Source organism: Varroa destructor, unplaced genomic scaffold (assembly GCF_002443255.2).
Source record: "Varroa destructor unplaced genomic scaffold, Vdes_3.0 BEIS01000001.1, whole genome shotgun sequence".
Lineage (NCBI taxonomy): Eukaryota > Metazoa > Arthropoda > Arachnida > Mesostigmata > Varroidae > Varroa > Varroa destructor.
In genome coordinates, this window is record NW_019211454.1 from 63,501,230 (window position 1) to 63,562,177 (window position 60,948).

Sequence of the window (60,948 nt, forward strand, 5' to 3'; positions counted from 1 at the left end):
ACGGAGTCAGGAAGCAATGGAAGGAAGACTCTGTTTTGGCGCTTATGAAGAAGACAAGGTTTAAGTGCAACAATGTATCTGAAGCAAGCACGCCTTGAGCTATACGCTTCTATTAGTCCTACGTAAGCAAATACCAAACGTGTTATCTACCTTGACTTTGTGCAGGCGAGGTAATCGATATCATCCAGAAAACGACGACAATGGTCCATCAGTTGACAGGTGTTAATATTGGAGCGCAAAAGCCACCAACGTTTCCCTCCGGAGTTCAAACTACCCCGGCGATGAGGACTAGCCGGGCCGCCATGTAACTGCTATCGGCCACCTGTCGCATCACCAGTCGCGCCGCACACATAATTTTATGGCTGGGAGCCTGCCTAACTGAAACCTATAGCTGCTATTCGTTAGTTGGATCGGCGTATGTGCTAAGCTTTTGGTTTTTTGAATTACGACTAAGTACACGTAACTTAGCTATACCTTTCCTGATGACGTGTTTTTTTTAGATTCATTCTCCCCGCGACCTGCGTGATAGAGATAATAAAATGACCTGCTTGTTCCATTGATTGACTAGAGACCCTATAGCTAGAGCCGCCTCCTTTCATGTACAGTTCGTTAGCTGATAATAAATATATGAGGTAACTAAAATTCTATAATTACTGCTTTACTAATTACCACGAAATCCACCGGAATTTGGACGAAAATAATTCTGAATGAAACACAACCAGATAAGTGGAACTATTAGACCATTGAGTGACAATAATATAATCCTAATGGCAACGAAATATTTAAACCCCTCATGAAGCACGACTGTATGCGAACGCGTTAGCAGGAGTATCATACCAAGGGCGTCACAGTATCCCAGTTTATAAACAAACGGGCATCTTATTATTACCAGATATGGTAGAAATATTTCAGATTTATTTTTTCGATGAAAATTACTACCATACCCATGAGTAGATCATCGACTAGCCGATCACCAAGCAATTTTTACCTTAGGCTCGGTTCAAGATAAATCGGATGTTGCAATAATAAATGTAAGCCATATTGGTAATCATAAAGCAGCTCGCAGAACAATAGATGCTTATTTTATCTCGCTAGTTAATTTTATCGGATTAAACGAAGCGGCATAGGAAGCAATCAATTAATGACGGCCGGCGATGAGACAAGAGGCCCTCAGTGGAAGCATCGAAAATATATTACTTCAAGTTGGGCGTGTCATGTCCAACTTGAAGTAAAGTTGCTGATTAATTGAACCGTTAGCACTTTTATCTATTACATGAAGATTTCGGTAAGATTGCGCCATCTACTGCCATGGCACGTGCAGAGTAAGAGATGACAACGACGACGAGATGAAGCTAGCAACCCAGATAAGGTATACTGAAAGACCAATGGGATGCGTGTGTAAAAACAAAATACGACATTTGTTTATTGGAGGGGATGTGAATAAGCGAAAGATGAACAAGGTGTGTTACGTAGGGCGATGCTTAATTATCAGAGGATGAAAGAATGAATGAAACTACATTAAACATAGTTTATTTTATGAAGTGCAGGTGCCTGCCTATGGGGCGAAATAAGATAAGCAATTGACAACTGTTAATAAACAGAATACGGTAGAGTTCCTCAATATATTTAGGAAGATAATTGTTGAAATGATAAAATAAGTATGCCAGAATGATAATGCCAGAAGCAATTAAAAACATTCTAGTTTTATGACTCTGAAGTGAAATTAACTGAACAGAGTCTGCAGTAAGTGAGAGTAAGCTTTTAAAAATCCACTAGCACACCCAACTGTATGCACACACGTTTAGCGCGCGCGTAAATATACCAGGTATATGTTTTACTCTTATTTTTCATATTGATAATTGAAGACTGTCTTGTTTGACACGTATGCGTACCTGTATAGATCATCACTAGCAATAGACATAACTTGTTAATATCCTTGATTAATATTTTCATTCAATTAACACAATGTTCATCTCAGTACCCTTTCTTGTAAGTCATGTAATTGGTTGGGATATTATTTAGGGACCTACAACACCAGACTGTGTGTTAAAAATCCAGCAACAAATAATTATGGCAATGTCGATCCCAGCTTCTTCAGCAATCCCTTCAAAAGTTCGTAACACGAAAACTTGCGTAGGGTTTTCGTTGACATTGAATCACAACTGACCATAACGACCTTTCCGCTTTGGCATACGATAGCTGATGAACATGGCGGTCCGATACAGACCTCGGACGCAGACAGTGGCTGAATAGAAAGCAGGTCCGACATCAATAACCAAACATCTATGTGAAGACTAACTAATGGAAGGTGGTAAAAAGCGCCTTAAGTAGTGGCGATGGAAGATGATATGTGTCCCCGTGGTAGACATGTATAGACGATGAACAGACTTTTCTTAGCCAAAAGTAACGTGCGACCACCGAGGCCTATGAGATTATCTGTATGAAAGGAAGTATTTATTATCGAAAGATGAGGTGTGGCAGTCTATGGTAAAAGTGGATAAAAAAGATATAAGAAAGTAGTGAAAGTACCTAACGTACGCTAATGACTGTCTACAGAGCAGGAAGCAAAATGGAATAACAAGAACTACTACTGCCTTACTACACGTATCAAATATTGTAATCTAGTCTAATATGCTACTGATAACTACAATCTATTTAATTTTCGCAAATAATGATAATAAAATTTCGAAAATAATAATAATAATGATAAAAAATTTCGCAATAAGATTTGTTTCAGTAATCCTCCGCGTGCTCCACGTGCACAATGACGATCTAAGTGAATCTACCCTTTCATCTATTGCGTTGCTACTAGACCCGTTGTATCCGCGCTCGGTTTCCTTTTGTCTTAGATAATATTTTCGTATTAGATGTCATAAACCTCAATAGTAGAAGGAAAAAACAATACTTGCTGCAACCTACAGGCTTCGCCTCTGCCCTTTTTGTTATTGGTAAGCAGTAAAAATAAACAGGAAACAAAGAATTGCTGCGAAGCATTATGAAGACGCTTTAATTAGTAGCGGTTGACCTTCTAATGATATTCTTAATAATGATTTTTACTGAAGTCTATAAATGATGCCGACCGTCGATAGCTTTTGATACTGATATACAAATCTCGTTGCAACCTGTTAGATTACAGAAGATGGAAGACAAAACATGCCAATCTCTCGCTCTCTCTCTCTCTCTGAATATATACATGAGCATGAGTCAAGGACGGATAGCGCGGTAAGAAAAACTTACCGCAATTGCATAAGAGACGTAGAACCGCTGGATGTACTGCACTAGAGTCTACGTGACTTACATATTTGAGAAATGGATAGGAAAATTTTACGGCCAATATGGATAACTCAGATACAAATGTATCATTACCGCAAGAGAGAAGGAGAGACAAATGAACGAGAAACAAATCAAGTAAAACAGTTTACAACGGTAGTTAATCAAGCCGCTGCGTATGAAATGTATTGATTGATGAATCATTGATGAAAACTAATAAATTCTATCTGTCAAGACAAATCCAGCCTTTAAGTGTTTACGATAATAAAATAGGCATCAGGTTCCGCAGTAGATGTCTCACAGTCAAAAAAATATTGTACAAGGGCTATTCTAAAGCTGTTGGTTTTGCATGAGCCTTTCTTACTCGCACATATAAGTTCAGATTATTTTTATCTCAAGAACTTTCGTTGTTCACACAGATGTGCACTATTCATTCGTCATTGACCAGGCTCGCAGCCTTTGCTAGATACAGTTTAATGAATGAACTAAACGTTCAAGTGGGTACTCCAACGTGAAGAGAAACTGAGCAAAATCAGGAGCGTAGTTGCAATTGAGCATAACTCCGCACGAAAGTACCTTTGAGAATAGGAATACGGAGCACTACAGTCTTAAAAAAAATGACACTAGAAGCTTTTTCAGATAAATTAGTAAGCCTGGAAAAACGAGTCAAATATGGTCATTTTTATGTTGAGTAATGGTGTGCTTTTCCGCCCATAATTTCCTGAATAGCAACAATTCTTATGCAAATTAAATAACTTTCCTCCCTACCTGCACTAATGCTTATACAAATACTTGTAGGAAGAGGCTTAGAGACTACAGTAATTTCGTCCTATAGTCACATGCACGTATAATTTAGTAATCACTTTTATTACAAACTTAAAATAGTTATAGTTAGAAGTCATTTCCCACAGGTACTTCATATGATTTCACTGTCAAAAGAATACGGCGTCCTCCTGTTTAAACTATCCATATTGATCATAATTTTTAAGTAACCGTTGACAGACATGAATGAAGAATGAGACATCTAATCAGTAAAACAACTCAGTCACTATTTGTACGCTTCCCATATTAGGAGCATTGGGTGAGACGACTATTTAAATGACTCATCTAGATGTTACACGATATGAAATATTTGCAAGAAGCTAACCTGATTAACCCCAGACTTTAACAGACCAATGTTCCCATTTGTCTTGTTCACTGAACATCGTTACTAGCAACACAGTCGCGTTGTTGATGATCGTATACAGAAAACTATCGGCCATCATTCCTGGTTTTAAAAGTACTCCTACTCTACTTACGCTTTCCATGTTTTCCCCTCAAATGATTATATATTTGTGATGTGTGAACGTAAACTCTGCCCTCCCCCCCCCCACCTTTCTTCTGTCAGACTCCCTACCTCCTATCATTGTTTTCCCTTGAACCAAGAGGCCATTTCGACCTTGAAACTTCTTTCAGGCAATTTGTTTCTTTATTGTCAATTCTTACATCACAGCGAACCAAATTGATTATCATAGGACAAAAACATCAGCCGTAAATGTTAGTAAGCGCAGCTGCCGGCCTCATTATTATCTTATTATTCATCACGTGTAAATTCAATTTCCTTCTATATTGCAAAGGTGTTTCACATGGACACGGGCGAAAGGAACCTGTAAATATTTCAGCTTGTGAGGGCTCAAAGCCCAGTATTAACTACCATCCTTGTTGCCAGAATGCATTAGAAGGCAGGTAGGCTAGCAGTTCGAGAAGGACAGAAACGAAATAAACAATGATAGGTGAGAAGCGTCAGGTTCAACTAATACAATTTATGTCACCTGAAGACAATGAGCTACTCGATTTCGTCCATGCGCAGCTCCCGGCAGTGGGGTAGTTTATGGTTAGGGACAGAGTGCACTTGAAGCCTACCTCGTTTTTCGTCCACGACTAATTCTATTAAACTTTAACAGTGTTAGAATCAAAGATTTCCTCAGCCTGGACATCAGATTGCAGCATCACGATTGAGGAAGGGAGTTATTGAATAGCTACAGCAGATATGATCTCGCCAGGAGCAGTTCGACCAGAAATTACAAAACCTCACTAAAGGACTGTTAAACTGTGCTACAAAATATAGTTATTGAGAGATCTCTCAGACCGGCCATACAACGAATATCGCTGCGTCGTCCTGCTTTTTCTTTTCTTTTTCTGTGACTCCACCTGCAACATAAACATATCTGCACGTATGACTGATTAATAGTGGGTGTACCACATCATACCGCGTCGCATAGACGTCTGAGTGCTTATCAATGTTGGAATTTATCACGTACTTCGCAATCATTATAACTGAGCACTCTTATAGTGTTATTTTATCGTCTGAAAATAATGTCCGTTAATAAGTGACGTGGCTTCGTATTTGTTTGGTAGAATAACAGCGGAATACCAACGGACATTATTAAATAACTCTAGGAATAATGTAAACACATCCGCAGCGTGTATTGTAGTAAGTATAGTAATTAGTAAGCAAAACGTCATCTACATATTCGGCATAAATTGCTTTTGCGCCGTTGATAGTAAGCACTGATAGACACAAAACCTTTTGTCCGGCTTTGTGATTTACGCGTTAATCTTGCTATAGGATTTGATATCTTTTCGGCTAATGTTATCGTGCACGAATGACTAAGTGACTGTCGCAAAATGGAGACGCCCATAGAGCGGCAAAAGTTCTACCTGTTTCGAGAATATATATCGACTTGGAGATCTCACGATTTGTGGCTCTCGAAGCAAAAAGCAGTGAATTAAACCGCAACATTCACTTGTAGCCTAAGGTTATATTCATAGGAGAGTGTAATACCACTTGAAGCTAACAAAAATCTATTTTTGAAAAATTGAAGAGACATTGAAGCGAGGAGGCGACAGATCATAAAATTCTAGGAGACAAAGGGGTGAGAGGGTCCTGCATCGAAAGATTAATATCATAATTTCGTGTGCTAATATTTATACACATGTCTTTAGCTAGGTAAACATGAATCTTAGCAGAGTGATTATTTCAGTTATTTGGCAGTAACGATAACTTTTGATGCCTTCTTTATCTTCCTTATCTATCTGTCGAACCCAAGCTTTTCCTCCCTTGAGAGAAAACTATGTATGCGTTTAAATATAGGGAACAATAAGATGGTAGTTAGCTAGAAGGCTTAATGATAGCCGGTAGTACCAATATTAAACCGAATTAAAGGTCATAGCGTATGCAGAAGTTATTGTTGGATCTGTTTAGATGTGGTCTTAACGTTCAGTTCCCAAACTGGAATAAAAATTTAGTAAGATCAAGAAGTACGAGCTATTGGAGGTTGTATGGAGACCTATTAACACTGCAGCGATAAACTTACCACTGCACCAATGGAATAAACTAGTGGAGTCGTCACTCAAACTGATATATGACAACCGCGAATTAAACACTAGAGACCCTCAACATACGTAATTTCTGTCTCATGATAATTATAATGTATATTGTTCAATACTTATTAGGTCATAGTGCGAGCCTACATTACCAATGTTAAACAAAACACGTTTAGCACGCTTAGCGACTGACACGCAATACTACATAGCATGACTACATACCCAAATCAATCGTGCACCTGAAGCGTTACGACCGACTCTGTTTAAAGCTTTAACTATCCTTAATATAACAAGGGTACTCACACTTACGTAGCTCTGAATAAAACTATTTTTAAAGTTCCGCTACAACTAAATATTAACATGACCTTTTATTCAGCTTACTGAAAGCGTTGTGTTGTTCAAGTTTAAACATATGATCAATTTGTACCGTCGCTATAGCCATAGTGTTTCTGTGATGAATTTATTTGGTCAAAAATATTGATTTGCTGGGTTTTTGGGGCATCTGCCTATCACGAAAACAATTTCAATTCGAATTCCACTATCTTTTGCTACAAATCTAACTTTACAGCCCAGTTCACAGAATTATATTAGAGAACGATGTATCTCTATAAACAATATTGCCACGTGGCTGCTACCAGGCTTCAGCAAAGATTATAAAAAAATCTACTTTTTTTACATGCCCACAACAAAAAAATTCTGCTTTTTAACAATTCCTATGCCAGTCTGTGGGCCTCTGCGTTTGCGCGTGATCGAAAAAGTGGATCTGCAGGTTTAATAGCTATGCTCTGAACGAATCGGATGTTTTCGGCCTTGCTAGTATGTACTGAAGTATAGGGTTTAAGTGTGCGAACATACTCGTCTTAGTTACGATTCATGCATAGGTCCATGTCTTCCGAGCGTCTTTCATTGTCACACTCTCCTCCTTGCAAATGGGGAGCTTGTTCATATATATATATATATATCACTGCTAATCGAAACTGTTCGGCAGTTGACAATTTAATTATTAAACAGTGGTGATCTCTTAAAGCTCTTAAAAAGTTTTATTAAGATTCTGTTTTTGCAGGTGGTTTGCAGGAGCACTGTAGGCAACGAAAAAAAAACTAGAGCAGCTAGTTGTTCCTTGTCAAATGAAAAGAAATAATATGCTCGTCCGTAGGTCCAGAACAGCTTGCTCGTTTAGAATCATGGCGTTTAAGACTAACGTCGTCAAAGTGCTGTAAGAACGACGGGGGTTTCGGCAACAGACAACACACGACCTAGTTTGTCATTAATCTTGATAAACGGTGCGATTTTAGCATCTAGCTAAAGATACACGAAGACTATTGCTGTCAAAATCCCTTTTCGTTCAAAAACGCGGTTCGTATTAATTGGTACCCGTCGTTTCATCAAAAAATCCTTGCATACTGGTCTGTATAAAGACGAGTACGCAATAATTTTTTCGAAAAAAGGTGCTTCGATGTTTTCGACAAAGGAAACACTTAACATTTTAAAACTAGCTTTAGATCTGTGGATGGAACGACGATTGTTATAAGATGCAAGGTTTACCTGTTGAATTTGGGGTCAAAGACCCCATCGCAAGCACGTTATACGATGCGCATTTGGATGGCGTTTAATAAATTTGTGATGTCGTTTTTATTTTACGAGAGCTCCATCTAAATGGATGGATTATAATTCCATTAATTGCGGTTTGAATTAGTAGACGACCAGCGTGATGGCGGAAACGAACAATTCGCGAATGCAGTTAGTTCTGCGCGTCTCAAATAGAACGCACTAGGTAAGTCGCCGGCCGCTGACGCCACAGGTGGCCGCTGATAATCAAATGGTGACCCAGAGAGGTTTTGTTGCCCGCCTGGCCTTTGTTCGTTCAAGAATGTCCTTTTTCTTCTTTTCCGTGTGGACCTTCACCTCAGCTCTGTTTTTGAGAAGTTGACGGATTTCATTAAAGTGCAACAATTTTTCGAGGAAAACGTTGGCGAGTTTACCGAAAATATTTAAAGCTTAAATAATGCCGGATTAGAACTCTAAAGCGTTGTCTTTCGGGGTGGTCGAATTAGTCACACTAATAAACTCCATTGAGTCGCAACTATCCTTCCCAACTTCAGTTGCTGGACTTCATCAGACACACAATTCCAGCGACGCACAACGAAAGCTGCTTTGGCACAATGTCATACCTTCGTCATATTGTCAATTACATACTTCCATCATTGTACTGATTAAACGACATGCGCAGAGTTATACAGTTATGTTTATCCTTTTAGACCGCTACAAATGTCGTACAAGCCTACTACGGGCGATACTAAGAGTTCTTTCAGACCTCCGTAAAAACGACTAATGACAAATGTAGGTAATACAGATAAAAATATCCTTACAAAATCTTAAACGTTGAAGCACACATATGTGATAAATGCATTCTGTTATGTCCGTTTGTGACCGAGAGGCCTCTGTGTATTTCTTTTTACCTTCCTTTTATTTAATTTCATCTAAACCTCTGGGATACCTAAAGTTATCTTCATCCCGCGCTAGAAAATTCGCCAGGCTGTATTTAACCTACATAGCCTAAAGTTGCTAATGCTATCAGCTGTATCACTCCCACTGGCACAGCCATCGCCGCCGCGCATGGTTCGTCTGAAGTTCTACTCGGCCCAAGACAAAACAACCAAGTTTGGCGTTGTTGTTAAGGTATTAGCAAAAGGCAACTGTCTTGATGATAGTGGTTTTGCTTCAGTATCGTTGGCGTTGTAATCCGATAGGAACGCCCATCACCGTTGCCTTTACACCCGTCCTGACAAAACACTCATCTCTGTGTCGGTTGGACGGACAGCTTGCCCGACCGTTCTCCTTTGTCATCAGTGGACTATTATTACTCACATTTGCAAAACAAAGTTGCGGATCTCTCTTTGGGGGACACCTCTTTGTCACCCTCGGTGAACATACAAATTTAATTTCCTGATATTGTTAACTGTATGGTTGATGCCACTCTTTACTGTTTATTATAATATATAATATTGAATGTCATTATTATACTCTGTGTATAATGTGTGCGCGCATACATCGTACATGTCTACGTGGGTTGTTTTTATTGTTGTCGTTGCTGCTGCTGCTGTTGCCGCCGTCGTTGTAGTCGGCGACTTTTATTGCTGTCGTTCATTTTTGTCCATTGATGGCAGCAGTCGAGCAGTGGTGGTCTCATGCTGGTGGTTGACCACAGTCAACCATAATCATCACAATTATCAATAATAACAACAGCTACAGCTGCAGTAGCAACAACATCGAACGCCATCGACGGTCAACGCACTCCTCCCGAAGGCTAGTACCCTCCCCGTCGCTCCTAGCGCCGGCAGCCATTGTCGCTAGCGGCAGCAACAACAGTAGCAGTGACCCAAAATATCTAGCATAGAACGTAGCGCGAGGCAATGACGAACGCACGGCGGCAGTGGCGGCGGTGGTTGGTTTGCGTTGTGTCTATGACTACGCCCAGTGCAAACAAATTCGTCGGCAGGCCGACAGGCGGACAGGTGAAAAAGGAGGCAGAGGGCCTGACAAGCCGGTTGCCAAGCTTTGCTATCAGCTGTTAGCTCAAGCGCTGGCTGATTTCAATGTATGGCAACAACACACGCACGGCACTGACGAGTTATATGAGGCCCACCGGCCTGCAACGGCCTCAAGCCTACTAGCGCCGTAAGCTCCACCATCACCCTAGAAAAATATTGCAATTTTCGCGGGTCGTAGTACGCTGAGGGCTCGACTGGTGACCGTTCGTCGCGCTGCGTATGTTGCTTTTTTTTGACTAACGCGACGGAGTTCCACCAGTAGCAGCAGCAGTAGCAGCGGAACGAATTTCCCCAACACTTGTAATATATATATATATATATATATATTTTAGCCAAACATACACATGTGCGTAACGCTTACGCATTGCATACTATACCTAATATCAGTATGGACAACACCTCCACGATTCAAGAGAGAATGAAAGGTTGAGAGCGTCAATGAGTCGCTCGGTTACTAAAAGCGAACGGATGGCGTACCGAATGACAAAGATAGAACTGTGCCTGTGAATCGAATGCGTTACGAACTGACGAAGACAGCGTCAATGACTACCGCTACGACTACTACACACTACTACTGCTACTGATGGCTTTATGTGAATCGCTGTTTCTTTTTTCTTCTCTTTGTTTTATGCGACCTCCGCTCTGCACCGACGACTGCTAACGCCATCACCACCACGACTTCACTGAACGCCACACCTCCTTCCTCTCTACGATGCGTTCGCGTCCGTCCATCGCTCGGCAGTGGACGGCGAATTGGCGTTGCCGTCGGTCGCGATTAGCGCGCCATGGCTGCTCACACCGCCTGCCATGCTGTGCAGCGATGCTACAGATTGCAGCTACTGCTGTATTAGAAACTACTATTGCTACCATTACTTGAAAACCGGACGACAGATAAAAGCGTAGAGCAGCACCATCTGAGCCACTTGCTCATGCTACTCGCAGAGGCAAACTGCAGCAGCAGAATTGGCAATAGAAGTATCGCGGGACCGCAGAAAGCCGACGAGGGAATGCTGTGGCTTTCACGTACTGCTTCACTGCACAACACACACACCCATCCTGATAACTCTTTCCCCTTACACACAGGGGAGGTGGACAGATGGGCGGCCGGTCTGGCTAACTGGCGCGCAGTGAGCAACGATCGCGCACTACGGAGAAGCCGGCAGCACACACACGGAGGCAAGCAGGCTGGCAAACGCAGCAGGCATAGGCTTGGCGCCATGAAGAGATCGAGAAGGCAATGACACGACGAGCAATTGGAAAGGCACCCGAACCAGACGGGGTACCGCGGGAGGCAAAGAAACTTATGATTACGAAACGGCCAAAATTGCTCAAAGGTATGGCCAACCGTCTTATGGTAGAAGGACATTTCTCCTACTCGTAGAACTAGGCCGACCGGGTTTTGGTGCCGGGTAGAAAAATACTAATAAACCTCCTTAATACTACTGTAAAAGTGATGGAATATGTCATTATAAACAGAGTGGTAAAAAGATAGAAGAGACGAGAGTTGTCTTGGGAGCATACTATGGGTTCCAAGAATGGAAATCCGCAACAGATACTGTTAAAAAGGTTTTGGCCAAGTAAGAAGCATTTCGACCGTACGAAGGTCACGAACTTCGTTTTGCTCACCCTGTTGGACATAAAGTCTTCCAACGCTTCTACTCAATGAGCTAAAAAGTAACAGTGGAAGTTCTGGAGAGAAAGCTTACATCGCCATACCTACGACTGATTACTTTGTCATACTTCTTCAACGGCACACTAGAAACCGGAAAAGTGAGGATAAAGGTACCGGCTGGGGTCCTCCAGGACTCCCCGTGTTAAGTTCAACCCCTTGAAACCTCGCTCCTGATGATTTTCTGGAGGTTGCTTATCCTTCATGGGGCATTGAGTACCACATTTACGTAAATGACCTGGCTTTCTTGATCTCCGCATGGAGGGAAACTGGGCTAGAAAGAAAAGTTAATGAGGCATTTAATTTCAAATAAGTATAAATTAAATAGCGCTGTCTCAAGGTAGCTTCGTAGAAACGTCAAGCAATAAACCTCACAAGCAGAAAAAAAACTTAACGAAGTTAAGTTTATTCTTAAGGGAATAAAAATATTAAAAAGAACGGCTAAGTATCGGGGGGTCGCAGTAGGAGGGATGGTGAGCTAACAGTGACGCCGCGTACACGGTACGCAACTGTAACGGCACATCATATCAGCGCATAGTCTAGTCCGTCTAATGTCGAGGGTGAAGTGAGGCTCCTTTAACCCTGATAGCAAAGTCAGAGACATTCTCCAGATCCTCAGTATGGGCTTATGCAGTTCCAGTAGCAAAAGTTTATTAGACCTGAAACATTCAGGTTAATTTAGAAAACTGGGTGGCTCGGGCGTGCAAGACAGTATCGTCTACTTTGACACTATGCGAACGATACCCTGGAATCTGCTGGCAAATGAACTTGTCTCGTTTTTACGGCAAGAGAGAACACGCTGCAAAAGTAGCAAGCCAAATGGACCCGAGAAAGCGTCTTGGAGCTCGCCGGCCTTTCATTCCGTTTGTGGTTCAATGGATGTGGGCGTGGACATGTTAGTGAAAGCTGTCTTATTACGTAACTAAGTTGCTTAGCGGTTAGGGTCAGTTCCAAACGTACGTGGTTAAAGTCAAGAAGAATTCTGATGACCTACGCGCTGCTGAAGAGTCGGACGGAGTGGAGCACACACTTATGCTGCAGTGCCTCTATAGAGAATCAGAACAGCGCACGGAGTCAGTCAAAAGCATTGTTGAAGGGGTGCTAAGTTCGCAAAAGAATGGAGAGCCACAACTAGGCTTTTTGAGGTAATCATATGATATAAGAAGGGCCAGTCCAAAAGTATTTAATTTATCCCAGGAACGGCAACAGAGGGAAGACGGATTAGGAGACAGGACATGGGTTGCCCTCCTTACCAGTGAACCTGCCGGCACTGGCAAGCGACTGCCCTAAGTAAAACGCAAGTAGTTTGAGATAGTGGCCGAGGTTACCGAGACCGGGATTTCAGTGGTGTAAACCTCACAGGACCAGCAAATATCTTTAACATGAGGCTTAATGTGCGGTCAGGAACTTAGTGCTCGATCTCCTGAATAAATAGAAATGAAAACAAAAAAAAAAGCTTGGCGCCATGGCGCCATAGAGCCAATGGGCACCCAAGAGAGTCACACACACCCAACAGCCTCTTGCTCTTTTCCTGTTTTCTCACTCATCCAGCCAAGCAGTAGCACCAGCGATAGCACAGCTAGCCGTTTCAAAAACTCCCGCCGCTCTTTTTGTTCGCGGCCTCTCTCTCACCTTATCTATCTAGCGCCGTGCTGAACAGCAGAAGCAGTCGTTATTCGGCGCATAGAGTTGTATCTAAGTCGTAGCAGCATTGGTAGTTCTTGGCGCAACCACAGAGGTCGCGTTCGGCGATCGACAAGAGCGCCCTCGCGTGACTCATGGTTATCGCCATCGCTGTGGCAGTTCCAAGCCAGGAGCCAATGTACAAATATGGCTGGACCCGAAATTTCGCAAAATGCTCAAATTTACCCACATTTGGATGCCGCTGCGGAACCCCCATCGAAACGGATGCGTACGTGCGACGACGTCTGTGAGCCCCCGAGTGCCCCCGACCGCCTGAATGGTAAGTACGTTGTCCCCAAAACCCCGTACTTGACGCCCGCGTCGCCCAGGCGCTAAGGCGTCGGATAGGCGGCAGCTAGGCCTAACTGCATTGAACGAGCGATCCAGCGATGGCTCATTCAGCCAGTTAAGCCTAACATACGCTTCGCCCCGGGGGATACGGCCCGATGGGAGTCTTGCCTTTCTCGGCTGGGGCGATTTTTGGCGTTTTTTGGGTTCGCCTGGTGTTCCTAACTGGGGGTTTGGGGCCAATTCCTTATGCCTCGTTGGTCTCCAGCGACGCCACCGCCCTCGTCGGGCACGCATGCGCCACCGTGGTACCGCTAAAGAAAGCCCCGAACAGCAACCACCAGCAAGTCCAGCGCCTGGTTGTGGCCACCAATATGGCCGCCCTGGTAGTTTTTCGTACCCGTGTATTATATGACCGTGTAAGCTTGTGTGCGAATATGGCTTGCCGAAGCTTCGAGAAATAGCAAAAGCGCGACTCGCCGGTGATCGCCGCCTAATCTTGCTATAGTTGTTGTGTTTCGTTGAATAAAATTCGATCATTTTTAACTATCCAACAACTGGTGTCGTTAGTTCGCGCGCGCCTAGAACGTTACCTACAACTATTCACTGCGCTTATGGGCTCGTTTTCCCCACCCCTAAACCAGATCCGCGTCGTCGTATACTCAACAACTCCTGGTCTGTTAGGACTTGCCTCGCCGCATGTGGTACGCCCTGATGGCACCTCTGTGTGGCACTTCGAAGGATTTCCACGGTGTGGAACAACTACAGTTGAATGTTGTGCACTGACTGGAGCGTGTCATATAAGTACGGTGTTGTCTGCTAGCAGTCGCTGTTAGTGTGGCTGCAACTGCCAGAATGTGTCTAGGTCGTTTTGTTGTGGTAGTCAAAGAAACCTGCCAGTTTTGTGAATTCGAACACTTACGAGTAAACGAGTCTTATATATTGAGGACAACAGCAACAGCTGTACCGGATCAACATCTCATTAGCACAAATTCTTATAACACTTCAGCCGATTGTTTTTGAAATGGCCCGTCGATTATTGAAATTAAGTGCAATGAAATACTCAGTTATACGATAAAAAAACGATGGAATTACATATATTACACACATTTCGTATTGCATTCTCTATTCTGTTGTTTTTACTTTTAGTGTGAATTGTACCTTGATGCGTCCAGTTGGTGGTCCACTGTGTTCAGTCGATCTAAATTGGTAATTGTTTCCTTATTACCACTTCACTTATCGTAGGCTTTTTTTGTGTTGGTCCATGATCTCATGCTCTCACTATACAAACACGTCGAATAGACACAATTTGAATGTACTTCGTTCGTAGAGCGGAGTTCACAAACGAAAGGCCCAGACTGTGTATCCATATAGCTAGCTGGTCACCGGATTAGAATAGATGGGTCAGCGTTTATTTCTGGCGACGAGCCGCAACACGGAGATGTAGTTCCATAGGCTTTAATCTATAGCCGGCGAGTGTCCTGTAAGACCGTTCTTCGCACTGTTCGCAGTTATATTTTCGAACTTCTAGGACGTCAGCGCGACGATGTAAACAAGCACGATATTGTTGGTGTTTGTAATTTGTTACGAGCAGACGACAGTACGTTGAGGGCGAGTGCGCAATATAAAGGGTGCGGGTAGCAGTTGTTGTCTTCGTGATAATTCTCTGTTAACGTGTTTGCCTACTAAATATAGATGCAGGTGAAGTGATCCAGGTTCGAAACAGGATATAGACATTGTATCCTGCTGGGATTAACCGTCTGAAGCGGTGTTTAATAACGGTACCGTACGTAGAACTTCGATAGCGATTGCTATGTTGCTTCTGCTGGCGACTCACGCTGTTTTTTTCTTTTTGTTTGTTTAGGGGTGGAACCCAAAATTAAATATGATGGAAGTGATTTTGTCCCCATAGCAGAAAGCTGCAGTGCAGCAGCAGGTGGTAAAAAAATGATGGGATGCCGGCCAAGCAGTAGTGCAGATTAGATTTATCTCTAAGGCTCGTCTTTATTTTACCGATATATAATCGGAAATTTGTTGTTGGTGTGAAGGCAAGTGTTGCCCGCTGGGGGTAGAGGTGTGAGCGTTACAACATGACACATGGCGTTTTAATGATATGTAGATAAATAGAAGTTGGCTATATGGAACCTTTGTGTTGTCGATGCAAATGACGATTATTGTTGGCGTTAAACCAAATCTTCTGCTTTCATTACTTCTGAATAGAAGTAAAGGAAGTAGTAGAAGGAAAACCTCACTAAAAGATCAAAAGGATCTTAAACTGCGCTCTGTATTCAGATCAGAACCTTTTATGGGAAAGCTATTTTCGGTTCATTAGCTATGTTATGCGATCTAAGTATATATATATATAGAGAGAAGGAGAGAAAAAAATTAGTCGTTTGTAAAATATTTGTTTTAAAACACTTTATTGAACACCCTTTGTTATATTCTTCAATATATATACAATAACACCGACAATTTCATCGAGTGTGTGAATTACTCTAATACTGTGAACGAACACTACCTATGTATGTATTCAATATAAGGGGTAGTGTAATACTATATAATAGTATGTCAGACTCCAAACCTAAAAACATTTATAATGTCGTTTTTGGCAGTACAAACTAATACTAAATTTATATCGATTCTGTACGCGGCTAGTTTAGAGATATTTACCTATTTAGAAGTGGCTGTGCACGATTTAAAAGTGCAGATTGCATATTCTAGATTTCTAGTGCTATTGTCCTTGTTGGATCAAATCAGATGGCAATAGCCTAACTATAGGTTCAGTTAATTAATCTTAACAACTATATTCAAGATTAAAAAGGTATAACAACAGATTTAAGGAAATATGATGTTTTCTGAAGTTTTTCTCACCATTGCTTCTATCAATAACTTCGATGTATGCTATACTCTTCGCACATTATTGTTGGGGTTTTTAGAGGTGGGAGAAGCGGTGTCATCAGATAATGGCGACTCAGGATTCCACGATATTGGTGGCCGCTGCGATGATTCGTCGGCCAGCGAATGTGACGATGTCGCTGTTCCAGGCCCTGTCAGCGAGCCCAGCAGCGACGGCAGCCTTATCAGTGACACTAGCAGCGGGGGTGTTGACTCCGTGCACGCCCTTAGGAGTACGCGCGACCCACTCGCATGGATAGCGGCCCGTATGCAGGCAGGCGTTGATCCTCGCCCTTTGCTCGAGCAGCTCCTACCACCCAACGTGCGTCTACCGAACACCATTGAGCGGATGACTATGTGGGACATTATCATAGATTTACTAGGTGAAGAGGAAGAGTTCCACAAGCCACCAAGACAAAGGTGGGTATAGATGTATGGTTGTGTTAGTGAAATTTTTTAATACCACAAAGAACAATTTATATAATAATAGCCGGTATTTCATTATGTATTGTGACTGTCTGTTGAATTTTACACTTAACAGTGCTCTCTTATTCAGTGGTTTCTCTTAGCAGAACTCTCTTAGTATCTTTAAATTGAAATTCAGAACAAGTTTCGAGCTGGGCAATTTTCTAAGTACTGGTTGTGATATTGCAGGCTTCCAGATGTGTCAACAATGGAAGATGCCCTTCGTCTGCTGTCAACTTGTAAAAGGATAGTGGTGCTCACTGGGGCCGGGGTATCCGTGTCCTGCGGCATCCCTGACTTCCGGTCAAAAAACGGTATATATGCGCGTCTGCGACGCGATTTCCCCTCGCTTCCCGATCCACAAGCCATGTTCGACATGCGATTTTTCCGACGAGATCCTCGGCCGTTTTTCAAATTTGCGCGGGAAATCTATCCGGGCCAGTTCGAACCATCGGCATCTCACTACTTCATTCGAGGTCTTGAGCAGCGGGGTCGGCTTTTGCGGAATTACACGCAGAATATCGACACTCTTGAGTACGCCTGTGGGCTGGAGCGTGTTATTGCTTGCCATGGAGGCTTCTTAACAGCGACGTGTACGAGATGTGGCTACCAGGTTGATTGTGAAGCAATTCGTGAAGATATTTTTGCGCAAAGAGTACCTCTCTGTCCCCGATGTCCACAACCTGAAGTCCAGCATTGGGAACAGTCAGAGCTGGAAAGCCCGAACGGTGATGCGAGTATCGATTCGGACCTCGAGTCTGCCTATATGCGCTCTGGACCAAACCAAATGGCTGTAATGAAGCCGGACATCGTGTTCTTCGGCGAGGGTTTGCCGGAGGAGTTCCACGAACTTATCGCTGAGGATAAGGACACTGCCGACCTTCTAATTGTGATGGGCTCATCGCTTAAAGTCCGTCCAGTGGCTTCGATTCCTCAATTGATGGAGCGTCGAGTGCCTCAGATCTTAATCAACCGTGAGCCGTTGGCGCACATTGACCCATTCGATGTACAGCTACTTGGCGACTGTGACGTGGTTATTCGGGAACTGTGCTCGCGTCTTGATGGATGGCAACACGAGGAATGGCTAGATCGGGGTAGACCTGCATCGGAACCGATTCATCCTTACTCTGTAGCCGAGCTATCCCCAGGGGAGCAGGTACCCAAAGACCAGCCCTTCTTCTACCGAGTAGCAGACAACACATACGCCTTTTCTGGTACGTTTAATGATGCCAAATTACCATGTACCCCATTTTTTGACATTTAAATTAGAATGAAAGGTCCTATTAGACTGCAGTGCGTGAATAACACAGTATTTTACGTGCGAACATTTCGATAGAAAAAGCTGAAATTGTCTGGTCTCCAAAAATGTTTGCTTTAATTATATTTACTAAAGCAGTTTCGGGCGGTTTGGTTTGTACTGTATTTTTACGTTGTTCGACGTGATGTCCGGTGTTCATTTTGCATCGCAGGTGCCGAACTTCAGTCAGCATCATGCTCGAGTGACGATGATGAGGAAGAGGACAGCGAATGCCGCGATTCAGAGCTCATTGAATCCCTCGTAGACTCTCTTGTCAACCAAGTGGCTGGCGAGAACTTCAATCTCGACGAGGATGAAGTGACAAATGATCAAGATCAACAACAGCAAATAGAATCACCCCTCGGACTTCTTCAAGACCTAAATGGTGATGACTCCAACGACGTTCGGCGTACCCAATTCGATCCGCTTGATGATGAGTGGGAAACCAACTAACTTAATGAGGCAAAAAGGAAGCCTTTTGCTAGACGCTCAAGTAGGATTGATAACACCGGCTCCTCTCCAGCAACTATCCCTAATGGAAATATATGAGACGGCTTAGCTGAAAGGATGTTCGGTCGACGTTATTGACACCGAATGAAATCGTGAAAGATTTCATGCGTCAGAACTGAATTTAACTTCGCTGCTAAAAGAAGGAATGATCAGAAGAAAGCAGACAAATGGAACATGAAAAAGGAAACACATAACAAAGAACACAACAGGAGCACAGGGAGACACGGAACTGCTGCAATTTAAAAGGAGCGACTTTGTCGAAAAAAGATCTGTGTAAAGAAAGCTACCTTTAGCTAGTAGGTCTACTAATCGCTTTTGTTGCGAACTGCAGGCGGCCGACAGCGGATATTAAATCGACAAAGCAGTGACCGTACTGCATTGTCCTAGTTGTGCCATGTACCCTAACGTGTAGCGTCATGTAATCAACAGATGGACAACCACCTTTCTGTTCCCTACGTATACAGCACATATGTTGCAGGGAACGTCGTCCTTTATGTGACAGGATCGGCTACCTAGCAGATACGTGTCCATCTACAAACAGAAACCAGAGAGCGAAGGTGTGGCGTTTATCAAACCGTCGTATGTAATTATCATGATATGATAAAATACCATCAGCATCAACTGAATCACAAAACAACATATTGCAAATGAGCTGTCAGATACGTAGCAGCCAGAGTGTTCGATTTCTGTCAGTCATTAATGCTATAGTGTAATGATTATACTTATTTCCGTGGTTTCGAAGCAAACACACAATGCGCTGCGGGTGGTACTAAACAATGAAACATGCTGTAGGAAACAAAGAATCTGTATATTATAAATTTGTGTGTTCGCATCAAAAAACAGTGGTACTTGAAATACGTTTCCTATGTGAACAAGCGAATTGATGTTAAGACGACGACAGTGGTGGAATTCTGGTAGCAGAAGCGAACGTAGAGACGAAAAAACTGCCTAAGAAATTTTGGCGGCAACAGAAAAAAACAAATCTAAACACACCCTCATGAATATGATTATAAAATCATCAGACATGTACGGTAGTCCATATCTACCATATATATATATATATATATATATATATATATATATATATACACATACTATTATACAAGGATCTATAATATTATTATCATTGTTATTGTATTCTATTTACTAGGGTTATTATTACTCTAGTAATAAGCATGACTATTATTATATATCTACGGGATGCGATAGACTAAGAATAGTAATAATAATATTAATGCCTAGATTAGCATGATATTGAGGGTGAAGGTGATAGTGAAGTGCAGAAGAGGCTAGAAAAAGAAGCAAATAATAATGATAATAGTTCGATAACGTGTGTGTGAAAATGCTTTGTTGAAGTCCTAAGCTGATCCTTTGCTGCTTGAGTACCACCATACCAGAACATCATCTAACAATATGACCGCTAAGAATAATATAAATAATGATAATATAATAATTCCTATAACCATCTTCTGATATGGCTATAATAATAATGATGTTGTACGATAAGCACACCACAATTATTGCTACAAGTATAGTATATCGCTACTACTATTGTTACTATTTACCTCTATTATATATCTCCCTATTTATACCAGCAACGAACAACAACTGCGCTTAAAATAACAACTAGGCGTCCCCTTCGATGATAATAATAACGATGACGGCTACAATAACAATCTAAGGAAGAATGAAACTAATAACATAAAGATCATAATAGTAGTGTCCGCATATGCGTAACGTAGACAAATACACGACTTAAGTGTATCATCGCCTATAGGAATGTGCTGCGAAAGGATGTAGCAATAAACCTGACAACAGCCTACGCGACATATGTGCGATGATGTAACTCTGGATTGAGTCTAACCAACTAGAAGCAACAACAACAACAACAACATTGTTAGGATACAGCCTAATTGGGTTTGTAAGAGCCGCGGTAACTCGCTAACGTTGGGCAAGTGACCCGTCGAGGGGTGTAAATGGATCAGTTACTATACTTTTGATAGCCAGAAAACAATTGATCTTTCGGCTTCATATTTTATTATTTGGCTTAAAATAATGTTAGGCGTCGATAATCGATAAGATAGAACTGTGGGACGATCCAGCGGTCAGTCTCGATAAAGTTACTTTGCACGAGAAGTTACGACAGACAGAACAAGGGAGGGGTGCAAGCTTTGCAGTTTGTGTTGCAGGAAATAATAAACTGATAAAAAAAAGAGGGGATGGGCAAAACTAAAAAAGGTGAAGAAGAAAGAGCTGCAACAAGTGTCCACACGCACATGTACTTACATGTACACCGACCGACTATCATTCACAAGAGTTCATACGTACGGAGAAGTGTAGAAAAGAAATTAAGTAGTGGAAAGATAATAGCTGAATGAAGAAAAGTGGAACAGTTGCACACGATTATGAGAATTATAATAGAAATAACACTAACGAGAATTAGTAACGGTAACTGTAAATCTTCGAAGTCGATGACTTTATGTATTGGTAAAGCTTGAAAATGGAAGCAGGGAGATAAATGAATAGGTGGAACCCCGATAGTTATGGCGATAGGGGAGTAAAGAACAGGAGAGCGGATATCGTTACTGCTTGTGGCAATAATAATAACAACAGTAATACTACTATTAATAATAATAATGATGGCATGAGTATAAAGTAATTATATTTGGTTACCCTTGAAATCGGTACAAATGTAATGTAAATATGTGTATAATAGCGTGATAAACAAAACAAATAGATACATTACGTGAAAAGCAGACAGCACATTACAATAATTATTATTGCTTACAGTAATGTCGAGACAGTTACGTTACATGCCGAGACGATACAACATTATAGTAACACTGTGGTGACTACGATAACAACCAGGCGACGACGGAAATAAAACAAGCGAGTCCCGCGAGATGAGGTAATGGAAATGAAGGCAAAATACGAAGATAATGTGGAAAAAATGAGAAGAATGATCACGGTATAATGATTTCATGATTAAACCATAGAAAAGCTAGTGGCTATGATTTCGGCTATGATGACAAGAAAAAAAGTCCAAAAACTGAATGACTCACCATATGAAAGCAGAATTGAATAAATCAAGAGTGAAAGAAACTGCGAGAAAGCGAGCAGAAGAGATAATAGCTGGAACAGAAGAAAAGATGATCTCTGGGTTTTGATATGCTGTTGATAATTGTAAGATAATGATTGATAATAATGATATATTGATATTATTAATTATAATATTAATAAATAGCCTAGATATTAGAATGAACGAGCAGCATGATGAGCGAAAAAAATTTTTGCGGCTCCTAGGCCTCAGCTAGTAAACCTTCAAGGTCTAGAATGGGTAGATCAACCGTACGACAACGGTTGTCTTCTTTCACTTTGTTGGTCAACTGGCAGTCACCTAAAGGGACAAAGATAGCTCCAGCGATGAGCTAAAAATAGAAGGGCGTCGATAATGAACTATGTTTGCACAACATATAATCGGGTAATTATTACGAAAAAACAGAGGAAACGGCATGAATAACACTCATAGTATTACCCATTGGCTCTTGGAAATAGATGACAAACAAGACATGTCACTTTGTAGTGTCACCGTATATAATAATATTGTAATCATTATTATGAGAATGTCATGTGACGTTAAGAATAATAATGCGTTATAGAGAAGGTCGGCATCAGTCTTAATCTGAACAGATGTCAGGTAAAACGGGCATCTGCAAAATCATGCTAAGGTAATGAAAAATAACAATGACAATAATTGCAAAAAAAAAGAAGAAAAAATGTAAAAGCGACAAAAAAGCGGTTTGCAGACACATCAGACACACCAATGCATGCAAAACACATGGAACACAAAACAGAAACAACAAAAAAAATTGACACTACTTCAGGATGACTGTAATAACAATAACAATCATAATGAGAACATCGGGTGTGGTTTGAATGAGAACAGCGAAAAAAAGCTAAAACAGAGCGAATGAGCGAGAAAACGAAGTAACACGAAAGCTTGACCCTAAGAGTGACTGGGTATGTGAGGATGACGATGGTGGGATCTTTGATGGGATCTAATCGTACGAAAAAACGAAGCCAGGCTCCTTAAGAATAAATGGAAATGAAGTGCAGGATGATGTTATCGATGAGCGCCGAGTGGGTCAGGGTGTACAGTATTTCGAATAAAAGCTAGCTGAAATGTAAGGTGGGAAACACGTCTGTCATCAGACAACTGGATATATATATATACATACACATATATATATATTCATTATGCTAATAATAATAATAATGAAATAATTAACAACTAAATACACAATTATGACAATAACGGATGAAGGATGTTGCCTAGCGCCGCACACAAGCCAGGACTATACTGAAGAAGGGAAAAAATTAAACAAGAGAGGAGACAACAAAAGAAAACGAAAAATAATAAAACGATGAGGTAAATAAATAATACGTTACGTTGGTGCCTCGGTAAATGTTGCACCGAGACGCGCCGCAAAAAAAGAAATAATAATGAATCATGTCTTCATTCTTAGTAGCCTGTTACATTTATCAGAACCTAACAACCATGTTTGTACTTCAATGACAATTTTATGAGCTTGTTTTGAATTGAATGTCTGTATTTCTCTTGATCACGTTATTTAGATGTTCGATTTTAGTAGCAAGAGTTCCAGCCGAAGAAGTAATCTCAATTTAGCATCATTTCAAAACTGTCTGAAATGTATCAAACACTGTACATCTAGTAGTTGTTGATGCTTGCCAGCAAAACGGATGTATCGTAATATTTTCAATCTAATTGGGTTAAAACCTAATATTTTTGTAACAGTTTAGACTTTGCGTTGGTAGCCCTGCGCTGAGTGGTAATGCCTGTAACACGACAAAGACTAGTTTAGACTACACTGTAAATACGTAATGTAATTAAATTAACATTGGTCAATCGTAATTGCTTGGTAAGCACAAACTCATATAGTCTTAGCGGAGAATTGCATCCGAAACCTCGCGATTATGAGTCCGGCATCCCGCGGTGGCTGTGAAATTTAAGATCTAAGTACTGTACACTAATACTCTTTGATACAGCGCAATTTCGTATAAGCATTTTTCACCAGTGACTTTGCAGTAATCCTACATATTTTCTTATTTTTTACTAATTATTAAGGACGAGATGCATTTTAACTAAACTGCAAGTGGTTTTAAATAACTGGCCAACGTGGCTTATCTAGCCCCTAGAAGATGCATGTATAACTACTTTTTAATTGTAGTTATTTCTGCAATAGAATTCAGTATATTACATCACAAAGTCCCACGGTATCAATTAAATCGGCAGCCTATAACCCGAAACACTACTAGTCATAAGTCAGTCTTTCTTTTTTTACGGTGATGGATTTTCTGACAAAATGCTCAGCATACTTGGTAGTAATGCATTAACTCGCTAATAGTATCTAGCAATGACTGAATCACACAGGTATGTTCGCCGAAGCAACATACATCATATTGAACAAAACGCCTTTATTGATATCGTAATATATTAGACTACTTTTTACACTCGTATATTGTCAAATATTTTTTAGAATTGCCGGCTCAGCGCACTGTCATTTTAAATGGTGAACGACACCATGAACAGGATAATCGAATTTAAGTATTCAAATAGGTTTGTCAGCCCCTGTTGGTGATGTTCACATTAGCAAGTATTGCGACGTTGTAGAATTATTTAGTGCATCGTTTGCAGTACACATGTTGTTTCTACTGCTCGCGTAATTTAACTTCTACAAAAAAAAGGTTGATTATAAAGCTTGATACCTCTTAACCATAATACGAGATCCATAACATACAGTGTAAAACATCCATTAAGTTTTGTTAGTTGGAATTAAGCAGACGCATATACCTTATTATAGTTACAATCAGTTGGCCCAGTCAGCTCATATAGTTGAACCTAATATTTCTCGCTGTACATCAAATTCACTTATATAAAGCACGGCTAACCTATATTGTGCGTTCGCATAATACTTCTAATCAAAGTTAGATTTTTTTCACGAATTTTCGCGGTACAGATGGGTGAGCAAATAGAAGGTACCGAAAAATATGTCCCTTAACTTAAATGCCAGGAGCTTTATTACCTGTGTTAGTCGTATGGGAAACAAAAAAGAAAGTCGCACTCAGCATACAGCAGTAAATGCAAAATATGTGTAGCCAATTTCCTCACACTCCAATATTGTCATAAAGCTACTGACGACCGCATCCAGACGACAGTTTTGAGAGGTGAAACGATGCAACGGTCTTTGCGGAGCCTATTGGAGCAACTAGAAAGCTTTTAGTGACCTCTTTACTTTTATTCAAATTGTAGCAGGCGTACATAAAAAGTATTCAGTTATTTTTTATCCACTATGAGAATAGTTGTAGTAGGAGTAGATTTCGGCTGCCGAAAAAGTATTGACCTTTTTCAGATTTCTCTTTGAACTTTTATCTTTATCTTTGAACTCGGATTTCTCGGGTAATCTGAGTCTGGTCGGGATCAGCGTTGGTGTTACTATAACACTAAAATTTACCAGCAGTAGATATAGGCGCTTTAAAGACGACTACAATCATTGTAAAAATTTGCCTATTCTGTGATTTCATTTCGGGAAAGGCTCAAATGCTCCCCAGGCCCATCAAAAATTGTGTTGTTTATGGCCAATGTGTGCCATTGCCCTGAAGAAGCGATGCGAAGATGGCTCAGTCATTTTTGTTTTGAAAATTTCGGTGTGGAAAATTCCTTTCGCACTGGTCAGCCAGCTACGGAACAAGATGATGAAATTATTGCGGAAGTCGAGCAAGAGCAATACGTGAGTAACTGTGATATCGCCAAGGAACTACACATACATCAACAAAGAATTTTGAACCATTTGAAGAAAACTAGCTATAAAAACAACTCGATGCTTGGGTGCCATCCGCCATATAGCCTGGACTAAACATTACATTAGCATCTGTTTCGTTCTCTGCGGAATTCCGTTAGAGGTATCACGTTTGCTTAAATGGAGGGATGTAAAAATCACTTGTATTTTGTTCTAAAAACTGTTGTTATAAGAGAAGTGGCAAAAAGCCATCGAAAAAAATGGTGCGTAGTTGGTTTAGTAGTAGTATTGTAAAGCATGAAAAATATGTGTTTCAATTTTAACATATACTGGTGAATACTTTTTCGACAAACTAATGATATCACCTAGTTTAACAATATATAGGGGTTACGTGGTACAGCTTTTTACATTAAGCCTCAGTGTCGAAGTGCTCTGTCTGAGGAGGATAATGCTTGGAAAATGCAGCAGGAACGAGATTATACGGCGCAAGAAGTAGCTGAAGCCATACAGTGATTTTTAAACAATAAATCCCAAAGCATGAGAAAAAAAGGGCTGTCCCAGGATGTGTGATTTTTCTATGTTCCTGTACAGGAAATATACAGCCATAACAATGATTGATATATAATGGCTACATACGGCTATATTAGGGCCATTGGCATGCTGCAGCCGATCACGATCAAGAGTATAACTTCAAGGTACCACGAATTAGCGCCAACTTGAAACGCTTAGGAGTCGCTCGTAATATCGAGGTTGTCCTTGCAGCAACCAGGATCTCCACGAATGAGCAGCTCCATACCAAGCATTGCCAAGAGTGGCACTGATATCGTTGACCTAACGTTTGGCACGGCGCCAGCGACGCAGTCCGCTTAGAGGATGAGGTCCACACATTTATCATAATCTGTGTATGGACGACAGCTAGCTGGCCTTGACTGTCAAATAGAAATAGTCTAACGCGTTATCACTGATTTTATTACTGGCTCCCATGTGAGTAGTAACAGCCATGCAGACGCCCATATCCAGAGAAAACCGGGTCTCGAGCAAGACAAACTCCGGGTCCATAAACATTGTCGAAACATGCGCCTCGTGTGATAAAGGCCAAATGTAGACTTGCATATAGAATTAAGCGCCTAACATCGTCATGACCAAATAGCTGGAATAAAATACAGATGTATTGAAGTGCGACTGGCCCTTTACTGAAGAATCCAATTTCTACAATGAGGCATCGCAATGTCATCGTAAGTAATAAAATTTTTCGACTCGAAATTTTTCTCAAATGCGCAAAGTTTGAATGTATAAACCGTATATATATATTTATATATATATATATATAAATGATCGTAGATATTGCCGCAAGTGAGCCATGACCATCAACTTTTCCAACTAAACTATATGAGCTTGAAGGCGAGCCTACATATGCAGGTGATGTCGACAACAATTCACATTATTAACACCTTAAAGAACCATATTACAGCGCGGATTACCGCAATCGTCCAGGAATATGTGGAGTAAGTCAAGGATTTAATCGGTGGAGGTTTTTAATCGACTCAATAATGTTACTTTGCCAAGTTAATTTCATAAATAATAGCGCTTACTGTAGTAATAATAATTATAAACTACATGAATTAGAACCAAAAAGAAGAAATTTTAGTCTAGGCAATATGTGTGCCACTATATATTATAGATATTTACCCGTGGTTATTATTCACGCATCAAAGCTACCCCTTAACTTTGCGACGGTTACTCTAAGATTGGTGATATTTTTGCATTCAGTGCTCTTCCATTCGATTATTAGTCGTAACAACGTGCCCGTTATGCTCCACATAACGTACACAGAGTTACAGGGGGTTTGGTTAGACCCCGCGGGAGTTGTGCAGAGCATCAGCTTCGGAAAAATTAGAGACAGGCCGCACGATGCACTAAACAGAACCAAAAGGATTGCTAACAGCCTATTGTATTCTTGAACGAGGCGGGGAGGTCATTCATATTTGAGGTACTTGCCAAACAAATACAAACCAAACATTTGACATGCAATGCAAAAATAGCCTAGAAAGAACGTATATCTCGTTGTGCAGTTAAGTGTATAAGATTGAATATGAAAAACTCGTTTTAGAAAAAGAAACTTAGAAATTCTCTTTTTCTAAAACGAGTTTTGGTGGTATTATTTTCGAAAAAATGAGTGCATGACGCGTTGTGATAAACCTGCAGGAGCCTACGGAAGCATAAAGACTTTCAATTTTTTACTCTCCCTGTTCGTCCTTTACTTTATTTTTTATGGCATTACAGTAAGGAATATGAGGCCATGGCTTACCCCATTATGCTATTTTCAAAATAACTTCGCGTGTTGTGTGATTGTTTCAGGTTATCTGACGTTTGAACCGTTCATTTCGTTTGCGGTAACCGTTAGATGGCTCACATGAAAGTTTTGAAACTCTAAACCATTTTGCTAAATTAGTGAGAAAGCGTAGGCGTACTAATTACTCATTTTTTAATTGTGGCAAAACCGGGAATCACTCTCGATCATTTCGTGCTCGTTACCATATGTTGCCCCAAAAATAAAACAACGTAAGTCCACCACTAAGGAACGGATGTAGTAATGTCTAGAGGCCAATAGTGTGATAATAGATAAACGTTTGTCAAAACACCGCATTTAATGGATCAGCCTAGTAGTCTATTTAAGAATTCTGAAACACGTGACATCGATGGGCCGTGTTCAATTCTACATAATGATTTAGTAGACTGAATAGCGTCGTCGCAGCCGCTGCTGCTGTTGTTATCGCGATCCGCAATCTTGATATGTCAGAACGAGAAGCATATGATTCACTAAACAAATAATTAGAATGATATTTCCCACTAAACGAAAATACTAATCTAAATAATACTTATTTTTATTTATTTATTTATCTTCGTTTATTCTCCTTCGGTTCCAATCGCTTACCCTTGCAAAAAGGCAGCCTTTATTTTCTTTTTTAATGCTGGGAGCTTCTTCCGCTTTTTCGATGGTGGTATATCAGCTCTCATTTCTTATCGCATTCAAACCTCTGACAATATCAAAACGCACTTAATACTTCGAAGAGAATCAAGCTTTATTTGAAAAGTCTTCTCGTCCGGCACTGGTAGTGATACGTGCTTCGGATTTTGTAGAAATGATTAATGACTTCGCCTGGAGAATGTTCTTTAATGAACTCAGCGAAGGCTTCGGGAAGTCGCAATGCCATGGTAGCAGGGCATGTTTTGATTATGGTTATAGTCACAATATAGTATGTATTTGATATCATATTTAATTTCTTTTTAAGGCATTTCGTCACGACACTCACTGAGTAAGTTAGCGCTACCGCAAATCACACGCACAGCTGCATTAGAATTTATTAATACATTCGAAATTTTGACCTGCGTCGCTGAATAACGGATTAATCGGCTAAATTGGATTTGAATATATCATTACTGTAACGATCTTAACGATCATTGATACGAAAGTGAAAGAAGGCTAATATAGCCATAAGGAATTGAATGACCATATTGGTCTATTCAATTGATTTTAATTCTATTTGGACATCGTTCGTCTAACCACATGGTTGTGAATGAATGTTGATTGATTAAGGCGGCTGCTCCTCAGTTTTGTCAACGTTCTCCTTCGAACCTAAATCCTCAGGTATATCTAACTTTAGTACATAAACACGTGATCATTGCATCATCATGGGTATCCACGGGTTCATGTTTCTATTGAGTCATTGAACTTAAATAGCTTCTGTTTAGCTTAATAAAATGTAATGGTATTTCTTATGACTGGACCGATAGGATTACTCGACTACGCAAACTTAAGCAGTCAGGATTGACGATATAAGGGTACTGGTAGGTTTCAAACAAGATTATATAGTTTGTTATAAAATTTCCCGCCCATCGTTAGATCTATATGAGTTACATGTTTCTGCTGTCCTTGTTTGGTACATCCGTGTAGATAATGCGGATCTGAAGTAACGTACATCTCAATAATCTACCATGATTTTCTTTCTATTTGAAAAGCGGTAGTTGTAATTAGCTCTGATCGCATTTGGAAGGTTTGACAAGTTTCATTCTCACTGTGCGATTTCAGCCTTCTCGTAATTTAACCTGACCACGATTGGAAGGCGCCGAGAATTGAAATTAGATCAACCGGTCTCGTGGCATCAATTTACGAATTTTAAGCTGAAGCTTTAGCACTGTCTAAATATTCCTGCTGTATATCCTTGCGGGTTCAAAATAATCGTCGATCTTTACCTTCATCCGAATCATGGATCGCAGAGAGGATTAATTCTCCGGTTGATCCACACGATACACATATCTGATTCCACCAAATTAATTGCTCTACAGTAGACCACTCAAGGTTAAGCTGAAAAGTAAAGGCTGACGTACTTTTACATAGCCCTTAGTAATTTTGTTTCCTCGATATTTTAAGAAACTATTTGATATGCATATATAACTAGACAGTATTTGCGGTAGCAAGTTTAACTACATCTTTGTTTTTTTTCTAAGGAAAGATAGAAAGTAGATTAAACTGCAAGCTACTTTAATAATCCTAACTTAGTTGAAGATATGAAGCGTGAATCTTGAGTTTTCATGCTCTTCAGTAGCTACAGCCATAGGAGCGTTCTAAAGCATGTGTCATACATTCCATACTAAGATTTGAACACCTATATCATCATCAGCGAAGGCTCTTGTATAAGCTGCCTAAACAGCCTTTGTTTCTGTGACATTACAGCTTGTGTTAAGACTCCAAACTTGATTTCATTAACTAAATTACTTCGTGCTTGCGGTTACTCACTTAGATGGCGTTGTACTTACATTGATATAAACAAATATCGAAAAGCTATCCGCTTTTTATTCCTCTTGGTTTTCGTCTAACGGTCTACACACTTATGCTCCGTTTGTGCGATGAAATGGCTTTAGTTAAAGCTTTTTAAAGTTTGAAGTGATCGATGCACATCGCAGCGATCTCTTAAGCTTCGCGCGCCATTTCGGCGCTGCTGAGACGCATGCGCGATTGACCTCACCACGATTCCTCTCCGCGTTGCCACCGCCTATTGTCGCGCCACCGTTCGTTCTCCGGTAAGCGCTTACAATTGCTCCGTCCGTTCACTCGTTCGACCCCGGTAATAGATATATAGGAGATCGACATGCTATTCTCCTAATCGCCTGGCTGGGTCAGCCCAGCCATCGTGTGTGCCGCTGTATGATTGATACATTGACTCCAGTTGAAGTATTCCTAGAATCCTTGCGCGTGACTCGGCTGTCGCTCACATCAAAAAGCTGGTACCTGAATTATATTTGGTATGTAATTTTCGTAAAAGAGAGAGTGATAAACTAGCTTTGTTGTGAACTGTGATTCATATCTGGGTTTTCGTCGTTTCGTCTGCTAACCGATTCTATATAATTTACGAAGGTAAGTGAAAATGTACCAGTGCACACAAGCATAGATATATTACGATGAACGACGGTTTACGGTTTGAGTTAACGACCCGATTACTTTATAAGCTTGAGCTAAATTTAATGCAAGATTTATTGGAATGTGCTTGGCATAAATACGAGTTGTAACATCGATTTCGATGTTTGATTAATTATTGCTCAAAAATGGGGTGGCGGTAAGCGATGTGGTTACATAATGTTTTCCGAGTTAATGATGAAGCGCGATTCCGTTAACATGTTCACTTTCGATTTTGCGTCGAAAACTTAAACCGCTTAGTCCAAAGCCAATATCAACTGATTATATCTGGACTTACTTTTTAAACGTCGGTTCTTTCCTATTCCACTTAGCGTTTCACTGTAGGCCGTCACCACTTACCGGGATCAGGGTGAAGCATCCTAATGTGTTAGTATACATTACCTGTATAATTGAACTTTTTCTTCTTAAATATGTGATGTACCTCTTACATATTGCACGTCGTAGTTAAACTGTATTTTCAAATTATTTTCTTCGATTTGTTTTGAAAATTACAAGATGCCGTAGACTAACATGGAGAACAAATTTTGGGCGGACTGTTGAGACAGATTCGTAGTTGTGACACTCATCGAGATTTTTACTATACCTTCATTTTAATTAACGGGAAAGAACCAGATGTTACTAGTTTAGGCCTCTGCATACATTGAACTTAGTGCGTGATAGCTTACAAAAGCATTTGAGTGAATAGGGATCTGAGATCCACTTCGTTCGATAAGCGTATAATTTTTAGTTAAGGATTACTGACATCGCCTTTCTATTGAATCTTTTCTTCTTGTTTAACAAGACCAACCGCGAAATCGCTAGTCCGAAAACCCGAGGGTAGTGTGGAACATGTTCATCATTTAAAGAGTCTATGCTTCGATTTCTAGATTGAGGGGATGGAGCCCTAGGACTGCTTTCATGTTGCTTCAGGGCCTCCATTCCTCCCCGCGGGTACCCGTCACACTGGTCTGCTACCACAGCCCTAAACACCTTTGACGCCACTGCTTAACATAGCTGAGGACCTATGACTCCATGACCCCCACTTCTTGGGAAGTTAATCTTGTCCTTCTTGCAGCTTTTTCTCTTACTGACCCTTTGTCCTCCTTAGCTCTGATCCTAGCTTCCACGACACTAGACAATGCATTACATTTCTCAGTGCCTTTCAATATTAGTGGGAGGATATTATCAGCAGTGAACCGCTGTGGAGCCGGAGTCTGAAGACTGTTACTGATCTCTTGGATCACCGCCATTTCAGGAAGCTGTTTGTCAGTGAAATCGCACAGCAAGCTCTCGGGCGAGCTTGCCTTGCCGATCTTCTACAAGTACTCTTCAGTACTCAACCGTATTAGTCCAGTTCACGATACCTAGAATAAGCTCCCCTGTTTAGTGGTCAGTCCAGTATGGGCTAGTGATTTCCACAGCGACAGCTGATGCCCACTCCTCCTGCCTGATGCAAAGTGTCTGCTCCCTTGTGCGGTTGTTTTCTGCTGAAATTGTACGATATCCACGACAAGTGCGAATCGTAAGCTGTCGCTGAGCGCTCCTTAGAGTCCTGTGATTCTAGTCACTCCGAAAACTTGTCTTTCGCCAAATGGGCCAGACGTACAAGATGATGAATTTCACAACAGGTGACAGCAGCCGTCTTGGCCTTAGTTTGCATCCCCAACCCGCAGCATAATCCTCGACAGGCGGTTGATCGCATTGGCTGCCTTCTAGTTACATAGTTGACATGCGGAGTAAAAATCAGCCTTTGATCAAGGATCACTCCGAGATACCTGATTTCCTTCTTCAAGGCAATGATGTTACCATCGGAAGTGACTGATTTTTCTACACCTCCTTCGATCTATTAGCAGTATTGCTCCAGACGTCTCCGAGGCTAGCGCCAAGCTCTTTTCCTTCATCGAGTGCAAAACGCGATCAAATGCAGTGTTTGCCTTGTGCTCGGTCTCCTCTGGCGCTATTGTGGCAACAACCACCATTAAGTCGTCGGCGTAGGCAGTGGTACTGACTTTTTCCGGCACTTAGAATTTCTGCACCCAAGGCACCACAATATCAGCCCCAGAATGGCCCTCTACGGCAAGTCCGTGGTTCCTTTGGGCTACAGATCTTATTTAATCAAGTTGAACTCGATCCTCTTGTTACTGAAATAGCCCGCTATGATCCAGCGTAAGTAACAGGATATCCCTTGTCGCTTCAGAACGCTCACTAATATAGTCCAACTGATAAAACCAACTTATCCGTCCAACCCTTTTTAGAGCCATACTGCTCCTCCGATAGAATGTTTTTTTTCTTATAGTTCCGCCGTCAGTCTCTTAAAACGAATGCCACAAATGCCTTGGCGGCAGTACTTAGTAGACTTGAAGGCTTGTATTATCTGAGACTTGAAGGCTTGTATTATCTGAAGTTTTCAAATGGTTTTCTCGGCTCCAGAATTAGCGCAAGACGCGCTTTTTTCCACTTTCGTCGTGGAAATCGACTTCTTAGTAACTTGGTAATTACATATCGGAAAGTGCTCGGCCTGTGTTTTTGCAGGGCTCATACTGCTTCCGGTAAGATACCATTTAGCCTTGGCACCTTACCGTGAGTCATACTCATTTGCCGCGGTGATGGTCTCCTGTTCTATTACTTCTGGGAAGTAGAGTTCTGCTTTCGGCATCTTCCTCTCTTTAGAGTGAGCATGAAGGGCAGAACAATGGAATCCCATAAAGATCGGCCAACAGAAGTGTCAGTGTGCATCCAATCTTTTTAATAGCAATTTGGTATTAGGAAAAACCATATATCCCTTTTGACCTTTTCGCATGCCATTTTTACTTTTTTCTCTATTTGATGCGGACTTGAAACTGCTTTCTGATATTAATGCATGCGTCGTGAGCTTGTTGAGCTGTAGGCGCCACGGTCTTTTTTCCAAGGTTGCGTCGCGTCGAGTTCTTGTTTTGCCTTTTAATGTTCTTGTTATAGTCGCCTAGCCCTATGCAGCTCTTTCTTGCTTTTGTAATCGTACAGTTCTACTAGTGCTTAGGTTTCTAGCGAGTTCTCATTCCAATTTGCGATTTTGGTGCTGCACCCATAATGTCTCTTGCGTCGAGATTCTGCAGGTCGTCACATTCCTTTGTTTTTACTTTCTTACAGTTAAACTGTTTAGCGCATCATCTTTCGCGTATCTGAGAGTTTTCCCTCGCATCTGCTTCTACGTGTGCTGCTATTTTAAAGGTGGGATTACAGTGATCGCTGAGGGATCTTTCTTCGTCCCTCAGTCGTCCGCGCGTGATGCGATCAGCGATTCCTTTGCCACACAGGGTCAGGTCCAGGAATGATTCCTGTCATTCCGGCCCTCGTTTACCATGTGCAAGTTTTTTTAAACAATTCATTAAAAAAGCTCCGCATACGTTGATGCGTAGTGTTACTGCCTCATTCGGCGGCTGCCTACGTTAGTTACAATGTCGCCATAGCCTTCAACCGTGTCTTTTCGTTGTTGTCGGTTCATCAGGCTTCCTCTCAGCGTGTCTAAAAAGTGGTCCCTATTTCACGTTAGGGGACTTGTAGCTGCAATATAGCGTATCCCTATCTGTGGCTGTCCAGGCGAACTTCCCGTTTATTAAGCTTGAATTAATTCTAAACCCTCTATTGCAGACCCTTATCCCGACATCGTCGCATTCGTCTTCTTCCTGGGAGCGAACTCCTTGTCAAATTCTCTTGTCAGGCAGTTGTGAATTTTCCACGTCACGGCAAAGCTTTCTAACTAGTCATGTGCACCGTGATACCTGCTGAGGTTGACTTGGAAAACCCGGAGAAGATCGAAAAGGTGTTGTTGATTTTGCTCTCCAGTCGTCTCATCTACCTGGTGAATGGTGATTTCCCGTTCTTCCTAAGTAGCCTCCTTTGTGCGATGCTTCTTTCTATTCTGGGTGTGACTGTTGGCTCCGTTTTATCCATCATTTGACGCTGCCGTGCGAATCGTAACTCTAGAAGTTTGTGTCGCTGCCGCGACCTTCTAAGTCTCGATTTTTTCAAAGTTTTGATACACTTTTTGGGCTTCGAACAAGAAATTAAGTTGGCTTAATGTCCTTTCACTTTGCATGCAGAGAATGTGGGACTATCCTGCGTGCAGTTTTTGGACATACATCCCTTAGTTCCGCACCGGCACTAAATGTTTTTGCCATTTTTTCCATCCCTACTGTCCCCAGCAAGGTGTCAAAAGTTCCACCAGTTGTAGCTTATTGTTAACATATATCATATACCATTTCATCTTGAAATACCTCTTTGCACACAGGAGGTCAGCCTCCCGTTTCAAAAGGTGAATGATTTCCCTCCATGTCTTGAACCGATTTTCCTTCGATGAGTTAATCTCGAGGTTTTCTATTTTCTTCCTGAGCTGCTCCACGAAGGCCTTGCCAATCTCCTCCATAACCGCTGTTTCGTACAGTTCTCGAAGAGCCATCGTAACTAGCTTCGGTGGGGTAACCTCTTTTGGATCAATTAAGCATTTTCCTGGATGCGTTTAGCCAGACTCTCTTTGTTTGCTCTTCTTGACTTCTGGCTTGTGGCCGCCGTTTTTTATATCCTTCGGAATCTCCACGCCTTCAGCATTGCGGTCAACCGAAGTCTTTAGACTTCGGAACAGAACTACGTAGCTTTTACTCGCTTGGTTCTTGGTGGTAATAGCTCCTATCTTTTCAGCCCTTTTGATCGCTGTCTCCGCTCTCTACCCTTTTTTTAGCGTTTAACGTAGAACTTAGCAGTATAACCGTTTCCTAGCGTAAAAGAGTTGTGCTCCAACACTTCGCGGGCTGGTTCCATCGGCATTTGCTCTCATTTCCTTCACGCCAACTTATTCAGTGCTGTTATTAGCTCGCTAGTGACCAATTTTTCGAGCGTGTTATCCGTCAGCCATGACACCTTGACAACAATACGATACCTAAAAGCTGGGATGCTCGCGTCCATTCGGGTCGTTCCTTCAATGTCCACAGTACAATGTGACTGCGGCTACCTGTCCGATTTCCCAGAATTAGCCCAGACTCGGGCCAATTCTGGCAACTGTGATTCTAGGCGTTAGAACGGCTTTTGGTCTTTCTTATCTATCCAGTCCTTCAAAATACGACTCCCATTTTCTCGGTCAGCTTGAACAAGCTTTGTACTCAATTCTATTTCATAGACTCGTTAATGACAGCAATTTCCTTTGCACTAAACAATTTTTTTGTGAGCTCGGTTGTCTTGTGGCAGCTTGTCAATCATTCTGGGTACCCAAATCTGAGGTTTCAATTTTCTACAATACCGAGTTCTTTTTCTTATAACCTAACAGTTGTAAAATCTAACATTTAAAGTTTTATGCATGATTCAAGTTGGACTATCATTATCATCAAGAATACACATTGTAATGATTGTAACTGTGATCGCATGCGACAACCCTTTTTACACCTCATCGTAAAGTTATAGCAGTATATATCAAATTGCTGAACAATTCTATTCATTTTAAGCTCTCTACTTGAAAAAATGCATGGCCGGCGTTGGCATCTTTAACGAAAACAATAAGCATATATAAATGTGGCCGTTGAATTTGTAGGGCGCACATCTTCATTAACAAGTGCGTCACGAATTAACTAATCATTTGTATTTTTTTTTTTGTAAATGGGAAAACAGATCTTCTAATTATTTTCTGTGCACGTTAAAGACTTCGTTTATTTAGGAGATGTTTTGAAAAAAAAAAACATACCACGCATTGCAGCTATTTAAGATGATGGGAATTTCGAAGGTTCAATTATAATTTGTGAAATACTCATGAGCATATCCTTTACTAGTAAGGACATTGCACCTAAAACCATATTCAGTAGTTATGTATATATGCTTAAATGAGGTCTTTCTGATGAGGGTAAAAATGGCAGATGTACCCAAACGAAAAATCGTTCATTATATCATAACTGAAAATTTTGCGAAATTTTCCTGAAGCTGCTCATTGTACAAATTCACTACGGTGGGTTGAGTTTGCATTTTGCATTCTGAGGGAAAATATTCACTGCTTAGCTGGCGGTGCCAGCTGTAAGTAATGATAATTGACACAAAGAATGAACTGACTGGTGGATGAATTTACACCGCATATTTACACAGGGATATTTGCTAGACGTGAAATACATATATAATAGAAACTTTTACTAACGAACTTCTAATAAAGCGTTAAGCCATCAAAGCCTTGCATAAAATTGGTTTTGAAAAACATCGGTGTTTGCCAAATGCGTTTGTACAGGAGACTAGTCTTTTGGCATACGAATAAAAAAACATTTTATTTATACAGGTTATGTGTATTATAAACGTATTGGCATATAAAAGCTTGTACTGATAAGCACTTGGTTAAATTATATAGGCGCGTTTACCGTTATTGCATTTATTTATAGTGGTTACTACTGCGTTCTTCACGCTTTCAGTTGCATCAAGAGAAAAGGGTAGTTCACAGCAACGTTTTGTAAAAAAATGTGGAGGCTTAGTTGATCCAGTAATTAAATACTCGTACGGAAAGTCGGTATTATTATATATGACATGTGATATTTTTCTTTGCTACATTCAATAATGTTTTGCATTTTTGCGGTTTTCATTTCAGTGAGTTTGTTAACAAAGTAAGGGCGATGTACTCGATCCGTCTTACAAATCGAAAAATGGCTGTAGGAGATCGCTTGCTCCAAGTGGCATTGGACGCTGATGGACTTCTTCCAAGTGACTTTTGCCTTGTTGCGGGCAAGGATGGCGGTCGACGTGCTGTGCATTCGTTTGTGTTGGCTGATGCCTCGGACTATTTTCGTACATTGGTAAGCAATAGTGAGTTTATCGAGTCACGACGTCGAGAAGCCGAATTGCCAGTTGACTCGGAAACTCTCAAGCTTATGCTTGATTGGGTCTACACAAGAAACGAAATGGTGATGAGTGTCGACCAAGCCGTTCCTTTGTACATCGCTGCTCAACAGTTCCTTCTTGAAGATCTCTCTCGGCCACTTAGAGAGTTCCTACTTGAAGGTGTGGCCGTTCTATCGTTTCTTGGGTCGGACGTTTTTCTCAACTTCACCCAACTTGATATTATGAGCCTCGCCGATGTTCTATTAGCCGAAGAAATGCGGCCATTTCGGCCAAACGTATTGAAACATTTGCACCGTTGGGTTACGCATGATCCGAGCCGTCGAATGGATTCCATATTTAAAGTCTACGATGAGCTGGCGCGGGGCGATGAAGCTGAATCAAACATGTACCTTTTTGGGGCATGGTCGGTCGAGTCAATGGACTCTTCGCAGGTTTTGTGTTTTCGTTTCTCCAACGATCGATTCGAAGAGCACACACTTATGGCCCCTAACTCACATTTAGCCGTTTGGTATGGCCACTTGCCGGACAATCTGTGCTTCATGCAGGATGGTCATCTTACAGTATTGGACGACTCCAAGGTGAAAGTGATCGACTGCTCCACTGGGCGCATCCTTCGTGAACTAGCTACACCGCTGGACTATGGGGATCGAGGTGATGTTGGACTAGCGCATTTTCAACGAGACCTCTTCCTCTGGATAGGGCTGGAAATATTTGTACTACAGGACGATGGTACGTTTATGGGGATTGCCATGTCGCGGGAAAAGATTCGCCGGATGTATATAAGACGATACAAGCCTGGTCTTCTAGATTTCATTATGCAAGCTGAGGTCAAATTAAATGATAATGAGCAGCCCATCTACGGTACAAATCCCATAATTGAGAGTCTACGAGATCAATGGACCGTTGTCGAGCCGGGATCACTTGATTTGCTACTACTTGGTGTCTGCGGAGGTAAAGCAATCATATATCGAGCTGGAGAGGTGCTTATTAAAACAGGCACCGAATTGCTGGGTTCGATACCAGTTCCTCTGCTCAAAAACGGTCACTCTATTGCGTATTCTAATGGGCAGGTCCTTATTGCTGGGCCGGCTACTGTCGAGGTGATTGATCTTCAAACCTTCAATAGAAGGAGCATTCCCTTTTTGGGACCCCGATACGCCAACCGAATTCGTGTGGAGACGATTACTGCACTACCAGGAGACTTGAACCAGGATTCAGCACGACGAACTTTCGGTAAATGCTGCCGAAAGGCATTGGCTGACGAAATGAAACGAAGTTGAGCCTTGAATGAGTTTTGATGGTACTTTTTTAAAAACGCTAAACAAAATTAAGCGTATAATATAGGCGCTAATTAATTCTAAATTCGTTTTTCAATAATCGGTTTTAAGGAACTATTAACTGAAGTGACTTACGTATACATATATTATATACGAGGTACTTCTATTAGTAATAAATTATTAAAAAAGTATTAGTTCATTAAATATTTATAATTGCCTTTATAATCCTGTTTTTCGGCTTATACTCGCAACATTATAGATATATAGTAGTCTCTCTAGATTTTGTCTGTTTTTCGCAAGTTTTTCCAGGAGGCTGACTTGGGACTACTTATGCTGAAAGCCTTCTCCTGGATGACTGCCGTAGTAATAGTTCGTACTCTTACTAAAACTAACAAGGTTATACAATTGAAAATGCCATTAGATTTCCGTTTCATGCAGCTCCCCTACTAAACCTTGAGCTAGTACTTATTGAGCACAAAAGTCCACCTTTCTTTGATCAATTTTTAGAATTACCTATACATGATAAAATAAAAAACAGATAAAGATAATATAAAAGTGACCGTTTCGTAACCGGTAAAAGTGCACACAGTAGTGCACGCTTTTCGAGCACACCTTCTGATTCAACATAGATTTTTGCATAATTTTAACAGGTGAGTTGCCTTTAGCAATAACCTGTCAGACGATTTTAAGCACAGTCGGGAATATTCACTGCAGACTGGTTATCCGTTGACGCGCCTCTAAGTATTTCACAAAGTGCGATTCTTTCGCGGGGTTATTGTTTTTGTCTCTCGAGAATGGTATCCTGACAAATTCTTTGTCTAGGTCATGACAATTACCGCGAATTGCGCGTCATTCGACCATTGACGTGTAATTCTGTTTTGATTAGTTAGATGTAAATTAATTTTCAGGGAGCGCTGTAAGGCAGCATAAAAGTGAAAAGAATCGCAAACAGTTATTAACAGTGCTTCCCATCTTCTTACATTAAAAAATACATAATGGTAAAGAATTTTTTTTAATCATTAATTACAAAAACGCACACGCTCAGCAAAAAGACGCCTTTGTTAAGGACTCATTGTACCTAACTTCAAATATATTTTGCCAGTTATTCATAACGGCAGCTTCCCAGATTCCACTTGGCTATGTGCATGAGTAGAGACGAAGCTCTTAACATCCGAATGTCATATTCATACTTTTAGATAGCAGAAGTTTATTTTTAATTTGCGTTGAGTTGCTTGCGAGAATGAGTTTATCATGGCAAATATAGAGACAAGCGTGACAAATTAATATCGGCAAACTCCGATGTCGCATTTATGGCTATGCACCACAAAATCATAAACAGACACCGTCGATAGCAATGCAAGGGATCGTTGGTGTCAAAAGTAACCCGGTGACGAATTAAATGGTAGAATAGTTGTAAATAAGTAAAATTTTTACCAATCAACTTGTGTAAATAAAGAAAGGAATGAAACGTGTGATACACTAAAAAATCGTGGTGTGTTTTTTTTTGCTAAGACTGTAATCGAAAAAGATAATTAAATTTTTTTTTATAGAACAAAAAAAAGAATAAAAATGTAAATTCCATTAGGTGGATTAAGAATGTATGAATGACATCATTCGATATCGTTTTCTAAAGCGTATCATCAAGCTAGTAAGCATGCAGGCATCAAGTGAATTGATCGATTAATATATACAGAAACAGACATTCCTGAAAGCTATCAACCAGTGGCTTTACAAGAGCACGAAGCCTTTTTATTAGATGAATGAAGCAATAAGGCAATTGGTATTCCTTTTCGACAGAGCGTAATTTCCCGGTTAGTAATTACCATATATATATATATATGGATATATATATATATAGAGAACTACTGCCTCGATCGAGCATATAAAAGTTACTGAAAAACATACGCGTATAGGCGAAATCCGTTTATTCTTTCGATACCCATTTCAAGCCCGTTTATCAAAAATAACCGCTATTAACGAACCAAATGATCACGATTTTAGGTTCCAAAAATTCAATCGTCGCTTAAAAATTACTTAGAATTTTCCTATGATGACTAGAGGTGAGGAATACCAAAGCGTTAAGACTTTGCTTTTTTATTTGGTACTACCCTAACGCTAATGAAGCTAGCGGAGTGCTAAAAGAAGCTCCATCTGTCCAAAATAATACTACAAAGTTTTTGTAATTAAGTCAGATATAATTCTACAAGCAGTAATGTTTTCAGGTATCTATTAGTGTGACAACGAGTATTAGAAAGAACGTCGACTTAGTGTCCTATACAATTGAAACTTCAGCATTTCATTGATACCATCATCATGCGAGTGCGATACTTTTAACTAAATGGCTTTAAATGAGTATTATAAGCAAGAGCGCATCTTCAGTCTTTCAATTGGAAAAGTAGTTATTACACAACACCGTAATTCCTTAAGTAATATCCTAAATTCCTTAAAATATTCCCACATTTTGGGACATCCTACATACCGCTTTCACTCCGAATGTGTCATTTTATATATCAAGACGAATACTTTGTAAATTAAATTGAATATTGTCTAAAAAGTGCAACATAGCGCTAGAACCTGTCAGAAATATCTCCGCACGACCAGGTAGAATGGTAAGAAATGGTGGACAAGGCTGCAAAATTATTCAAAATATGCGACACCACCTTTGTCTTAGAAAACAAAGAAAGTACACCCCATTCAGATGACTTTTCAAATTTCTTTTTTATTTATTTACTGTACATTACAAATATATTTATATATATATATTTTTTTTCCTGATTATTATACAAATTTATAAATTTGTAAAAGTGTTTAGGAGCACTTGCTCTGGATATTTTTTTCACGGACCGCTTGAGATCAACAAAAACATAAGCCGTGAGTCATTCTGATATCACATTTAAAATTAGGCATTCGATATGTTGTTAAACAATTAATTTGCGGTTAATTGTTGAATTACAGTCGAATTTGAAAGATCGTATGGATCAATGAAGCAACCAATTACACCAAAGTGACAGAAAAAAATGCGTAGGTTTTTATTAATCACTCTTGCTACAATTTTTCCAATCTCGCACTCTTCCCGAGCCATATTCATTAACAAATACTCCTCAAAACGTATGTTACATTTCTAAATAGACTTCTCTTTTAGTTACTCTGTTTTCTAGACCCGTTTTTCGCATAGGAGAATCTTCTGATAAAACTCTACCAAATGTATGTACGATTCTAAGAAGTCAAAACCAAAAGGCGCCACAAACGTTTGTGCGCTTCAAAATTATAGATATGTTGAATCGCTCAATAAAATTGGATTATAACTGAACTTATGTATATATTTAGCTAGAGAGTCGATCTTGACGTTTTCATCTGATAAACATTTTGATCCACTTTCATATACTGGGCAAACTACGAATTCTGTTATATTACATGCAATAAAAGTTTACTTTTTCCGTATTTTTCGCTAGCAAGAGAAAACCGAATTAATAGTTAGCAAATACACTTATTTTCATATACTCTTACAAGTAAACTACATGTGTGGATCTTCCTCGTCACAAACATACTTCATTCGATCAGTTAGACAATTAAGAATAAAACACATGAATATTAAGTCAATAACAATAGTCAATATGATACAATATTCAAATAATTCTTTCCTATCAATACATTAATGAATCCACATTTTATATGACGACTACGGTAAGGTCTGGCCAGATAAAACGCCTAGGCCCTCCATAATTTAAGGAGGCCGTCGTCTGAATAACACGCCAACAAGTTCTGATGAGGGTGGTGAGCTAATCCAACGACATCGCCATCTGCTACAGCCAACGTTCGATCTAGAGTTCCTCCAACGACGTTGAAGCAGTATAACACGTGATCCTCTCCGGCTACGTGAATCCACTCGCCTCTTGGCGACAGGACGCATGAAACCAATGTACCGCCCTCTCGTTTGCCCGAAGAGAATGAGCGGACAATCTAAAAATCACATAGTAAGCGCACATACAAAAATAATAGTAATTTTTTTCTGAAAATACAGAAATCTTTCAAGATAGTTAAAAGGCTTAGTTCATGCTATCACTTATACATATGATGTTCATGTTACAAAGAAATGTGAAAATAATGTGAAATAGTTCTAATGAAAAATTCTAACTTTATATGATTCTTATCATATCCGCTTCTAATGGCAGTGCCTTAAAAAATTTTTAATTTCCTTTTCATTGAGTATATGACGGAAACTTGCGAGTATAAACTATGTGTAAATGTAAGTAATCCATTGTCTAAGATACCTGGCCTTGAGTATTCATTATTGACATTGTATTCGACCTGTTGCAGACCACAAAATGTTCTGGATTTTTGGGTAACAGATGAATCGAGTTTACCGCAGCTCCCTGTAGAATAATATTGACAATATAAGTAAGACAAATAGTTTTTTTTATATAAGAATACAGTACTATCATGCAAAACGTTATGCTGAAATTAGATGCTTCCAAACGACAACATGATAAAAGACATTCTAGTTTCTGGTACGTTGTATTGTCTATAAGTCACACAAATGGCAAAGGAACTTAAGAGCATATAGTAAGTCATCAGAACTATTTTTTTTAGGGTTCATGCGCTTCCTTTCAATAAAGTTTTCATATCGAAAGAAATGATTCAAGGACACAGCAACTTATAGGTAAGTAGTTCTATACTGAGCATTGTTTTTCTTTCAAGGCAATGCTTAAAAATAGTACCGGTCGTAACACAAAACATTCAGATGTTTTATCTTACTTGAGCTGCTCCGAGAGCCGCTTGGAATGTGTGCAGACACTCGGTTGTCTTGATACTCCACATTTTGACTGTTCCATCAGAGCTACCACTTAGCAAATGGTGCCCGTCTGCTGTGTATATTACGTCATTGACAAAAGAGCTATGACCCCGAAACTCCTTTAGTAATTTTCCCGACTTTAGACCATGGATACGAATTGTTTGGTCGAATGAGCATGAAAGAATCTGCGAAGAATCCTTGGAGAAGCGGACACGAGTTACTCCTTTCGAATGCGCCTTTTCGAACCGACGTAAACACTGGCCATTCTGTAGCTTCCATACCTTGATCTTGCCATCTATGACCGAGTTGAAAACACGATAGCATATAAAATCTTAGTACTATTCTTTATGATACATTCAACAACCCGGTGATTAGCTCACTTAGCCAGAATTAAAGTATCATAATATATAGCTAGTATTTTATTAGTATTATCGTGATGATTCCAAAGTAAATATCTGGTTAGATTTTACCTTGTGCACCAGTTGCGAGCATTTCCGAGTCCCTACTGAATTCCATACACAGGACCGCTTCTTCCATCATCATGAAATTTTCTTGGCCTTGGTACTTTAGATCTTTTCGGATCTTACCGGTAACGAAGTTCCAAACTTCAATAAAGCCGTCCACAGAACCAGTCACGAGATACTGTCCGTCAGGTGAAAATACTGCACATTCCGCATGATTTTTACCTTAGAATAGACGGGCCGCGGTCGATGTTTAGTAATGAATTCGACAAGACTTCTTCAGAAACGTCAAGCACTTTTCTAGATAACGTACGTACACTCTTTGGAACACTCGCGCTACTACAAGTTCTCTCGTTAGATCTGCTCACTAGAAGCGTGTCAAACGAGAATATTTTTGTAAGCAAATCGTTCTATTTAATCGTATTAACAATTGAAACACTTCAGTCGATACATAATTTGCTGTTATTCTGTATCTTATTGTTACAAAACAGCAGCTTATTTACCGAATTTGATGGTTTTGGCAAGCATCGTCGGATACTTCTCTTCTTCTTGTTCTTTAATAGCTGCTTTACCGCGGAACAGGTCGATTTGGCTGCCTGGAGGCAAAAGGCCCTGGTGTTGCTGCCATTTCAGAGCCTGACCTAGTAGGGCGAGAAGACGCGATGGAGGAACAACCGAGACCTCGCCAGACAGAGCTGCGGCAATGGCGGCTCGGCGTTTTTCTTTCGAACTGCCTGAAAGCGATATTTCCAAAAGTAAGGTTACGCCTAGTTGTACTCATACGTATGTTTTAAGCATCCATTTAACTATACCTTAATATTTCCTATCACTAGCAGTTACTGTGCTAGAAACAAGCGTACCTGCTGGATAGGCTTCCAGTGGATCGAAGAAACTCTTGTTTAACAAACTCTCGAGGCCTAGGTACCGTTCAGGCTCATCTGCTTTCATTTTCAGCATTGGATCGGTTTGTCGAAGCAATGATCGAGCTGCGCCAAGCTCCCGCAACTCTATCAGCTCAAGTACAACCTGACAAAAAAGAATTTGTACTGTAGAACTATGGAAGGAAAACAGAATTACGAAAAGTGCTCTCTTCAATACTGATCTGCTCAAGTTGGAATTTGGAAGTTAATTTCTCATTCGAACATTTTGGAACAAGAGATTATAATGACAACACGAGATAATAAAATGCTTACTCTTTATTTATTTTTTTCCCTAAAACAAGGTGTTTCTGTCACTCAAATAAAATACAAGTACACATATGAAATTTCTTACCTGTTCATAGAGATCAATGAGTTTTCTGTCGGGAAGTTTGAGACCCTGGACAACTTTTAAGACGATATCCCAGTGACCAAGTTGGATGTCTTGCACAAACGAGTCGATTGAATCCACAGTGTTCAGCGAAATGGTTGTCTCTTCCTAGACACAGAAAAATGTTAAGGTGTTAACGTCGCTCAGAAATTTTTGTTTCAGACCAGTATTTACATGCTTGGGAGCACGAAGCTGACAGATTTCAGTTTCTAAGGTCTTTTTTCAGATATAGTATTGACAATGATTATTGTTCTATTATCTTATATGGAAGTTTATACATTATTTCCTTGGAATGAACCATATATAGAAATATCTATACGCACACAAAAATGCAGTGATGATTTACCTGCAGTGTTTGAAGCGTTCTATGCAAATTGCTTTCCTTTAGGTATTGTTGTATAAGACGAATCACGCTGAAATTCATCAGTATATTACTAATATTAGAATATGTCCGCGCGTTACACAATGGAAACCCCAATATAAACACTCGGCACCTTTTAAATAATCGTGCATAAAAAAATTGAAAGCCAAATCAACCGAACTACAGCCATATTATCATTGACCGTACGCGAGTTTAAATTTTAGTTTCCAATATATATGATTGAAGCGCTGACATTGAAAAGAACTGTTAAAATAAAACGTCACCAAAATAGCCGATATTTTTCACAAACTGTCACATTCGCGTCCTATGAGATATAAACACATATGTACATTTATTGGAAAGCTAATTTATATGCGCAAAGCAAATTGCAGCAAAGATATCTTGTAATTAGACTCACTCCGCCGCCTCTATTTCAATCGCCATGGTTTTTTCTTTAAATGTTTTATGTTTGTGAGAATCGTTCTGTGTCGTTAAATGAGACAAACTATTTTCGAAACCGGGCCATTGTCGTACATCAGTCGGCCAGTTGTGTTTGTGTTTCCTTCTATTAATAATAAAAACATTCTCAATTTATATACGCAGTACGTGAAAACATTTGATTGACTAAGGGCTGTCTTTGCATTCTATATGGTATCTCATTTTTATCTATTTCATTACTGCTTTCTTCACGGATGGATTTAAGTAAACGATTCCCTTATCGCTCAAGGTACGACACATTCCTTAACACGAGGAAAACTTTCAAAAGGCCTTCGCGATGCCCGCGTAGTTTATGTAGAAGAGGTACTTAGATATCGTGTGTTTGGGGCTTGTTGGTGTGTCTATCATTCGATGTCGTTGTATATGGAGTATGTGTGTAGTCTGCACTCTTTACCCTAGCTCGTTAACGCTGCTAACACGACAGCCAGAGGCGGCCTGATTCTGAGTTTCTTCTGCTGCGCGTGGTCAGGTAGCAACGATTGTTCTTTTGCAGTTGTTGAAAACAATTTTCTTTTGCTCTGCCGCGATTTGCTTCAATACGTCACCATGTCGTCGATTGGAACGCTCTCGTTCGACGAGTTCGGACGTCCGTTCATCATTATCAAGGACCAGGACAAGAAAAAGCGGCTGCAAGGCATCGAAGCGCTTAAGGTAGGGTTATGATTAAGTGTTAATTGTGCGACTTTTTTGCCGCATTCATGAGTCTGTCTGCAAGTCGAATGCTGGCAAACAGTAGGCGATCAGTGAGACCATGTAAAAGTCTGTTCTCGAATGTTCTTTGTTTTAATAAGTAACGTGCAAGGGGCCTAGTCACTGGAATAAGCGTAGCGAAATCCCATTAATTATTGATATGACCGTATATGGTGGTAAATCATAACGCCGGCAAGTGTAAAATGAAATCAAATAAAATACAAAAGTTTTTTCGGTTATATAAAAAAAATAGTAACAACAATATGATTTTAATTCATCGGCAAGAAATATGTTAAGCTATTAATAACATTTATTATATGATTGCCCAGGCACATAAACGTTTCAACCATCCTGTAGCTTTGTAGCTTAACTAATTCATAAATAGTCTTCCAACGAACAAGACGTAATTTAAAACAGTTACGGTTTATTAATCAAAGTACCAACGGGTACCTCTCACAAAAAGGGGAATTACCATTAAATTGAAAGCATTAACTAACCCGAACTTAACGTTAAGCACTCTATGAAATTTAACGGAAAACTCGCCTGGTGGTTAGTTAATTCCTGTTGTGCAGCTAGTGTGGGATGTAATAAATAAAAGAGTTGACAAACGTCTGTTTCGTGCATGTGTAATTCCAGTCGCATATATTAGCCGCAAAGGCTGTGGCTAACTCGATCCGAACGTCCTTAGGCCCCAAAGGACTTGACAAGCTCATGGTTTCAGCTGATGGTGATGTGACCATTACAAATGATGGAGCTACAATTCTCAAGAAAATGGACGTCGAGCACCAGGTAGAGAAAATACGCGCACACTTGAATACCGCAAGAACATCACTATGCTTAGTTTCGCAAAGATGATTATTATGCCATATTGTTGTTGTGCAAACAATGATCTATGCGCAAGCAGAAAAAAGTCGATGGTTGAAGATATGCATAGAGTTAGCTGTGTAAATGTACATTAACCGTTCGTATCGTTTACAGGTAGCCCGTCTTTTAGTGCAATTGTCTCAATCTCAAGATGACGAAATCGGCGACGGCACTACAGGTGTTGTCGTGCTTGCGGGAGCTTTGCTCGAGCAGGCCGAGCAGCTATTGGACAGGGGCATTCACCCGATTCGTATCGCTGACGGCTTCGACATGGCTGCCAAATGCGCGATTGATAACCTCGACAAAATTGCAGGGTCTTTTCCTGTCAGCGACCGGGAAAAGCTCGTGAAGGTTGCAATGACGACGCTCGGGTCGAAAATTGTCAACAAGTGCCACCGTCAGTTTGCTGAAATAGCGGTCGATGCTGTTATGGCGGTTGCAGACCCGGAACGGAAAGATGTGAATTTCGAATTAATCAAAATTGAGGGCAAATCAGGAGGTAAGCTCGAAGATACAATGCTAGTGAAGGGTGTCATTGTTGATAAAGATATGTCACATCCACAAATGCCCAAGGAGTTGAAGGACGTTAAGATTGCCATTCTGACCTGCCCATTCGAGCCACCCAAGCCCAAAACAAAGCATAAGCTCGACGTTACCAGTGTTGAGGACTACGAGAACCTACGCAAATACGAAGCGGAGAAGTTCGACGAAATGGTTGAACAAGTGAAGGCGACCGGCGCTAACCTCGTTATTTGCCAGTGGGGTTTCGATGATGAGGCTAACCATTTACTCCTGCAAAAGAAGCTACCAGCCGTACGTTGGGTTGGTGGCCCCGAGATCGAGCTGATTGCTATTGCGACCGGTGGACGAATTGTTCCTCGCTTCTCCGAGTTGACCGCGGACAAGCTTGGTAGAGCGGGAATTGTTCGGGAGTTGAGCTTTGGGACGACAAAGGACCGCATGCTTGTTATTGAGGAGTGTCACAACTCAAAAGCTGTCACGATCTTCATCCGCGGTGGCAACAAGATGATTGTAGATGAAGCCGAACGGTCAATTCACGACGCCATTTGTGTCATTCGCAACTTGGTGCGTGACTCACGTGTCGTGTATGGAGGTGGAGCTGCTGAGATTTCGTGTGCTCTTGCTGTGGCCGAGGCAGCTGATCGTTGTTTGGGCAGTCTTGAGCAATATCCATTCCGTGCGTTCGCTGATGCTCTTGAGGCGATTCCGCTGGCTCTAGCAGAAAACAGTGGTCTACCGCCCATCGAAACGCTGACAAGCGTCAAGAGTCGTCAAAACAAAGAAAAAAAGCCTTACCTTGGAATTGACTGTAACCAAACTGGGACTAATGATATGCAAGTTCAAAATGTCCTTGAACCGTTAGGATCGAAAAAGCAGCAGATTATGCTTGCAACCCAGCTCGTGCGCATGATTTTGAAAATTGATGATATTCACTCGCCAGCCAACCCCTTAGACTGAGCTCTAAGGACCTCATCAGCGTTGATGAGAATGCAGGCAAAACCTTTTAAGACATACGCACCTCAAAGGATTGCCTTTCATTCCTAACTATTATATTATTTTGCCAGATTGTCTTTTATGGGCAACGGAAATAAATACCCTTTATAATAAGGTTAATTTAACTACATTTGCGTGTTATATTCTGCAATGCCGTTTGTAGGGATTTTACCATTTCTTATTTCTTTACTGGCCATTTAAACATAAAATTATATTAATTTATACGCATGTCATCGGCATTAATGTGATCGACTCTACTTGCTAATGCCTTTTCGCAAATCAACATAACTTACAGCGCTTTACAATGTTATTCATGTTAAAGTATTCCATATCTAAGTACGCACTTTCTATTATGTAAAATATTTGAATGATAATGTTTATATTTGTGGAAAAATGTTGGCCGTTAGGTTATTATACAATGGGGTGCTCCCCAAGGTTCGTTCAGATTCTCGTTAGGACTTAATTACGACATTTTCCGTATTTGACTTTTGAGCTCCCTGCGCCTCTAAAGAGCTTGTATCCATTTTATTTTTACGCTGTCCACTGATAACCGGTAGGACAGGGGTACCCTACTTATGTACAGTCCCTATATTGTCAGGTAGGCTATTATAATCCAAAATAACAAGGTTTTTCAGAAATTAGGCAAACTAAAGTAGCTCAATTTAACAATTGATTGCGTGAATCGTTCCTTTGCAAGCTGACTCACATCGAAAAGGTTTTCCTGAGCTTTGCTATAGGATAGTACCGGATACAATAATTCGATGCAGGAAGCATTTTAGTTTGAATCATAGGTTCTATATAAACATTAATCCAAATTAGCTAAATTCGATATATGTTAACTCTGGCACTAATCTATTAATCTGCGTTATAAATCGAAACTGGTAGAGTCTGTTGAGGATCTTCACTGCCATTCGGAGACCTATGGATTTAGAGGGGCGCTCCTTAATTCGCAGTGAATGGCTACATGTCTATCACTATGCTATTGTATTTCCCTAGAGTAGTCGCCACATTATTAACCTTATGATTCGAAAGCAGTATAACTAGCATAAAAGGTCAAGATTCGAATTCATTTTTAATAAATGATGATGGTGCCAAAACGCTTATAATTAAAACTACAACTAACAACCAAGTGCATATGGCAATTCATTAAATGGCCGAATCAGCTTAAAGATAATTAATCATTTACTGCGCATTTTTGGTTGAACTCTCTTGTTTTCTATGTTCAACAGCATCATCAGAGTAAGGACACAACGTTCTTTCAGCTGGGCTAATAGATCGGATTTATTTTAAACATAATTGCCACTTTTTTCCTCTGTTGTAGTGAGCTCGAATTTTTCATGGTATTCTTGTTGATATCGTTATCTTTGTCGTATGTTAATTAGTAAGGGCAGGACAGGATGGGAGATTTGATTGTGTTGGTTTGTTTGTCTCCATCTTCTAGCCTTCTAGAATATATATCTCCCTTATCTCTATAAACGCCTCCACCACCTGTTGCTACTATAGTCGACTGCTATTTCCATTATTTTGTTATGAAAAGCCAAAAAACATCAGGAAAAACGAAAAAAAAATACCACTGAAAATTCCACAAGTTGTTGATAATTTTGCTTTCTGGTGGACAGAGATGTTGCCTGTTTAAACTCTTTCAGGTCAAAGAGGTTAACAATGTTCTTGCCAATGTTCTTTTTGTTACCAGGCCACAATTTTTCTTTTATTTTGTTACTTTGTCTCACAAAATAGTTATGATATTTTTTAACCGATCTTCTTCACCAAATACCACCTGTCGCTTTCACAGTCAGCTAAGCCAGAGCCGGCCATATATACTATTTCTGTTTCAATAATAATAATAATAATTTTATAATATATGCAATGTCTGTACAATAACACCCATGGGACAACGTTATTGACAAGCTGCGCAGGTGCTCGCCGTGTTTCACAGAGTCCTTTTCCTACGCTGTTCGTTGACAAAGTCCCAATAATTCTGTCTTACTTAGAGCCTTTACAGCTTTGTGTATATATATATATATATGTGTCTAAAGATGTACTTATTTCTCCCTGTTAAATTCTCTATGCTGCTTTCCACCTCGGTTTTACTCGACGTGCGATTGCGTTCTTTGTTGCTGCTGTTGCTGGTTTATTTTGATGAATTACATTCTATACTTTACTTGAATAATAGTAATGTCTCCATGAAATACAGATTACGAGGTAGCGCACGCGCCCTATGCGAGAGAAAAACAATAATGAAATATGACGTAATATTAGTTATTTTAACATAATAATAATGCTACATATACGATACAAGCTGTCGCACGATCGCGAGTAGCGGTAGTTGAGGAAGAAATAAATCGTGCCGATTTGATCAGCTACATAGCACTAGCTACATAGAAGTCTTATGTAGGAACAGCTTGTGCCAATCGCGGATTTGTCCGTCCAGCCTTCTGGCTACGGTTGAGCAACGGGTAACAAAAGCAGCAAAGCTGCCATGGTGCTGCCCGCGCTCGATCTCTGGAAGTCTTGCTCTCCGCTTCTCGCTTTCCGTCTTTTTCGTGCACGCGTGCGAGTCAGCAGCTCGAAACAGTTCATTATGATCACGATAAGAATTTTGATAGAATCTCTTCATTTTTGTCATATAGTATGCACTTATAAGCAGTGACGTTCATTTTCAAGTATATTATCAGATTTACTATAATCAACTATTTTCAGTTTGGAACTGATTTGGTTATCACCATCGCCGTCGTCGTCGTTGTCGTCACCGCAATAGCATTCAAAGCGATAGCAGCTACAGTAGTCTCATTGTCTGAGCGGCATCCATTGCTGTAAAATGTCTAATTGCCATGTTAGTACCTCTCAACGCACAGAATTGGTCTTCATTTGTTTTTAGGGCTACATTGACATCTTGCATATACACACATACACGGCTATTTTCAGAACGCGGCAACGACGACCTCAGAGAGCGGAAGTGATAGTTATAATTAAAACATGCAAACACTGTTCCGCAATTTGAAAAATGTTTCTGAATACGCGCGGAATCACCGTGAACAGACATCTCGCACATACACATGTACACAGATACACTGATATATTCTTTTCGTTTATCCTCTTGGTATCTCAATGCACTTTCTCTCTCTCTTACTACTGTCTAATGCATGCTGTTTCAGCGCAATATATAGATTTCGCTCTCTCTCTCTCTCTCACATATATATATATATATATATATATATATATATATATATATATATATATATATATATAAGACACAGGCAAAAGCATCACGGCGACTTTTGGCTGGGTATCGACCCACTATACAAGTTAAGTATACAACACAGAGCACACTGACACAATGCAACGGCAACGATGCATGGCTCTTTTCTACTATTTCTTCTTCTCGCTCAGTCTCGCACGGACTCCCCTTCGTTTTCATCTACCTAGTGTTTTTCGTTCCGTTATTTCATTTGCGTTTACTCGCCAACTGGAACTCCTATGAACTTCTATTTTTTCCCAACTCATCTTTGTTTACTCCATCTTATCGGCTTATGTACCCTTTCCCTTTCTGCTTGTTTTTACTCGTTAACGGCAAACGCTTGCTGATACTTCGGTCCAACAGAAATGTACAATTCGTCGTAGGCCTGTTGTTGTGTCAATTCGACAGCCTGTTGCTTCTTCAACACTAGGAACGTGTAGAACTTCTGCGCCACTTGCTTGCGGTTGTTATTCTGTTTTATAAGGTCCGCAAAGCGAACTGGCCGTCCGGCGTCTAACGCTGGTTTGACGTGACGCAACAGCTGCACCGTTCTTTTGTTCTGGATACGCTCTTCGAATTCCTCAAATGTTTCGTCGTCAGCCTGTTCGTCGACGTGAGGTAACTCGCCCTCCGCCTCTTCCGCCCCAATACCCATGTCGGCTGCCTGCGCCTCTGGTGCGGGCCCCTGACCTCGTCGATCCTGAGCGGCATCTTCCTCGTCGGAGTCATCGTGGTGATGCTGAGGCAGGTCCAGGGGCCCGTCCTCGTGGTCCAGGTCGCCGTGCATAGGGGTGGCAGGCGGATGCATCGGTGTGGTTGGCGGATGCATTGGCGTCTGCGGAGGTGCCATACTACCCGGCCCGTTCGCAGATGCGCCTGTACTGCCGCTTTGCTGTTGCGCTGATTGAAGCGAATCGAAGTTAGCCGAGATCTCTTCGTTGCCAATACCTGGCGTCGGGAACGTGTTATTAAAGTCGCCTTGATTATGAGCAGGTGTCGCAGGAGCAGGTGTAAACGGCGTATATGGCGCATTACAATAGTCGGTGGCCGGCGCGTGCTGGTACCCGCCCATGTCGCCCATGAAGTCTCGACCTGGTGTCGGCGGGACGTCTTCCATACGTGAACGCTTGGCCGCCGGCGTCTCAGGAGGCGCAATGTTGCTGCTTACCTGAGACGATGCTACTGTGGTGTCGTCCAAGCGGCTTTCAGCACGCTCGCGTACCGGGTCACTTTCCTCGCTAGCCTCTTCAGGAGCAGGTGGCGCCACGAGGCTTTCGTCCGACTCAACTGACCGCGTCACCAAGTGTACCTGATACAGCTTCTGGAGATACTTCGAGTGGCGGTTTTCGACAGCCGGCAATGATAGTAGCTTTTCAACCCCGCCCGTCTCTTTCCAGTGCATCAGGCGTTTAGTGGGCGGCGCTAAATCGAGGGTCGTGACGATATCGGACGTGTCTGACAGCTGTGACTTCATTTCCTCGCCGGAGATGTTTTTTACTTCGTCGATAATCAGCTTACGTTTACGATTAGGGATCCGACGGACGGCAGGCCCCGCGTGCTGTTCTACCGTACTTGCATCGAGAGGGGCTAACGTAAATGTTTCGGGTTCTTCTCGCGGCACGGGTGCTGCTGTAATCGTTGCTTGCATCCCTAGTTCAGCGCCTATCTGGTTTTGCTCGATTTGGTTGACTCCGCCACTTATGTGACTGGCGTTTATCCCATGATGGCCCATTGTTGGTGTCATTGCGTCGTTGTTGCTTATGCTCTGCTGTTGTTGCTGACCATGTTGTGACGAGCCGTCATGTAAACTCGGCGGCTGTACATTAATGTCATCTAAATCATCAACTTCACCGTCGGCTGACGAAGGTGGTGACGGTACGCCCATACTGCCACCCGGACCAATATCGTAGTCACTTTCAGAATCGCTCATTGGCGCATTCTCGGCCTCGGCCGCTGCAGATCGGCGAGTTATTGGGGTGTCATCGAACAAGCCGGCAGGCTCGAGTTTACTTGCGTCCGTCTCTTCCTGTTCGGTACCGCCAGGCGCAGGTGGGTATAAATCACTGCGGGGTTCGTTTTCATTTTCAAGTTCGAGACCCGCAGAGTCAAGATTACCCCCAAAGCCGTCGTCATTGAGTGGTGCATCTAGAGAACTTTGACCGCCCGGTCCGCCAACGGCTAACTGGGACGCGCCTACAAGACTAGGCGCGTTCTCTTTGTTCACATGACTACTCATCTCGGTCGCTGTTAGGTTTACCGACTGTGAGTCGAAATCTAGTTGCGTTGCGTCGCGTCCAATATCAGCGTCAGCGTCAAATGACATGTCGGCATATAACTGCTCCTCGTCGTTCATCAAGCCCATTCCGTAGTCCTCTTTAAGGGTGATATCTTCGGCACGCGATTGATTTAGCGTAATTGCAGCCTCCATGTCAATGGCTGGCAAGTCCGGCATTCCAATGTCGAAATCGTGGAACACTTCGGGTAGAGTAATAGATTGTACTGCTGCCTCCCGGTTCTCCTCAGGCAAGTCGACCACTCCTGGCCGGAACGCCATTTTGATTTTAATGAACGCTTCATTACAATCTGCCAAAAGGTACTTGGCTTTTCGGGAGTAGATGCGTACAATTCCTGTGGACAGAAAACGTAGCACACAACATAGTTATAACGTACAAATATTTCGGGTTAGGAGTATATAAACAAATGTTGGATGTCAAGAAATATTTGTATTAATTATCGATCCAGTCAAATAAAGTGTGTTAACCTGAGCTCCAAAAATACAGTGTTACCATGTTTATACATAGCTTAGGGTCTAGGTATTTTTGAGTATCGTAATAATATTGTAATAGTTCAACAAATTAAATGAATTACTTGCTTGATAAATCTTTTTTAATTTTTTCAGAGTTCATTATTATACGTAAACCTGCAGTAATATGATTATTTATATTAATATATACCAAGCAGAAGATGGCCGGATGTTCTCAAAGCCATCTTGACCTTCGGCTGGAGGATTCCCTCTACAGATGATTCAATGTTTGTCTCGAAAACATGCGCCTTCGTCAGTTTCTTATCCCAATGGGCCGCTAGCCAAATGCGGGCTAGCGGACCCTTTTTCGCTAACACAAAGTGCGCGTAAAACATCTGCAAAGAACAGCTTGTGTTGTTAGTCCAACATTAAACACAATGCCAAACATATGTAAGGACCTACTTGTTAATTGCGTTTCGGTGTGGGTGAAAACTAATTAGTCATCTATTAAATCCAGAACATAGAAGTATACTTCAATTCCTATATCTACGAATATTTATTTTCTCTAGTAATTTCTTGGTACCTAACATATCTTCATCAGGGCACCGTTGGAAGTTATACATAAGATCATCTTTAACTGACATAATACTTGATCCTATTGGTACTGACAAATTTCTAAGTCGAACATCTTCTAGAGATGGTTGCTCTTTTTTAGCACGTCAGTTCATTCTATTACAAAACAATTAAGTTTTTCGATTCGTTTGATTTTTTAGGGAACTGCATAAATACCTCCAAAGTGTAATTTTATTACTTAATTATAAACTATTTTATTATTTAACTATTAACTGAATCCGTTTTAAAAACTATTTAAACGTCGAGAAATATTATTCTCTTTTGATACAGTTCCCTTTCTATATCATTGGCGTATTTTATATTCGGCATACTTCATATGGAGTCATCATCTACGAAACACTGCCAATTTCCAACTGTTTTCGCTCACATTCGTGTCGACCAAGTCTACGAAAAGGCATTTAATGAAGATTTAATTGTGTCCTAACATTTTTGCGTGGTCAAATTAGTTAACACAAAGAGAAAGTGGATGTTCGCACACAAATAACAAGTATTAATGGCAGTCAACTCTGTCAAGAGAATCGGCACCGAGATAGCGGCAAAAATCATAAAAATAAATTTTTCTGACATTAATTCAATACACGAACATATTCTTGCCAACCTAGGACTATCACATGTATATGCACATCTTGTATCAATATTTTGATCTAGATCGTTAAGCTTACACATACATTTCAACATTTATAATCAATAATTACTTTTTTGTGCGACTAATACACGAAGCTGCGCTTTACTAATAGTGATTCTTGAAATCGAACAAAACCGAGCAGGCCAGCCCACTTGTCGCACAGACCTGGTGGCCTTCTCGCCTCTTATTGTTTACAAACGATGAGCTCCTTTCAAAACAGTGCGCTCATAGGAGTCATATCAGCCAATAACAACACACTTATTATCAGGCAATAAACATATAAAGCAGGGGAGGACAACTACAGGTTCTTATTTTTGATGGTTTCCCGCTTTTTTCCGTCGCTTTTCGTAGCACCTGTGCCCTATGTCAAACGTTGCACAGATACGGCTATACATATTCTTTGTATCGTGGACTAACTGTTGGGGAGCGGCACGCAACGAACCAAAAGCGATCCCTGGCCACCAAAATTTCGCCGCTGAGGTCAGCAGCAGGCGAATACAGTCGCCATCACTACCGACCCAGATACATAGAACTAAACACAGGGCCGGGAAGGACAACACAGGGCAAGGAATTCGAGCGTTGACCGTTGGTTGGCGCTCTTTGCAAATCCTACACAAATTCTCATTATAACTAGCTGGGAACTTAAACTAGAACGTCAAAACCCTTGGCGCTTATAAACCAACGTGTATGTGATGTATGTGATCTGGTAGGGCCCTTAGCAGGCGGTCTTGATAAAGCTGGTCGTCGACTGATTGGCGGGTTGGTCCATAAATCATTCCATTCTCTTTGAATTGGTTTGCACGGGGCTTATTCCATTAGTGGACTGCACTGATATTTTCCTAGTAGAGTGTGGTGGTATAGGTAAGATGTGATAGAAAGGTAGGTTTTATAGAAAGCCGGGAACCTATAACGTTCCAAAACGAGCGCCAGCTTTTGAATGTAAGACAGATTTGCTGTTCACTAAGGGGTCTGTGTACATACTGAGGATGATGGACTCACGATCTATTTGTCTCACCGATTCACTGATGTCACATAGGATCTATCTCTGTTTACAATGCTTACCTTTCCGTCGTTAGATCACGACGTTCTCGTCAACGGGAAATTCTAATCTCCAGGTGGCACCACCGAAAGTAGGTAGGAGACCACCGGAGTGGCCGCGGGGGCAAGTTCCAGTCAGCGCCAAATGCTTGTTGTCCCTTTTCACGTATTTGTACTCTAAGCGTGTATGCAATAAGGAGGGGGAAGTAGCCCTTCGTCTGACGACCGTTGAATCTAGGCGAATTAACGCCGTCGACGACTCATCCTCCTCCTGCAAGGGGCATCGTGTTCACAAACGCTGACGCAGTCAAGCGCTGGCCACTAGCGGACACGATCAATTCCAAGCTACCAGCAGCACTATCATGAACAAGAGCGCCTATCGACACCACTTGGATTAATTACACTTCCTGCACAGGGCACTGATATACACATACATTGGCACAGGCAGGCAGATTCCTGCAGTTTGCTCGCTTTATTCAGCCATTAGCGGCACCAGTTAGTTCGGCAGCACTGCTACTATAACTCCTTTGTCGCAAGAAGACTATACTCTGTTTATCGTATAGGGACACACATTCGCAAACCGCCAGACAGGCGGTTAGACTGGCAGGCGATAGACAATGATCTGATTGGTAACAGTCATAGGCCAGTAGCAGCTGCACTGGCCGCACTGATACGGCCGTAACAGCCGCGGTCACAGTAGCAGCACAGTACACACCTCACATACGGTTACTCTTGAGTAATTTGTGTGTCTCTGATGTCCGCTGAGTTTTCCTCCTGGCGAAAGAGCGAGAGAAAGAGAAGGTGTGCGAGAGTGTTTGCCGATGTGTACGACTACAGACGACAGCGATGAATGAAAGCAGTGGCGAGTCAGTCAGCCAGATCTTAGCAGCGCTGCACACCAGGCAGCAGCTAATAACGAGGAAACTGCAACCCGCCTGCAAAACAACGACGATAACAACAGCGGCGGCAGCGGCCGTAATGGCGGCCTACTGCTGCTGCTGCTGCTGATGGCGGTCGAGGAGAAGGGTAACAGCACCCCCTAGTAGAGATAGTTCATTTGCACTGGCGGAGCGCCGAACAGGAGCCGCAGCTGCTCCAGTGGCGGGCCAACGGGTAGTCAGGCGGACGAGCGGGCGTCACTGTTGTTGTATTGCTGACGGCTAGGACGGCGACAGTAGCAGCAGCAGCAACGGCGACAGCAGCAGCAGCGGCGGCGGCGGCGGCGGCAGCGGCGGCAGCAGCAGCAGCAGCAGCAGCGGCGGCGGCGGCGGCGGCGACGGCGGGAAATGCGAACAACCGACCCGACCCATCAAACCAATATGGCCGCTCTTATGACATAAAGTAGCTGTGAGGGAGTGCTAGCTTTGCCCGCTATTTTTCGAATGACGCGCGCGAACAGACAACTAAGATAAACGCTTGTTGCGATGCGGTTCAAACAAGAGGTCAATAATTACGACGAGAAAGGGTGGCGAGTTGGAATTGAAAGGAGGTGGTGAATGAGGGTGAAGGCAACGAGGGGGAGGTTTTTTTGGATGAGAAGAGCCGAGGTATCGGAAAATGCCGGCTATCTCTCACTGCCCTCGTTCTCTGTGCGTTTGAGTGTAGGAAGAGCCTTTGTGGGGAATGCGCGCCTGATGCGTGCTTTTATGTCTACTGAGGGTGCAGAAGCGCTATGGGCAGTGCGAGAGCGCCACCAGTGTAGGCCAGATAGAGCATTATTATTAGGAGGTTTTTCTAGCGAAGTTTATAATTTCTCGTACTATATTAAGGTATTACTCGATTCGAACTGGATTGTCATGAATAAAGATTTTCGTAGATTTCGTAGGATAGGTAAAACGTCGGTTGTACAATTGGAATCATGGTCAAAGACAGGACTATGTGGATTTTTTTTTAATTTTTATTAAACAGAAGACAAAAAATGTATCATTAATGTATTTTATATATAAAATTAATATATAAAATCATTTTATAAACATTTTTATACATTTTCATATATATAACTTTCTTCACTTATACAAATTGTATAGCATTTATGAAAAATATGTTTTTTGGAAAGCTATATATTGTTGCTTTTAAATGAACAAATGGAATTACATTTACTTCTAATATCTATATGTATATGAAGTGCTGCCAATTAAGAAGTTCTTAAACCCGACCACACTTTTTATAAAAGCACTTTACATATGTTGGCCACAGACGCGCTATTTTCTATGGTACAGTATTACTCTAGCCGAGTGTTCAGGTAACAAATAATGTATCTACAATTTGAACTTACTGTCTTATTTTCAATAACGTAAATATGTTATATAGTGAAGGCTCGGAGCGCACTGAGCGTGTTAATCCAAAACTTAGTTCTGCACGATTCTAACCCTAAGCCCCTTTTCTTTTTGGTCTAAAGGGCTACTGTTTGTCTTTTTCTTTTTTAACATTTATGGTTACTTTTTTTTATGATACAATGCGATAATTAGGTTTAGGCACTTCGATCGCGTTTTATTTGCAATCAGTATACTGAAAATACAAGCATTAGTACAGTATACACAGTATAATTATTCAAGAGCGACGTTGTTTCGAATTTATATATATATATATATATATATATATATATATATATATATATATATATAAATCATAAACTTAATTTATTAATTGAGTTTATTATTTACTTGAAGTTTCATTTTATTTCAATTATATTTATTATTATTATCAGTATTTTCAAAATACTGTACTTTAGGTTTCGATACCTAAGGACCGCTGATTAAAGTTGCACAAGATAGCAGATAACACCCAGTTTGTTTTAT

At 41.0% G+C, this 60,948-nt stretch overlaps 6 protein-coding genes and 1 long non-coding RNA gene across 17 annotated transcripts in view; 4 read left to right on the plus strand and 3 right to left on the minus strand.

Annotated features, from left to right (window-relative positions):
* Nucleotides 1-287, minus strand: part of LOC147758958 (uncharacterized) — a 3,506-nt gene extending 3,219 nt beyond the window's left edge. Inside the window, exon 1 of the long non-coding RNA XR_015319530.1 lies at nucleotides 151-287. This is a non-coding gene — a long non-coding RNA (uncharacterized LOC147758958). The remainder of the gene's footprint in view (nucleotides 1-150) is intronic.
* The window catches only part of Flo1 (flotillin-1), a 15,029-nt gene extending 11,515 nt beyond the window's left edge, over nucleotides 1-3,514 (plus strand). For 3 of the 5 annotated variants that reach the window (XM_022815247.2, XM_086978055.1, XM_086978056.1), the window contains one exon: nucleotides 166-3,514. In XM_022815247.2, the coding sequence (XP_022670982.1) occupies nucleotides 166-308 (143 nt within the window). In that variant the 3' untranslated portion in view covers nucleotides 309-3,514. The remainder of the gene's footprint in view (nucleotides 1-165) is intronic. The other 2 variants (XR_015319529.1, XR_002675021.2) reach the window with 2 other exon arrangements.
* A 10,053-nt stretch (nucleotides 3,515-13,567) lies between these two features.
* On the plus strand, nucleotides 13,568-23,498 carry Sirt1 (NAD-dependent protein deacetylase sirtuin-1). Its single transcript, XM_022805897.2, has 4 exons — nucleotides 13,568-13,819; nucleotides 16,764-17,142; nucleotides 17,377-18,401; nucleotides 18,657-23,498. Exons 1-4 carry the CDS (start codon nucleotides 13,687-13,689, stop codon nucleotides 18,935-18,937), a joined length of 1,818 nt encoding a protein of 605 aa, XP_022661632.1. The 5' UTR covers nucleotides 13,568-13,686; the 3' UTR covers nucleotides 18,938-23,498.
* Nucleotides 23,499-26,770: 3,272 nt separating this feature from the next.
* Nucleotides 26,771-40,883, plus strand: LOC111255568 (uncharacterized). Of its 5 annotated transcripts, XM_086978052.1 has the most exons (3): nucleotides 30,881-31,116; nucleotides 37,857-39,340; nucleotides 39,694-40,883. In XM_086978052.1, the coding sequence occupies exons 1-3, from the start codon at nucleotides 31,019-31,021 to the stop codon at nucleotides 39,699-39,701; spliced, it is 1,590 nt and encodes a 529-aa protein (XP_086834178.1). In that variant the 5' UTR covers nucleotides 30,881-31,018; the 3' UTR covers nucleotides 39,702-40,883. The 5 variants fall into 5 exon arrangements, with proteins under 5 accessions (XP_022673392.1, XP_086834178.1, XP_022673391.1 ...); XM_022817657.2 differs by lacking the exons at nucleotides 30,881-31,116; nucleotides 39,694-40,883 and adding an exon at nucleotides 26,771-27,047 and having other exon boundaries at nucleotides 37,857-39,588; XM_022817656.2 differs by lacking the exon at nucleotides 39,694-40,883 and having other exon boundaries at nucleotides 30,882-31,116; nucleotides 37,857-39,588.
* A 1,506-nt stretch (nucleotides 40,884-42,389) lies between these two features.
* On the minus strand, nucleotides 42,390-46,879 carry Smu1 (Smu1 spliceosomal factor). The gene is made up of 9 exons (XM_022795195.2): nucleotides 46,725-46,879; nucleotides 46,292-46,358; nucleotides 45,910-46,053; nucleotides 45,498-45,663; nucleotides 45,141-45,371; nucleotides 44,647-44,862; nucleotides 44,140-44,471; nucleotides 43,656-43,757; nucleotides 42,390-43,344 (listed from the first exon to the last, which is right to left on the minus strand). The coding sequence occupies exons 1-9, from the start codon at nucleotides 46,748-46,750 to the stop codon at nucleotides 43,093-43,095; spliced, it is 1,536 nt and encodes a 511-aa protein (XP_022650930.1). The 5' UTR covers nucleotides 46,751-46,879; the 3' UTR covers nucleotides 42,390-43,092.
* Nucleotides 46,880-47,128: 249 nt separating this feature from the next.
* CCT5 (chaperonin containing TCP1 subunit 5) lies at nucleotides 47,129-49,998 on the plus strand. The gene is made up of 3 exons (XM_022795181.2): nucleotides 47,129-47,455; nucleotides 48,131-48,283; nucleotides 48,473-49,998. The coding sequence occupies exons 1-3, from the start codon at nucleotides 47,351-47,353 to the stop codon at nucleotides 49,835-49,837; spliced, it is 1,623 nt and encodes a 540-aa protein (XP_022650916.1). The 5' UTR covers nucleotides 47,129-47,350; the 3' UTR covers nucleotides 49,838-49,998.
* A 1,128-nt stretch (nucleotides 49,999-51,126) lies between these two features.
* vtd (RAD21 cohesin complex component verthandi) lies at nucleotides 51,127-59,129 on the minus strand. 3 transcript variants are annotated; one of them, XM_022795159.2, is made up of 3 exons: nucleotides 58,175-59,129; nucleotides 56,066-56,249; nucleotides 51,127-55,739 (listed from the first exon to the last, which is right to left on the minus strand). In XM_022795159.2, exons 2-3 carry the CDS (start codon nucleotides 56,247-56,249, stop codon nucleotides 53,431-53,433), a joined length of 2,493 nt encoding a protein of 830 aa, XP_022650894.1. In that variant the 5' UTR covers nucleotides 58,175-59,129; the 3' UTR covers nucleotides 51,127-53,430. The 3 variants fall into 3 exon arrangements, with proteins under 3 accessions (XP_022650894.1, XP_022650903.1, XP_086834177.1); XM_022795168.2 differs by lacking the exon at nucleotides 58,175-59,129 and adding an exon at nucleotides 57,183-58,101; XM_086978051.1 differs by lacking the exon at nucleotides 58,175-59,129 and adding an exon at nucleotides 57,156-58,101.
* Nucleotides 59,130-60,948: the final 1,819 nt, after the last annotated feature.

Coding starts and splice junctions, on each gene's coding strand:
- Sirt1 (XM_022805897.2), top strand. CDS start 13,687: ATGGCTGGACCCGAAATTTCGCAAAATGCTCAAATTTACCCACATTTG. Junction 17,143..17,376: donor CACAAGCCACCAAGACAAAG/GTGGGTATAGAT, acceptor GTGATATTGCAG/GCTTCCAGATGTGTCAACAA. Junction 18,402..18,656: donor CAACACATACGCCTTTTCTG/GTACGTTTAATG, acceptor TTTGCATCGCAG/GTGCCGAACTTCAGTCAGCA.
- LOC111255568 (XM_022817656.2), top strand. CDS start 31,019: ATGATTGATACATTGACTCCAGTTGAAGTATTCCTAGAATCCTTGCGC. Junction 31,117..37,856: donor TGGTACCTGAATTATATTTG/GTATGTAATTTT, acceptor TTTTCATTTCAG/TGAGTTTGTTAACAAAGTAA.
- CCT5 (XM_022795181.2), top strand. CDS start 47,351: ATGTCGTCGATTGGAACGCTCTCGTTCGACGAGTTCGGACGTCCGTTC. Junction 47,456..48,130: donor AAGGCATCGAAGCGCTTAAG/GTAGGGTTATGA, acceptor GTGTAATTCCAG/TCGCATATATTAGCCGCAAA. Junction 48,284..48,472: donor AAATGGACGTCGAGCACCAG/GTAGAGAAAATA, acceptor TATCGTTTACAG/GTAGCCCGTCTTTTAGTGCA.
- Smu1 (XM_022795195.2), bottom strand. CDS start 46,750: ATGGCGATTGAAATAGAGGCGGCGGA. Junction 45,664..45,909: donor TCATTGATCTCTATGAACAG/GTAAGAAATTTC, acceptor CTTTTTTGTCAG/GTTGTACTTGAGCTGATAGA. Junction 44,472..44,646: donor GCTCGCAACTGGTGCACAAG/GTAAAATCTAAC, acceptor ACTCGGTCATAG/ATGGCAAGATCAAGGTATGG.
- vtd (XM_022795159.2), bottom strand. CDS start 56,249: ATGTTTTACGCGCACTTTGTGTTAGCGAAAAAGGGTCCGCTAGCCCGC. Junction 55,740..56,065: donor ATCCGGCCATCTTCTGCTTG/GTATATATTAAT, acceptor TTCTGTCCACAG/GAATTGTACGCATCTACTCC.